The following is a 72,089-nucleotide window of genomic DNA, read 5'->3' on the forward strand; positions in this document are numbered from 1 at the left end:
GAGGTGAGCTCTCAGCAGGGCCTTGAAGGGAGGAAGAGAGCTAGCTTGGCGGATGGGCAGAGGGAGGGCATTCCAGGCCCGGGGGATGACGTGGGCCGGGGGTCGATGGCGGGACAGGCGAGAGCGAGGTACAGTGAGGAGATTAGTGGTGGAGGAGCGGAGGGTTCGGGCTGGGCAGTAGAAGGAGAGAAGGGAGGTGAGGTAGGAGGGGGCGAGGTGATGGACAGCCTTGAAGCCCAGGGTGAGGAGTTTCTGCCTGATGCGCAGATTGATCGGGAGCCATTGGAGGTTTTTGAGGAGGGGAGTAATATGTCCAGAGCGTTTCTGGACAAAGATAATCCGGGCAGCAGCATGAAGTATGGATTGAAGTGGAGAGAGACACGAGGATGGGAGATCAGAGAGAAGGCTAGTGCAGTAGTCCAGACGGGATAGGATGAGAGCTTGAATTAGCAGGGTAGCGGTTTGGATGGAGAGGAAAGGGCGGATCTTGGCAATGTTGCGGAGCTGAGACCGGCAGGTTTTGGTGACGGCTTGGATGTGAGGGGTGACAATCTGTCAATCAGCCAATTGTAACTTTTTCTGATTGCCTTTGTGAAGTGCTTACTATCAGGCACTATACTAAGTGCTGGAGTAGTTACAAGCTAATCAGATTGGACAGAGTCCATGTCCCCCGTGGGGCTCACATCTCAATCCCCATTTCACAGATGAGGGAACTGAGGCACAGAGAAGTTAAGCGGCCCTGCCCAGGGTCACACAACAGACATGTGGGGGAACCGAGATCAGAACCCCTGTCCATTTGAATCCCAGGCCCACGCTGTACTCACTAGGCAACGCTGCTTCTTCTGACTTGTCTTGATTGCAAATCCGTTGATGCTCTGTTCATACTGACTATATAAACTGTACTCTTGAAGTGAGCGTTCGACCACTTTCTCGTCTTTCCTTTCTCTCCTTCCTCTTCTGTTGTATTTACTTTGTGTCTATCTCCCCCATTAGATCATAATCACCTGGAGAGCAGGAACAATGCAATTATACCTCTTTTAAGTCTCCTGAGAGTTTACTACAGTGCTTTGCATCCAGGATGTGGTCAATAAATGCTATTGATAATATTAATAGTAATAAATATGGTCTTTTTTAAGTGCTTACTATATGCCAAGCACTATTCTAAGTGTTGGAGTATATACAAGGTAATCAGGTTGGACACAGTCCCTGTCCCACATGCGGCTGTCAGTCTCAATCCCCTTTTTACAGACGAGGTAACTGAGGCACAGAGAAATGAAGTGACTTGCTCAAGGTCACATGACAGAAAAGTAGTGGAACCGGGATTAGGACACGCGACCTCTGACTCCCAAATCCGTGCTCTGGATGGATGGATGGAGGGCTAGATGAATGGTTAAAAGGATGGATGGATGGAAGGAAGGAAAGATGGATTGATGAGAGAGGATGGATTTGACAAGACAGATGGAGCTGCAGTCATTCTTTCTTCCCTTCTCCCATACCACCTCCCATCTTCCAACTTTCGTTCCTATCCCAAGAGTCATGCTAAAGAGCATATCATTATATTTTCATAGTCATTACTAATAATGATATCAGGACTGTATTTATTAAGAGGTTGTGTGACTAAATTGTTCGACTTGCTGGAGTAGAAACATATGAATCAGTTCAGACACAATTCCTGTCCCACAGGGGCTCAGAGTGAAAGAGAAAGAGAGATCTTAGGGATGTTAAGTCACTGCCCTTAGGTCAAAGAGCAAGCCAGTAGCAGAGCTGGCATCGGAACTCGTCTCAATCAATCAATCAATCATATTTATTAAGCACTTGGAATGTGTCAATGTAACAGAGTTGGTAGACACGTTCCCTGCGCACTATGAGCTTACAGTCTAGAGCTATTCCCTTTACTTTAGGCCATGATAAAATTCAAAAAAATTATGGTATTTGTTAAGCACTTGCTATGTGTCAAGCACTAGTCTAACCACTGGGGTAGATACAAGGTCATCGGGTTGTCCGATGTGGGGTTCACAGTCTTAATCCAGTTTCTGAATATGAGGTCACTGAGGTACAGAGAAGTTAAGTGGTTTACCTGAAGTAACAGAGAAGACAAGTGGCAGTGCAGGGATTAGAAACGCCCCAAAACAGGATTTACTCTACTAAGCACTTGGGAGAGTTCAGTTTAACTGAGTGGTTAAACACTTGCCCTGCTCGCAATGAATTTACAGTCTAGAGGGATTCCCCTTCTTTAAGGCTATGATGCCTCCTCAAAACTGGATTATCAATCCTACTTCACTGTTAGCCACCTCCCTCCCAGATTTGGACAATTCATCAACGTCCAGCATTTTCTGTGAACTCTGTAGAACACCTAAGTATCTGTTCAAGGGCGATACCTTGGTTACGTGGTTGTGTGAGAGTGTTTGAAAAAGGAAGGAGACATTTCATACCAGTGGGGAGGCTGGGTGAGAGGCTGTTTTAGGATACTGCCCATGGCGGCCTTCATGTCCTTGTTCCTCAGGCAGTAGATGAGAGGGTTCAGGTAGGGGGGCACCACCGTGTAGAGCACGGACACCAGCAGGTCTATGATGAAGGAGGAGTCTGTGGGTGGCTTGGCGTAGAAAAACAGACAAACAGAGAGGAAAACAGAGGCGATGCAGAGGTGAGGCAGATAGGTGGAGAAAGCTTTGACCCGGCCCTCAGCGGTCGGCATCCTCAGCACGGACTGGAAGATATGTGCCTAGGAGACGATGATGGAAATGAAGCAGATGACCCCTAAGGTCGTTCCAGAAATCACAGTCGCAGCGATGGCGATGTGCTTCTCGGAGCAGGTGATCTTCAGCAGATGGGGGACGTCACAGAAGAACTGGGGGACGGTGTTGGACCCACAGAAGGACAGGGAGAATATCCCAGCTGAACACCTTCCTGCAAACAGGCCCCCGCTGAGCCAGGAGGCAGCGACCATCTTCCCCCTGGCCGCTCGAGCCATAACGACCTCGTAGATCAGGGGGAGGCAGATGACGGCCTATCCACCGTAGGACAACACCATGAGGACAGACAGCTCTGAGCTGGCAAGCCATGCCACGGAGAAGACCTGGAGGACATAACCCACTAAGGAGATGGATCTCTTGTTGGTCAGGGAGTTGTGGATGGAGTTGGGGACGGTGACAGAGATGTAACAGAGGTCGATGACGGACAGGTTCCCGAGAAATAAGTACATAGGGGTGTGGAGGCGCCGGTTTAGGGTGGTGAAGGCAACGATGTGGAGATTCACCGTCAGGGCCTCCAGGTAGATCAGGGGAAACAGTGCGGCGGGGACCAGCTACAGCTCCCGGACCTCCGAGAATCCCAGGACCAGGAATTCAGTCTTCAAGGTGACATTGGTCATTTTCTGGGAATTGGCATTGGCTACAGGGCGCCTCTGTCCAAAGCATGAGGAGCCATGGGATGGAGCATCTTTTCTCATGCTGTCGAATCGTCTCCGACCCATAGTAACGCCATGGACACATACCTCCCAGAATGTCCCGCCTCCATCTGCAATCCATCTGAGCCTCTGCTGGGAATTTCAATTGCCTCTGGTGTCCAAATCCAGCGTCTCAGGAGCCCTTGAGCTATCGGAAGATAGAAGCTTGGAGAGGTGGACAGTGAGAGGCCCGCCCGGAATCACACCGCGTGGCCCCCGCTGCTCCCGGAAGGATCCTCTCCTCAGAGCGCCGGAATAGACGCCCGGGACTCCGTTCCCGAGAGGCCCGCCCGCAATTACACCGCGTGGCCCCTCTGCTCCCGGAAGGATCCTCACTTCATAGCGCCGCCATAGATGCACACTGCTCCCCACCCCACTTAAGAGACTTTCCTTAGAGTGCCCCCATCCCCCTCTTCCCGGTCCGAAACTGATTGACTCTCCACGCCCCCCCCCCCGCCAAATTCCCGGGAAAAAGGCCTTTGTTATCACCAAGTTACATTAACAGCAACCTCATTCGCACCTACTCAGCCTTCCCATGCTAGTTGGCTGTTCACACCTCTCCCCAGGTATCTCTGCTCCCTGACCCCCTTAACAGGTCCACCCTACTCCAGCACATAATAGTTCGTATCTGCTCTCTGTGACATCATTATCTGCCAATTTTATTATTGCTATATCATGTTAATCATTAACTACCCCTGTGATGCCATCGACTATTTATATCGTTACTACTGCTTTATCGCTTCTGCATCTCAGTTGTTAAACTCCCGCTGTACTGTCACTCGGCCTGCTCACATCACCATAAACTTTCAATTCCCTTGCTCCCAACTGCCATTCCCATTCCTCACTTTCACCTTCCCCTCTCCCACCCAGCTTTTTCCCTCCCTCTCCCCCACCAAGACCACTCCCCCTCACCCCCTAACAAGGATCCCTCTGTACCAGCGCCAATCCTCCACTCCTCTCTCCCAGCCCTCTCCCTCCCCTCCTCCCCACCCCCACACCATCCCAGTTTTCCTTTCCCATCTCCACCCCTCTTCCCACTCTCCCCGCCTAGGCCCCCGACAACTCATCCCAATCCAAAACCTCCCCACCCCTCGCACCCTTCCCCCTCCCTCCCCTCCCTCGACAGCTACTGCCAGGTGTGGGCTCTGGAACCCCCGCTCCGTTTTAAGTAAGATCCCTTTCATCCTGGACCTATTCCTTTCCAGCTCTCTACTCCTCCTCGCCCTAACTGAAACATGGCTGTCTCCGGATGACACGGTGTCTTCTGCTGCTCTCTGCGATGGAGGCCTCTTCTTCTTCCACTCCCCCAGACTCACCGGAAAAGGAGGAGGTGTCGGTTTCCTTCTCGCCCCCAATGTCGCTTTCGCACTATCCCTCCTCCCCCTTCCCTTTCCTTCCCTTCCTTTGAAGCCCACATTATTCACCTCTACCACCCCCTCCAGATTCTTGTAGCCGTCATCTACCGCCCCCCCCGGCCCCAGCTCCACCTTCGTTAACGATTTTGACCCCTTCCTCGCCTTCCTTCTCTCCTTTTCCGTGCCCACTCTGATCCTCGGAGACTTCAACATCCACATGGATATCCCTGATGACTCCTCTGCCGCCCGCCTTCTATCTCTCCTTGACGTTGCCAACCTCTTGCTTCACCCCACCTCACCCACTCACAAACCTGGTCATACCCTCGACTTCATCTCCTACCGCTACACTGTGTCCACCATCACCAACTCTGAAATCCTTCTCTCTGGTCATAATCTTCTCACCTGACTCCTCACTCACACTCCTTTCCCCTGTAAATCCATATTACTCCCTCACAGAGATCTCCGCTCTATTGACCCCATCCATTTTTCTGAGCGCCTCACAGCCCACCTCGCCTCCCTCTCCTCTCTACCCAATCTTGATGATCAGATTATTGCGCTCAACCCTATCCTTTCTACTCAGCTAGACTCACTCACTCCCCTTTCCCTTCGCCGCTCTCGTACCACTAACCCACAGCCCTGGATCACTGCCACTGTCCGCCTCGTTCGCTCTTATGCTCGAGCTGCCGATCTCTGCTGGCGAAAGTCTAAACACCATGGCAAACTCGTTCACTCCAGTTTTATCCTTTCCTGCCTTAACCCAGCCCTCTCCTCTGCCGGACAAAACAATTTCTCCTCCCTTATTGACACCCAGGCCCATCATCCTCGTCAGCTCTTCCGTACATTCAACTCCCTTCTCAGGCCCCCGGTTCCTCCCCCTCCTCCTTCCCTCACCCCCAACGATTTGGCCTCCTACTTCATTAATAAAATTCAATCCATCACGTCCGACCTCCCCAAAGTCACTCGTCGCCCTTCTCCAACTCCCCGGCTCTCAACACTCCCTGCTACTCTCCCATCCTTCCCAGCAGTATCCTCAGAAGAGCTCTCCTCCTTCCTCTCAAGTTCTACTCCTGCCACCTGTGCTTCTGACCCCATTCCCTCTCATCTCATTAAATCTCTCGCTCCGTCCCTTATCCCCTCCTTAACTTCCATTTTAAACCGCTCACTCTCCACTGGTTCCTTCCCCTCTGCCTTCAAACATGCCCATGTCTCTCCATCCTAAAAATTCCCTCTCTTGACCCCACATCACCTTCTAGCTATCGCCCCATCTCCCTCCTACAATTCCTTTCCAAATTCCTTGAACGAGTAGTCTACACACGCTGTCTCGAATTCCTCAGCGCCAGCTCTCTCCTCGACCCCCTCCAATCTGGCTTCCGTCTCCTACATTCCACGGAAACTGCCCTCCCAAAGGTCACCAATGATCTCCTGTTTGCCAAATCAAACGGCTTCTACTCTATCCTAATTCTCCTCGACCTCCCAGCTGCCTTCGACACTGTGGACCACCCCCTTCTCCTCAACACGCTATCCAACCTAGGCTTCACACTCTGTCATCTCCTGGTTCTCCTCTTATCTCTCCGGCCTTTCATTCTCAGTCTCCTTTGCAGGCTCCTCTTCCCCCTCCCATCCCTTTACTGTAGGTGTTCCTCAAGGTTCAGTTCTTGGTCCCCTTCTGTTCTCTATCTACACTCACTCCCTTGGTGAACTCAATCGCTCCCACGGCTTCGACTATCATCTCTAGGCTGATGACACCCAAATCTACATCTCTGCCCCTGCTCTCTATGCCTCTCTTCAGGCTTGGGTATTCTCCTGCCTTCTGGATGTCTGCCCGCAATCTAAAACTCAGTATGTCCAAGACTGAACTCCTTGTTTTCCCTCCCAAACCCTGCCCTCTCCCTGACTTTCCCATCACTGTAGACGGCACTGCCATCCTTCCCGTCTCACAAGCCCGCAAACGTGGTATCATTCTCGACTCGGCTCTCTCGTTCACACCTCACATCCAATCCATCACCAAAACCTGCCGGTCTCACCTCCGCAACATCGCCAACATCCGACCTTTCCACTCCATCCAAACGGCTACCTTGCTGGTTCAATCTGTCATCCTATCCCGACTGGATTACTGAATCATCCTCCTCTCTGATCTCCCATCATCCTGTCTCTCTCCACTTCAGTCTATACTTAACGATGTTGCCTAGAACTTCCTTGTGCAGAAACGCTCTGGGTATGTTACCCCCCTCCTCAAAAATCTCCAGTGGCTACCAATCAACCTACGCATCAGGAAAAAACTCCTCACTGTCGGCTACAAGTCTCTTCATTACTTCGCCCCTCCTACCTAACCTCCCTTCTCTCCTTCTACAGCCCAGCTGTCACCCTCCGCTCCTCTGCCGCTAGCCTCCTCACTGTGCCTCGTTCTCGCCTGTCCCGCCGTCGACCCCCGGCCCACGTCCTCCCGCTGGCCTGGAATGCCCTACCTCCTCACACCCGCCAAGCTAGCTCTCTTCCTCCCTTCAAGGCCCTACTGAGAGCTCACCTCCTCCAGGAGGCCTTCCCAGACTGAGCCCCTTCTTTCCTCTCCCCCTCATCCCCCTCCCCATCCCCCCCGCCTTACCTCCTTCCCCTCCCCACAGCACCTGTATATATGTATATATGTTGGTACATATTCATTACTCCATTTATTTATTTATTTTACTTGTACATATTTATTCTATTTATTTTATTTTGTTAATACGTTTTGTTTTGTTGTCTCTCTCCCCCTTCTAGACTGTGAGCCCGTTGTTGGGTAGGGACCTTCTCTATATGTTGCCAACTTGTACTTCCCAAACGGTTAGTACAGTGCTCTGCGCACAGTAAGCGCTCAATAAATACGACTGAATGAATGAATTAATTAATGAATTAATGAATGAATGAATATTTGTACAGATTTATTGCTCCGTTTTACTTGTACATATTTACTATTCTATTTATTTTGTTAATGATGTGCATATAGCTTTAATCATTTTTTTTCTGACGACTTTTACACCTGTCTGTATCTTTTGCTTTGTTGTTTGTCTCCCCCTTCTAGACTGTTAGACCGTTGTTGGGTAGGGACCGTCTTTGTATGTTGCCAACTTTTACTTCCCAAGCGCTTAGTACAGTTCTCTGCATACAGTAAGCGCTTAACAAATACGATTGAATAAATGAATGAATGAATTGGCGAATCAACTCATTTCCATCCTCATTTAGTGGAAAAACCATGTGCCCAGGAGTTCTCTTCTTGACTGTGAGCTCCTTGAGGGCAGCATACACGTCTACCAGCACTGTTCCGTTGCACTCTCCCAAGCATAACTTATTGGGAGTCAGAGGACTTTGGTTCTTACCCCGCCTCTGTCCCTTTGCTGTTTTGGGACCTTGGGAAATTCGCTTCACTTCTCTGTGCCTCAGTTTCCTGGACTCCGTTCCCTAGAGGCCCGCCATCACACCGCGCGGCCTTGCTGCTCCCGGAAGGATCCTCTCCTCAAGAGAGCCGCCATAGACGCCCGGGACTCCGTTCCCGAGAGGCCCGCCCGCCATCACAGCGCGCGGCCTTGCTGCTCCCGGAAGGATCCTCTCCTCAGAGCGCCGCCATAGACGCCCGGGACTCAGTTCCCGAGTGGCCCGCCATCACACCGCGCGGACTTGCTGCTCCCGGAAGGATCCTCTCTTCAAGAGCGCCGCCATAGATGCCCGGGACTCCGTTCCCGAGAGGCCCGCCCACCCGCCATCACATCGCGCGGCCTTGCTGCTCCCGGAATGATCCTCTCCTCAGAGCGCCGCCATAGACGCCCGGGACTCCGTTCCCGAGTGGCCCGCCTGCCCGCCCGCCATCACACCGCGTGGCCCCCGATGTTCCCGGAAGGCTCCCATCCTCCAAGGGCCCCCATAGACGCCCCATGCTTCCACCCCCCCCCCACGTAAGCGACCTTCCTTACAGTGCCCCCCATCCCCCCCTCCCCGGTTCTGTCCTGACTGAATCTCTCCCCCCCGCCCCCCACCCCGAGAAAAAAGACCCTTGTTAGCACCACGTTACATTAACGACCTCATTCGCACCTACTCAGCCCTCCCATGCTAGTTGACTGTTCGCTCCTCTCCCCAGGTATCTCTGCTCCCTGACCCCCCTTAACAGGCCCACCCTACTCCAGCACGTAATAGCTTGTATCTGCTCTCTGTGACATTATTATCTGCCAATTTTATTGTTGCCATAGCATATTGATTGTTTAACTGCACCCTGTGATGCCATCGCCTACTTATAACATTGCTACTGTTTTATTGCTTCTGCATCTCAATTGTTAACCTCCCGCTGTACTGTCACTCGCCCTACTGACCCCACCATGAACTTTCAATTCCCTTGCTCCCAACTGCCATTCCCATTCCTCACCTTCCCCTTCCCCTCTCTCTCCCAGGTTTTTCCCTCCCTCTCCCCCACCAAGAGCACTCCCCCTCACCCCCTACCAAGGATCCCTCTGTACCAGCACCAGTCCTCCACTCCTCCCCCCCGGCCCCCTCCCTCCCCTTCTCCCCGCCCCCACCCCATCCTAGTTCTCCTTTCCCATCGCCAGCCCCCTTCCCACTCTCCCCGCCCAGACCCCCGCCAACTCATCCTAATCCAAACCCTCCCCACCCCACGCACCCTTCCCCCTCCCTCCCCTCCCTCGACAGCTGCTGCCAAGTGTGGCCTCTGGAACCCCCGCTCCATTTTAAGTAAGATGCCTTTCATTCTGGACCTATTCCTTTCCAGCTCTCTACTCCTCCTCGCCCTAACTGAAACATGGCGTCGTCTCCGGACGACACGGTCTCTTCTGCTGCTCACTCCAGTGCAGGCCTCCTCTTATCCCACTCCCCCAGATTCAACGGAAAAGGAGGAGGTGTCGGTTTCCTTCTCGCCCCCCAATGTCGCTTCCGCACTATCCCTCCTCCCCCTTCCCTTTCCTTCCCTTCCTTTGAAGCCCACATTATTCGCCTCTACCACCCCCTCCAGATTCTTGTAGCCGTCATCTACCGCCCTCCCGGCCCCACTTCCAACTTCTTTAACGACTTTGACCCCTTCCTCACCTTCCTTCTCTCCTTCTCCATGCCCACTCTGATCCTCGGAGACTTCAATATCCACATGGATATCCCTGACGACTTCTCTGCCGCCCGCCTTCTATCTCTCCTCGACGCTGCCAACCTCTTCCTCCATCCCATCTCACCCACTCACCAACTTGGTCATACCCTCGACCTCATCATCTCCTATCGCTGCACTGTGTCCACTCTCACCAACTCTGAAATCCCTCTCTATGATCATAATCTTCTCACCTGCCTCCTCACTCACACTCCTTTCCCCTGTAAATCCGTATTACTCCCTCACAGAGATCTCCGTTCTCTGGACCCCACTCATCTTTCGGAGCGCCTCACACCCCACCTCGCCGCCCTCTCCTCTCTACCCAGTCTTGATGATCAGATTACTGCTCTCAACTCTGCACTTTCTACTCAGCTAGACTCACTCGCTCCCCTTTCGCTTCGCTGCTACCATACCACTAACCCACAGCCCTGGACCACTGCCACTGTCCCCCTCCTTCGCTCTTATGCTCACGCTGCCGAACGCTGCTGGCGAAAGGCTAAACACCATGCCAACCTCGTTCACTTCAAGTTTATCCTTTCCTGCCTTAACTCTGCCCTCTCTTCTGCCAGACAAAACTATTTCTCCTCCCTTATTGACACCCATGCCCATCGCCCCCGCCAGCTCTTCCGTACATTCAACTCCCTTCTCAGGCCCCCTGTTCCTCACCCTCCTCCTTCCCTCACCCCCAATGACCTGGCCTCCTACTTCACTAACAAAATTAAATCCATCAGGTCCGACCTCCCTAAAGTCACTTCCGCCCCTTCTCCAACCCCCCGGCTCTCAACACACTCTGCTATTCTCCCATCTTTCCCAGCTGTATCCTCAGAGGAGCTCTCCTCCCTCCTCTCAAGTGCTACTCCGGCCACCTGTGCTTCTGACCCCATTCCCTCTCATCTCAAGAAACCTATCGCTCCATCCCTTCTCCCCTCCTTAAATTCCATCTTCAACCAGTCACTCTCCACTGGCTCCTTCCCCTCTGCCTTCAAAAATGCCCATGTCTCTCCCATCCTAAAAAAACCCTCTCTTGAACCCACCTAACATTCTAGTTATCGCCCCATATACCTCCTACCATTCCTTTCCAAACTCCTTGAACGAATTGTCTACATGCGCTGCCTAGAATTCCTCAACAACAACTCTGTCCTCAACCCCCTCCAGTCTGGCTTCCGTCCCCTTCATTCCACGGAAACTTCCCTCTCAAAGGTCACCAATGACCTCCCGCTTGCCAAATCCAACGGCTCATACTCTGTCCTAATCCTCGTCGACCTCTCAGCTAGCTTCGACATTGTGGACCACGCCCTTCTCCTCAACACGCTATCTGACCTTGGCTTCACAGGCTCCGTCCTCTCCTGGTTCTCCTCTTATATCTCCGGTCGTTCATTCTCAGTCTCTTTTGTAGGCTCCTCCTCCCCCTTCCATCCTCTTACTGTGGGCGTTCCCCAAGATTCAGTGCTTGGTCCCCTTCTGTTCTCGATCTACACGCACTCCCTTGGTGACCTCATTCGCTCCCACGGCTTCAACTATCATCTCTATGCTGATGACACCCAAATCTACATCTCTGCCCCTGCTCTCTCCGGCTCTCTCCAGTCTCGCATCTCCTCCTGCCTTCAGGACATCTCCATCTGGATGTCTACCCGCCACCTAAAGCTCAACATGTCGAAGACTGAACTCCTTGTCTTTTCTCCCAAACCTTGCCCTCTCCCTGACTTTCCCATCTCTGTTGACGGCACTACCATCCTTCCCGTCTCACAAGCCCGCAACCTTGGAGTCATCCTCGACTCCGCTCTCTCATTCAACCCTCACATCCAAGCCGTCACCAAAACCTGCCGGTCTCAGCTCCACAACATTGCCAAGATCCGCCCTTTCCTCTCCATCCATACCGCTACCCTGCTCATTCAAGCTCTCATCCTATCCCGTCTGGACTACTGCATCAGCCTTCTCTCTGATCTCCCATCCTCGTGTCTCTCCCGACTTCAGTCCATAATTCATGCTGCTGCCCGGAATATCTTTGTCCAGAAACGCTCTGGGCATATTACTCCCCTCCTCAAAAATCTCCAGTGGCTAACAATCAATCTGCGCTTCAGGCAGAAACTCCTCACCCTGGGCTTCAAGGCTGTCCATCACCTCGCCCCCTCCTACCTCACCTCCCTTCTCTCCTTCTACAGCCCAGCCTGCACCCTCCACTCCTCTGCTGCTAATCTCCTCAACGTACCTCGTTCTCGCCTGTCCCTCCTTCGACCCCCGGCCCACGTCATCCCCCTGGCCTGGAATGCCCTCCCTCTGCTCCTCTGCCAAGCTAGCTCTCTTCCTCCCTTCAAGGCCCTACTGAGAGCTCACCTCCTCCAGGAGGCCTTCCCAGACTGAGCCCCCTCCTTCCTCTCCCCCTCGTCCCCCTCTCCATCCCCCCATCTTACCTCCTTCCCTTCCTCACAGCACCTGTATATATGTATATATGTTTGTACATATTTTTTACTCTATTTATTTATTTATTTATTTATTCATTTATTTTACTTGTAAATATCTATTCTATTTATTTTATTTTGTTAGTATGTTTGGTTTTTTCTCCCCCTTTTAGACTGTGAGCCCACTGTTGGGTAGGGACTGTCTCTATATGTTGCAAATGTGTACTTCCCAAGCGCTTAGTACAGTGCTCTGCACACAGTAAGCGCTCAACAAATACAATTGATGATGATGATGATGATGATGATGATCTGTAAAAGTGTACGCAATTATTGCATTTTCATCTTTCCAGTCTTTTTATCCTTCTAGAAGAGGCAGGAAATGTGTCCGTATGGCGTTATAAAGTGTATAGAGCACGGGCCTGGGTGTCAGGTGTCAGAAGGACCTGGGCTCTAATTCTGGCTCTGCCTCATGTCTGCTTTGTGACCATTGGCAAGTCATTTAACTTCTCTCAGACTCAGCTACCTCTTCTGTAAAATGGGGGTTAAGACTGAGAGCCCCATGTGGAACAAGGACTATATCATGCCTGCTTTACTTGTATCTACACTAGCGCTTAGGACAGTGCTTGGGGCATAGTAAGAGCTTAACAAGTCCTTCTATTATAATTTTTACTCTACAAGTGCTTAGGGCACACAATAAGCGCTCAGTAAATATAATCCAAGATTAATTGATTGATAGCAAATTTATACTGTGTCAACGCGGCCCAGTAGGCTGGAAAGCCCATGAGGTCAGGGACTACAACCTTTCCCACTATTTGTCTTCCCCCAACCTTTGGGAATAACTCTTACAGGAAGAAATGGCTGATAGTGCCAGTGGCTGTTCAAAGCTGGACACACTCTCTCAGCCCTGCTTGTCACTTACCCTTTAGAAGGGATTTTGGGACCCACTGAAGGCCAAAGTGACTGTCTACAGTGCTGTCACTGTGCCGGAGCACCGTAGCCTTTCGGGTAGTTGGCAAGATAGCGAGTCTTGAGGAGGAAGGAGGAGAGGTGTGTGATGGTTGGCGGTTACTGAACTGGAAAACACCTTCCCTCCTGCTAGCAATCTTGCCCCGGGGGGCGGGGGCGCCCCTAGTCCGAACCCCACCGTAGGCCCCAGACTGGCTCCATCTCTTCCATCCGCATCCTCGTCCCCACCCGCCCCTCCATCCCACTCACCCCCGGTCACTCTCGATTGGGCAGCCTGGGGTTGGGGAGCGCTGACCTCTGCAGGGCTGAGCTGGTCCGCTCTTTCCCCTCAAACTCCTGGGTTCAGTCAGCCAGAAAGGAACAGAGAGATGTCCTCGATCCCTCTCCGCTTTCCCTCACACCTTGAGAAGCTCTTCAGATGGGGCCGTGTCCCTGTAGATAAAGCAAGAGCTGCTCCGAGGGGGATCCCTGGGGATGGTTCGGGGCCCTGCCGAGGGACCTCGTGGCCTGGAAAAGCCACGAACCCTCTGGTCACGTGTTTCCTGAGTCTCCTGGGGGAAAGGGGCCCGGTCCCTGCAGCATCAGCGATGGTGTCGGCCCTCAGAGTTCCTGTGGAAACGACGGCTTTGGTATCACAGCTTCCCAACGGTTCCTGGTTTCAACGACAGCCCTTAGCCACTGTGAATGGTTTCGCCTTTGTCTAATTCACAGCCTGAGACACTCAATCTGTCAATCACCCAACTGTAATCTTTTCTTATGTCATTTTTGAAGCGCTAACAGGCACTTTACTAAGTCCTGGAGCAGTTACAAGGAAATCAGTTTGGGCAGAGTCCATGTTCCCTGAGGGACTTATATCTCAATTCCCATTTTACGGATGAGGAAAGTCAGGCATGGAGAAGTTAAGCGAACCTGCCTAAGGTCACAGAGCACACATATGGTGGAACCGGAATCAGAACCCATGTCCATTTGAATCCCAGGCACGCACTGTACCCACTAGGCAACGCTGCTTCTTCTGACTTGTCCTGATTGCATATCCGCTGAAGCTCTGTTCATACTGACTATATGAACTGTACACTTGAATCAGGCGTTCGTCTACTTTCTCATCTTTCCCTTCTATCCTTCCTTCTCTATGTAATTTATTCTTTGCCTATCTCCCCCATTAGATCATAATCTCCTGGAAAGCAGGAACAGTGCACTTATATCTCTTTTCAACTCTTCTGAGTGTTTACAACAGTGCTTTGCTCCCAGGATGTGGTTAATAAATACCATTGATAATAATCATAGTAATTATTATGATCTTCGTCAAATGCTTACTATGTGACAAGCATTGTTCTAGTGCTGGAGTAGACACAATCCCGTCCTACATGGGAATCAGACTCTCAATCCCCAAATTACATATGAGGTAACTGAAGCACAGAGAAGTGAGGCGTCTTGCCCAAGGTTACATGGCGGACAATTAGTAAAACTGGGAATAGAACCCACAACCTCTGATGCCAAACCCGTGCTCTGGAATGGATAGATGAATGGCTGGAAGGATGGAAGAATGAAAGGAAGGAAAGATGGATTGACGTGAGAGGATGGATTTACAAGAGGATGGATTTCTCCTTCTAGACTGTAAGCCCGTTGTTGGGTAGGGACCGTCTCTATATGTTGCCAACGTGCACTTCCCAAGCGCTTAGTATAATGCTCTGCACACAGTAAGCGCTCAAGAAATACAATTGAATGAATGAATGGATGAAAAGAAAGATGGAGCTGCAGTCATCCTTTCTTCCCTTCTTCCATACCTCTTCCCGTTTTATGACTGTCATACCCACCACTTGGGACATGCTAAGTAGCGTATCATTATATTTTCATAATCGTTACTAACAACAATATCATTATTGTATTTCTTAAGAGGTTGTGTGCCTAAATGATTCCACTTGCTGGAGTAGAAACAAAAGAATCAGTACAGACACAATACCTGTCTCACAGGGGCTCAGGGTGTAAGAAACAGAGTGATCCTAGGGATGTTAAGTCACTGCCCCTAGGTCACAAAGCAAGCCAGTAGCAGAGCAGGCATCAGAACTCAAGTCTCAATCGTATTTATTGAGCACTTACTCTGGACCCAGCATTGTACTAAGCACTTGGAAAGGTTCAATATAAGAGGGTTGGTAGATACATTCTCTGCCAACAATGATCTTACAGTCTATAGCGATTTCCATTCCTTTAGGCCATGATAAAGTTTAAAAAGATTATGGTATTTGTAAAGCACTTGTTATGTGTCAAGCACTGTTCTAAGCACTGGGGTAGATACAAGGTAATCGGGTTGTCACATGTGGGGTTCACAATCTTAATCCCCATTTTAATGATGAGGGAACTGAGGCACGGAGGAGCTAAGTGGCTCGCCCAAGGTCACACAGAAGACAACTGGCAGAGGAGGGATTAGAACTTCCCCAAAACTGAACTTCCTGTTCTAGGCAATTGTGAAAGTTCAGCGTAACAGAGTTGTTAAACATATTCCCTGCCCACAGTGAGTTTAAAATCTACAGGGACTCCCCTTCCTTTAGGCCATGCCTCCGCAAAACTGGATTGTCAGTCATACTTCAGTCTTTGCCGCCTCCCTCCCAGACTTTAATAATTCACCAACGTCCAGCGCTTTCTGTGAACCCTGTAGGACAGCTAAAAAGTATCTGGCTAGGCCCAAGGACAATTCCTTGTTTAAATAGTGGTGTGAGATTATTTGCATAAGGAAGGAGACATTTTGTTCCAGAGCGGAGGCTTGGTAACTGACACTCATGCTGCCTGGATTATCTTTGTACAGAAACGCTCTAGGTATGTCACTCCCCTCCTCAAAAATCTCCAGTGGTTGCCTCTCAACCTACGAATCAAGCCAAAACTCCTCACTCTCGGCTTTAAGTCTCTCCATCACCTCGCCCCCTCCTACCTCACCTCCCTTCTTTCCTTGTACATCCCAGCCCGCACCGTCCACTCCTGCCGCTAACCACCTCACTGTGCCTCGTTCTCGCCTGTCCTGCCGTCGACCCTTGGCCTATGTTCTTCCCCTGGCCTGGAATGCCCTCCCCCAACACATCCGCCAGACTAGCTCTCTTCCGCCCTTCAAAGCCCTATTGAGAACTCATCTCCTCCAGGAGGCCATCCCAGACTAAGCCCCCTTTTCCCTCTCCTCCTCCCCTTCCCTCCCCTCTGCCCTACCTCCTTCCCCTCCCCACAGCACTTGTATATAGTTGTACAGATTTATTACTCTATTTCACTTGTACATATTTTCTACTCTATTTATTTTGTTAATGTTGTGCATATAGCTATAATTCTATTTATTCTGACGGTTTTGACACCTGTCTACATGCTTTGTTTTGTTGTCTGTCTCCCCATTCCAGACTGTAAGCCTGTTTTTGGGTAGGGACAGTCTCTATATGTTGCCGACTTGTACTTCCAAAGCGCTTAATAGACTGCTCTGCACGCAGTAAGTGCTTAATAAATACGATTGAATGAATGAATGAAAGGAGGAGGAAACTGGGGAACACAGTGTTCCACAGTCCTAGTTGGTGACCTGGTCAGCTTAGAGTTCGATTCAAGGGGTGATTTTAGTGATTCCTGGAGCCCAGTCTGGGGGTGCTGGATGGTCAGAAAAGACATCTGCTCTCGAGGGTCATCTCGGGGGTAGGCGACCTTCTGACCAGGTACAGGGTCCTGCAGGTGGTGGGGAGCTCGGTGTCCTAAGGAGGGGGATCGTGCTGTCCTTGTGCGGAGGGTCCGCCCTAGAGGTAGAGATGTAGGAGAGGTCGAGGGTGGACAGGTTCCGGAGGAAGAGGTGCACGGGGATGTGGAGGCGCTAGTCGAGGGCAGTGACGGCGACAATGAGGAGATTCCCCATCAGGGCTGACAGGTAGACCAGGAGGAACAGCATGGCGGAGACCAGCTGCAGCTCCCGGACCTCCGCGAATCCCAGCTGGAGGAATTCCCTCACTGCCACGTAGTAGACCATTTTTATGACGATAATTGCCCATCGTTCTCTACATCAAACAGAAAGGCCTTACTATCAGCTTTAAGTTACTCAATCAGCTTTCCCCTTCCTACCTCACCTCCCTGAATTCCCACACACTGTGCTCCTCAAACACCAACCTACTCACCGTACCTTGATCTCGTCGGTATCACGGCAGACCCCTCACCTACCTCCTCCCTCTGGCCTGGACCTCCCTGACACTTCATATCCTACAGACCGCAACCACTCTCCCTGTCTTCAAATCCCTACGCAAATCACACTTCTTCCAGGAAAACTTCCCCGACTACAACCTCATTTGCCTATAAAATTGGCCCACTCTTCCATGTCGTCTATGCACTTGGGTCTATAACCCTTCAGGATTTCGATGCCCATCACCTCCCAGCCCTGTAGCATTTGTGTACATTATTCTTACACTCTGCCATCCCTTGTCTGTAATTCATATAAGGTCTAGCCTCCTGCACTAGATTGGAAGCTCTGTAAAGGCAGGGGAGGTTCAGAGGACGCTATGCCTGTTCACAGACAATGAGAAGAATCGTATCGTGATCTAGTGGATAGAGCCCTATCTGGGAGTCAGAAGGACCTGGCATCTAATTCTGGCTCCACCACCTGTCTGCAGTGTGATCTTGGGCAAGTCAATTCACTTCTCTGTGCTTCAGGTTCCTCATCTGAAAAGTGGAGATGAAGACTGTGAGCCCCAAGTAGGGCAGGGACTGTGTCCAGTCTGTTAAACACCTACTAAATTCCGGGTACTGTAGTAAGTACTGGGGTGGATACAAGCTAATCCTGTTGAACACAGCTTGTGTCCCACGTGTAGCTCACAGTTTTGATCCCCATTTCACAGATGAGGGAACCGAGGCCCAGAGATGTGAAGTGGCTTGTCTCAGGTCACACAGCTGATTAGTGGCAGAACTTGGATCAGAACCCAGATACGTTTAACCCCGGGACCCAGGCTCTATCCACTAGACCACACGGATTCTGCATATCGTGTGGAGAACACTGAACTAAATGCTTGGGAAAGTACAATTGTTGGTATTTGGTAAGTTGGAAAGTCGGTGGCTGTATGCCCTGCCCATATGGAGTTTATAATCTTCAAGGGGAGACAGGCATTAAAATAGATTAGAGATAGGGAAATAGTAGAGTATCGGGGAAAATTATAGAGTAGTAATTGTAGAATAATAGAGAAATAGGGAAAATATCATCTCTCACACTCCTATTCCAGGTCCCAGAAAGATGAAACAATGTGATGATGGATAGAATCACTGGTCTCGGGGTCAGAGGACCTGTGTTCTAATCCTGGCTCTGCCACTTATCTGCTGTGTGATCTAGGGCAAGACACAACTTCTCTATACGTCAGTTCCTTCATCTGCAAAATGGGGATTCGATCCCTGTTATCCCGTCTACTTAGACTGTGATCGCCATGTGGACCTAACGATCTTGTGCCTTCAATATTCCAGTGCTTAGTACGATACTTGGCACATGGTTAGCGCTCAACAAATACCATTATTATTATGATTAGTATTAGGGAAGCTCGTCGTGGGCAGGGAATGTGTCTGCGAAATTGTTGTCTTGTACTCTCCCAAGCGCTCAGTGCACTGCTCTGCAGACAGCGCTCAATAAATATGATTGATTGGTTGATTGGTTATCTCTCCCCCTTATATCTCCTCCTTCTCCTACTCTGACACTCATGCATTCTGCAGCTCCCAGAGTGTCTCTCTCACTTCTGCCTGCCCACCTCCGGCCTCTCCCTCGATCTCCCCAGCTTCAGCCAAGCTCCAACGGCCGACCCTCGTTCTGAGGAAAGAGGCCATCTTGGTTTCCACGAGCGCAAGCCCTCCGCTGTGAGTCCCAGGCTCTGGGCAGATTCTGGGTCTGGCTGACACCCGAGAGCATTCCCAGGGAGGTGGACGACTTCCAGATTTTCCCTTCCCCGGGCTTCACTTCCAATTTACGTTAATCAGTCAAACAATCCAGCAATCACCGGCATTTAATGAACATTTCTCACATACTCTCTGTCAGTCAGTCAATAGTGTTTATTGAGTGCTTACTGTGTGCAGAGCACTGTACGAAGCGATTGTGAGAGTTCAATATGACAGAGTGGGTAGACACAACCCCTGCTCACAACAATCTTACAGTTTAGAGGTGGAGACATAATAATAATTATAATAATGGTATTTGTTAAGTGCTTACTAGGTGCCGAGCACTGTTCTAAGTGCTAGGGGTAGATACAACGTAATCAGGTTGTCCCAGGATGGGCTCACAGTCTTAATCCCCATTTTATAGATGAGGTAACTCAGGCCCAGAGAAGTTAAGTGACGTGCCCAAATTCACACAGCTGACAAGTGGCAGAGATGGGATTAGAACCCATGACCTCTGACTCCCAGGCCCGTGCTCTTTCCACTAAGCTATCCTGTTTCTCTAACATAAGTATTAATATAAATTAATATAAAGACATTAATGAAAAGGAATTGATTTTATATAATTAATATAAATAAATAATCCACCACTGGGTCAGCCCTGAATAATAATAATGGTATTTGTTAAGTGCTTACTATGTGTCAAGCACTGTTCTAAGTATTGGGGTGGATACAAGGTCAGCAGGTTGGACACAGTCACTGCCACAGTCTTAATTTCCATTTTAGAGATGAGGGAACTGAGGCACAGAGAAGTGAAGTGTCCTGTCCAAGGTCACACAACAGACAAGTGGAGAAGTGGGATTAAAATCCAGGTCCTTCTGACTCCCGGGCTTGTGCTTTGTCCACTAGGCCATATTGCTTCCCCCGTAAACTACAAACCTGTAGTGGGCAGGAAACGTGTCTTTCAACTCTGTTGTATTGTACTTTCCCAAGGTGCTTACTATAGTGCTCTGTGCACAGTGAGCGATCGATTAATACCATTGATGGTGGTGACTGTGGGGAGGTTTTACAAGGGAATGGACAAACAATAAGCATGAAGAAAATAGAGGCCATGTATCAACTTGCCCCAGGGAATACCAAGAACAACCAAAATTGCACAGGCCATTGAGATGCCAGGGAAGCCACTTAATACTGTTACCCAAGTAGTATGCTGATGCAACAATCCAGAAGGTGAAAAATGATAGTCAGGGCAGAAGGAGAAACTTTCAACCCTGGGTAAAAGGACTCCCACGTAGGACCCTCCCCACCGCCGCCTTCATGTCCCTGTTCCTCAGGCTGTAGATTAGGGGGCTCAGGGAGGGGGCAGCACGACGCAGAACACAGACAGTTCCATATCCAAGGCAGAGGAGGAGCCTGAAGGTGGTTTTAAAGTAGCGAAGTTAGCCGAGGTGAAAAACACAGTCGTGATGGCGAGGTGAGGCAGGCAGGTGGAGTAGGCTTTGGCCCCGCCCTTGGCGGCCGGCATCCTCTACCCGGCCCAGAAAATGTGCACGTACGAGACGAGGATGGAGACAAAGCAGAAGCAGAAGATGCCCGAAAGGGTCCCGGTGACTAAGATCACATCGAATGCATTTCAGAGCAGAAGAGTCGGACCACGAAGGCAATATCACAGAACTGTGGGATCAGGAAGGACCCACAGAATGGTAGGGAGAACGTTCCAGAGGATGGCATCACTACAAACACGCCCCCTCCGAGCCATGAGGCGGCGGCCTTCTTCACACAAGCCACTTGGTCCATGAGGACTTCGTATCGCAGGAGGAGGCAGATGGCGACATAGCTGTCATAGGACATCATCGTGAGGAGGAACAGCTCTGTGGCAGCAAATAGAGTCACCGAGAAGACCTGGACGGCACATCTCAGGAAGGAAATGTATCTAAGGTCGGTCAAGGAGTTGTGGATGGATTTGGGGACGGTCACGGATTTGAGGCAGAGATCGAGGACGGACAAGTGTCTGAGGAAGAAGTACATGGAGGTGTGGAGACGCCGGTAGAGGGCGGTGACGGAGACGATGAGGGTATTCCCTGTCAGGACTGCCAGGTAGACCAGGAGGAACAACGCAGTGTGGACCAGCTGCAGCTCCCGGACCTCCGAGTATCCCAGGAGTAGGAATTCCGTCACCTTGGTGACATTGAACATTTCTGGAGATTTCCGAGGCCATCTACAGGGACAAGGAGCAGTTCAGAATCTGGCTGGGTGACAAAAAACTAAAATAATAACAGATGCGCAGATGAAGGAAAAGTGCTTTGCACACAGTTAGGGCTCAATAAAGACGATTGAGTGAATGAGTGACTTCAAGCAATCAACGATATTTACTGAGCGTTTACTGTGTGTAGACCATTGTACTAAGCGTTTAGGATAGTACAGAACAATATTCCCTTCCCAAATAGAAAAGCAGCATGGCTTATTGGAAAGAGTATGGAGTCGGAGGATCTGGGTGCTACTCCCAGCACCACCACTTTTCTGCTATGTGACCTCAGGCAAGTCACTTCACTTTTCTGTTCCTCGGTTACCTTATCTGTGAAATAGAGTTTAAGACTGTGAGCCCTATGTGGACGAGAGACTGTTTCTGACCCGATTATCCTGAATCTACGCCAGCGCTTCATACAGTGCCTGGCACATAGTACGTGCTTAGCTAATATCTCCCTCCTCACACACAATGAGGTCTAGAGCCTTAGTACAGTGATTTGCACACTGTAGGGGCTCAATAAATATGATTGAATGAATGAAACAGCCAGTGTTCCTTTCTCAGGACCCTCGGAACCCAAAGGTGCTTCAGAGCCGTGAGAATTGGCGACAGAGGCAGGAGCAGAGAAAGGCTGAGAAATGAAACTAAAAGTAAACCCTACACTAAGGAATCAGACTAGAAGGGAACAGACCAGCTGAAAATTGGGAGGTCCCGGATAAAGAGTCACTTCCTGGTTCATTCATTCATTCATTCAGTCAGTCAGTCTTATTTATTGAGCACTAACTGTGTGCAGAGCACTGTACTAAGCGCTTCGATCTTGTCTTCATTTCCTGTTTTAGAGATGTTTTCTGGATTAGAGAAGCAGCATGGCCTAGTGGATAGAGCACAGACCTGGGACTCAAAACAACCTGGGTTCTGATCCCAGCTCTGCCACTTATCATCATCATCAATCGTATTTACTGAGCGCTTACTGTGTGCAGAGCACTATACTAAGCGCTTGGGAAGTACATGTTAGCAACATATAGAGACAGTCCCTACCCAACAGTGGGCTCACAGTCTAAAAGGGGGAGACAGAGAACAAAACCAAACTAACAAAATAAAATAAATAGAATAGATATGTACAAGTAAAATAAATAAATAAATAAATAAATAGAGTAATAAACATGTACAAACATATATACATATATACGGTGCTGTGGGGAAGGGAAGGCGGTAAGATGGGGGATGGAGAGGGGGACGAGGGGGAGAGGAAGGAGGGGGCTCAGTCTGGGAAGGCCCCCTGGAGGAGGTGATCTCTCAGTAGGGCCTTGAAGGGAGGAAGAGAGCTAGCTTGGCGGATGGGCAGAGGGAGGACATTCCAGGCCAGGGGGATGACGTCGGCCGGGGATCGATGGCGGGACAGGCGAGAACGAGGTACGTTGAGGAGATTAGCAGCAGAGGAGCGGAGGGTGCGGGCTGGGCTGTAGAAGGAGAGAAGGGAGGTGAGGTAGGAGGGGGCGAGGTGATGGACAGCCTTGAAGCCCAGGGTGAGGAGTTTCTGCCTGATGCGCAGATTGATTGTTAGCCACTGGAGATTTTTGAGGAGGGGAGTAACATGCCCAGAGCGTTTCTGGACAAAGACAATCCGGGCAGCAGCATGAATTATGGACTGAAGTCGGGAGAGACACGAGGATGGGAGATCAGAGAGAAGGCTGATGCAGTAGTCCAGACGGGATAGGATGAGAGCTTGAATGAGCAGGGTAGCGGTATGGGTGGAGAGGAAAGGGCGGATCTTGGCAATGTTGCGGAGCTGAGACCGGCAGGTTTTGGTGACGGCTTGGATGTGAGGGGTGAATGAGAGAGCGGAGCCGAGGATGACACCAAGGTTGCGGGCTTGTGAGACGGGAAGGATGGTAGTGCCGTCAACAGAGATGGGAAAGTCAGGGAGAGGGCAAGGTTTGGGAGGGAAGACATGGAATTCAGTCTTGGACATCTTGAGTTTGAGGTGGCGGGCAGACATCCAGATGGAGATGTCCTGAAGGCAGCCCGGAGAGATTCGAGCCTGGAGAGAGGGGGAGAAAGCAGGGGCAGAGATGAAGATCTGGGTGTCCTCAGCGTAGAGATGATAGTTGAAGCCGTAGAAGCGAATGAGGTCACCAAGGGAGTGCGTGTAGATCGGGAACAGAAGGGTACCAAGCACTGAACCTTGGGGAACGCCCACAGTAAGAGGATGGGAGGGGGAGGAGGAGCCTACAAAAGAGACTGAGAATGAACGACCGGAGATATAAGAGGAGAACCAGGAGAGGACGGAGTCTGTGAAGCCAAGGTCAGTTAGCGTGTTGAGGAGAAGGGCGTGGTCCACAGTGTCGAAGCTAGCTGAGAGGTCGAGGAGGATTAGGACAGAGTATGAGCCGTTGGATTTGGCAAGCAGGAGGTCATTGGTGACCTTTGAGAGGGCGGTTTCCGTGGAATGTAGGGGACGGAAGCCAGACTGGAGGGGGTCGAGGACAGAGTTGTTGTTGAGGAATTCTAGGCAGCGCGTGTAGACAACTCGTTCAAGGAGTTTGGAAAGGAATGGTAGGAGGGTTATTGGGCGATAACTAGAAGGTGAGGTGGGGTCAAGAGAGGTTTTTTTTAGGATGGGAGAGACATGGGCATGTTTGAAGGCAGAGGGGAAGGAACCAGTGGAGAGTGAGCGGTTGAAGATGGAAGTTAAGGAGGGGAGAAGGGATGGAGCGAGAGATTTCAGGAGATGAGAGGGAATGGGGTCAGAAGCACAGGTGGCCTGAGTAGCACCTGAGAGGAGGGAGGAGAGCTCCTCTGAGGTTATTGCTGGGAAGGATGGGAGAGTAGCAGAGAGTGTTGAGAGCCGGGGGGTTGGAGAAGAGGGGGAAGTGACTTTGGGGAGGTCGGACCTGATGGATTTAATTTTGTTAATGAAGTAGGAGGCCAGATCGTTGGGGGTGAGGGAAGGAGGAGGGGGAGGAACCGGGGGCCTGAGAAGGGAGTTGAACGTACGGAAGAGCTGGCGGGGGTGATGGGCATGGGTGTCAATAAGGGAGGAGAAATAGTTTTGTCTGGCAGAAGAGAAGGCTGAGTTAAGGCAGGAGTTAAGGCACTTATCTGCTGTCTGATCTTGATTAGGCAAGTCACTTCACTTTTTTGCCTCCATTCCCTCATCTGTAAAATGGGGGTTGAGTCTATGAGCCCTACGTGGGACAGGGACTGTGTCCATCCCGATTTTTTCGTATCCATTTCAGCCCTTAGTACAGTGCCTGGCACATGGTAAGTACTTAACAAATACCACAATTATTATTATTATGATTATTATTTTTATTATTATAGTCCAAGTGGCCGCATCCAGTATGGGATCTGGAGTGACAGAATTGTTCTAAACCCACCTAGACCCACTTTGCCTTCCGTCACCGAAGCAGGAACAAGGAGAATCAGATACATGTAGGATTCCCCTTCACCCCTTGTTTATAGATTGTGACCCCCTGTTTGGTACGAGGACTTATCCAATCTTTTCATTCAAAGTTTTTGTAGAGTGCTCTGCACATCGTAGTGGCTCAGTAAACACCATAGTGTAGCAGAAATAACCAGATCTGTCAGGGGATATGGAGACTGCTCTTCTCGGAACGTTTTTCACCGATTCGACCCCTTCCATCCCCGCCACCCAGCCAGGAGATCCGGCAGATAGAGAGAGATGGTGAACCGGGGGAGATAAATGTGTTACACTTGGATTTGTGAGGAGATGGGGGAGTTATCTCATTCTCTGTCACCGTCGGCCCCCCGTGAACCGCTTCCTAACCGTGTTCTCCTCGGCCCAGACGCACCAGTCAGTCTGGGACGAGTGTGCACTGGTCTCTGCTGTCCTACAACCACCCCCCTCCCCTCAGATCCCGGAAGCCGGCCACAGGAGGGTCTCCGAGAGATGTAAAGGGCACCGGCTACTCTTTCCTGCCGCTCGGAACGTGACAGGCTCTCGGCGAAGTTGGGCCTTTCTGGAAAAACTCCCTGCTGCTCCTGGGGGATTCCTCCCGGGGGACAGGCCACACATTGGGCTGACGGGCCTAATGATGTCCTCTTCAGGGCTGGCTAACTTAGGGGCCGGCATCTCAGGGTCCTGGCCCCAAAGGCAGGGTAGCTGTCCTACGCCACGCGACCACCCCATGCGGAACATGTGACCTGTCATACTGACTTGTGTCTCACACGGAGAAACGCCAGTCAGCCTCATTGCGGTCACTACTTTCTGTTTCCAAACCTTCTTCCTATTCTGATCTGGGGTTCATTCTTGGTCTTGGCCATTTGCTTCCTCTCTCTCCTCCTCCCCCACACCCCATGACCTATTCCGGGATATGTCCAGTCCCCAGCTCCCAGATTCTCTCCGCCTATGACACAAACCTTTTTCCTCTCGCCTTCCCACCAACATTCCCCTGGTATAAAATCCCATCTCCTCCAACAGGCCTTCCCTGACTAAGCCCTTATTTCCCTTACTCTTTCTCCCTCTGCATCACCTGTGAACTTGGATCTGTCCCCTTACGGCACTTCATTTTTTTTACCCCACCCTCAACCCACAGCACTTATGTCCATCTCTGTAATATATTCGTTCATTCAATCGTATTTATTGAGCATTTAATGTGTGCAAAGCACTGGACTAAACGCTTGGAAATTACAACTCGGCAACAGATAGAAACAATCCCTACCCAATAACGGGCTCACAAAATAGAAGGGGGGAGACAGACAACAAAACAAAACAAGTAGACAGGCATCAGTAACATCGAAATAAATAAAAAGAATTATAGATTTATACATATCATTAATAGAATAAATAGAATAATAAATATGCACATATATACACACGTGCTGTGGGGCGAGGAAGAGGGTAGAGCAGAGGGAGGGAGTAGGGGCGCTGGGGAGGAGGAGAAGAGGAAAAGCGGGGATCCGTCTGGGAAGCCATCCTGGAGGAGGTGAGCTCTCAGTAGGGCTTTGAAGCGGGTAAGAGAGCTAGTTGGCAGATGTGAGGAGGGAGGGCATTCCAATCTAGAGGTAGGACGCGGGCCAAGGGTCAACGGCGGGACAGGCGAGAACGAGGCACAGTGAGGAGGTTAGCAGCAGAGGTGTGGAGTGTGAGGGCTGGGCTGTAATTTATTTTAATGCCTGTCTACCCCTCGAGGCCATAAACATCTTGCGAGCAGAGAATGTGTCTACCAACTGGCATAGTGGATAGAGCATGGGCCTAGGTGTCAGTAGGTCATGAGTTCTAATCTCAACTCTGCCACGTGTCTTCTGTGTGACCACGGGCAAGTCACCTGACCTCTCTGTGCCTCAGTTACCTCCTCTGTAAAATGGGGCTTGAGGATGTGAGCCCCAGGTGGGTCAGGGACTGTGTCCAACCCGATTTGCTTGTCTCCATCCCAGGGCTTAGTACAGTGCCTGGCACAAAGTAAGCACTTAACAAATGCTGCAATTATTATTATTACTCTCCCAAGCCCTTGGTACTGTGCTCTGCACAGAGTAAGCAGTTAATATATACCACTGACTGATTGATTAATTAGGAGACTGAGGTTCTAATTCCAGCCCTTCCACTGAACCAAGCCTTGATTTCCCTCTCTGGAAATTGGGGACAAAAGGCTTGCTTTTCCTCACTCCTAGACAGTGGGCCCCGAGTGGATAAGGGAGTGTGTGTGATCTGATTATCCTGGATCTACCTTAGACTGTAACACGATTAGTATTTATTGAGTACCTACTGTGTGCAGAGCACTGTATTAAGCACTTGGACGAGCACAATAAAACAATACAACAATACAACAGAATTTCCTGTCCATAAGGAGCTGACAGTCTAGAGATAGTAGGTAGATGTAAGGATAGATCGATATAAATATAGGTATAGAGATAGGTATAGGGATAGACACAGATATCTATCTATACCCTAATATATCTCATACTAAGAAGCAGCATGGCCTAGTGGTAGCGGAGGTTGGAAATCAGAGGATGTGTGTTCTATCCCCAGCTCTGCCACTTCTCTGCTGTGTGACCTTGGGCAAGTCTCTTAACTTCTCCGTGCCTCAGTTACCTCATCTGTGAAGTGGGGATTCAGACTGTGAGCCCCGTGTGGGACAAGGACTGTGTCCAACCTGATTAGCTTGCATCTATCCCAGCACCTAGAACAGTGGCTGGCACATAGTAGGCATTTAGCGAATACCATAAAAAAGGAGGACATATAACCCCTGTCTCCAAGAAGCTAATAGTTTACTGAAAGAGAAGCAGTTTGGCCTAGTGTAAAAAGCACAGACTTGAGAGTCTAAAGACCTGGGTTCTAATCCCAGCTCTGTCCTTGCTTGCTTTGGGACCTTGGGCAAGTCATGTCACTTCTCTGTGCTTCACTTTCCTCAACTGTAAAATGGGGATTCAATACTTAGACTGTGAGTCCCGTGTGGAACACAGACTGTGTCTGATCTGATGAACTTCTATCTACCTCAGCACTTAGAGCAGTGCTCGACACATAGTAAGCGCTTACCAAATCCCACAAAAAAGCAGAGGGAGCAGGATAAAGAAGAAGCATGTAGTAGGAAGTTGTAAAATGGTTCAGCAATAAATAAATAAATAAATAAATAATTGCAGTGCAAGTAAATACGCAAACAGATACATAGGTAGATAGACTTTGAACCCGTTATTGGGTAGGGACCGTTTCTATATGTTGCCAAATTGTACTTCCCAAGCGCTTAATACTGTGCTGTGCACACAGTAAGCGCTCAATAAATACAATTGATTGAATGAATGAATGCATATATGCTCAGGATAGGACTGGAGCTCATAACGAGTAAGAGTGTGTTAATTTGACTAGATTGTGGGGTGGGGTCAGGAAAACCTCTCAGAGGAGGTGGGCTTTAGGGAGGCTATGAAGGTAAAGGATTTGGAAGGGAGGGAGTTCCAGGTTAGGGAAACAGTAGCACGATATGGAGAAGGGTTGAGGGCCAAGAGCTGGGAGGCATGAGCCAGATACAGTTGGAGGATGATCCTGGAAATAGGAGTGAAAAGTCTGAGGTGGGGAACGGGTGGGTGGAATGGGGAGAGTGGGTAGGTGGGATGGACAGAGATGGTGGGTGGGATGGAAAGATATGGTGGGTGAGATGGGGATAGCTGGTGAGACGTTTTTAAGCCAATGGTCAAGAGTTGTTGGGGAGGGAGCACGGTAGTAAGTGCTTGGGAGAATCCAATACAACAGAGTTGGGAAACACTTTCCCAACCCACAACAAGCCTACCGTCTAGAGGGGGAGACAGACATTAGTATGAATACATAATTAATAGTCTGTAATTTAAATATATGTATATAAATATTGGGGGGTTAAAGTTGGGGCAAAGGTCAGACCCAACAAAGATCTCAGATCCAAGTGCTAAGATAATGCAGAAGGGAGAGAGAGCCAGGAAAAAGAGGGCTCATACGGGAAAAGCCTTTTAGAGATGTGACCTTAATAAGACTTCAAAGATGTAGAGAGTGGTGTTCTGGTGTACATGGCAGGGGAGTTCTAGGCCAGGGGCAGGATATGGGAAAGAAAGATAGACAAGAATGGGGCACGGTGAGTAAGCAGGCATTAAGGAGCGAAGCCTGTGGGCTGGGCTGTAGTAGGGCAAGACGAACGTGAAAGCTACTGACCAAGGAAATCAGGAGGAACCAATGCGTTTAAAGAAAGGGCTAGCCGCCTCGACACCGTCCTGTGAGATAGAAGCCACCAAGGGCCTGAAAGGCCCCGGAGAGCCCATCCAACGGTACACACAGACTCCTCTGAAGAGCTTTGCCCTTGTCTCCGCTTGAGAATCACCCACAGATGACCCAGGAGCTTGGGGAACGAAAGAAGACGTCACCATCTGGAGAACCTCCCAGCTCCTTGCGACAGAGATAACGAGGGGTTGTGGGGGGGGGGCTTGTGCCCTCTCCCCTTTTATAAGGCTAGCCGACAATCAGGGGGACATTGAAAGGTCGGAGGAATGTCGACGGGACCTGAAGCCACGGGAGACCAGAAAATCCCAGCTCGGGCTTGACCTAGTGAGTCAGAGCCGGGAGCTCGTTATGGGCGGGGAACGTGTGTGCTAATTCTGTTGTATTCTGCTGTCCCAAGTGCTTAGTACGGTGCTCTGCGCAGAGTAAGCGCTCAGTAAATATCATTGATTGAATGAGTGAGGAAAGGTTGTGGTGAGGAGAAGGTGATCACCATGGTAAATTCAAGGGAAACAAATAATAATAACAATAATAATAATAGCATTTGGTAAACGCTTACTATGTACCCAGCAATGTTTTAAGCGCTGGGGTGGGTACAGGTAATCAGGTTGTCCTACGTGGGGTTCACCGTCTTAATCCTCATTTTACAGATGAGTAATTGAGGCCCAGAGACGTAAAATGACTTACCCAAAGTCACACAGTAGACAAGCGACAGAGCTGGGATTAGAACCTATGACTTCTAACTCCCAGACCCATGCTCTTTCCACTGAGCCACGCCGCTTCTCATCATATTATAATATATGGAGGAGGAGGATAATATTAGGAGGACACTGAAGAGATGAAGAGAGTTATGATCTCATACAACCAGCCCCGCCCAATTAAAGCCTTACTGAAGACCCATCTCCTCCAAGATTACTTCCCTGACTAAGCCCTCTTTTCTTCTCCCACTCTCTTCTGTATCACCCTAATTGGCTCCCTTTATTGCCCCCACCCTCTGTCCCACGGCACTTATGTTTGTATCCCTAACTCATTTATTTATATCAATGTTTGTCTTCCCCTCTAGACTGTCAGCTCATTGTGGGTAGGGAATGTGTCTATTATACTGTGACATTGTACTCTCCCAAGGGCTTTATTCAGTCCTCTGCACACAGTAAACGCTCAATAAATATGAATGATGATTGATTTAGTGGATTTAGAGCGGGAAGGCCTTCCAGATGGGTGGAATGGCATGAGCTAGGGATCAATGAGCAGCAGGGCCCGAATCTGGGAGTCAGAAGGACCTGGGTATGGTACCAATATCTGGATGGGTGACCTTTGGCAAGGTGATTCACTTCTCTGAGACTCAGTTCTCCTGTTATTCCTCCTACCTAGACAGTGAGCCCCATGTGGGACACAGACTGTGTACATCCTGGTTAACTTGTGTCTACCTCAGCGCTTAGAACAGAGTTTGACATCCCAAGCGCTTAATACTGTGTGATCTGCACACAGTTAGTGCTCAATTAATGCAATTGATTGACTGCACTTAACAAGTACTGTAAAAAAAAAGGGAGAGGGGAAGAGAGAAGGATTGAAGAAAACAAGTCCACCCGGGGATACGATAATAATGATAATTAATAATCATGGTATTTGTTAAGCACTTACCACTTGCCAAGCACTGTTCTAAACGCTGAGGTAGATACAAAATAATTAGGGTGGGCATAGTCCCTGTCCCACATGGGGTTCACAGTCTTAATCCCCATTTTACAGATGAGGTAAAGGCCCATAGAAGTGAAATGACTTTCCCAAGATCACATATCAGACGAGTGGCAGAGCAAAGAGCTAGAGAGCCCTGTTGGTATAGAAAAGGACGGGAGGGTGTGATGGTGATAAAGTCAAGCCCTTGTTATGATTCTTATTTCCTGTATTGATTCAGAACTTACAATAGGCTAAACACTATTCAAAACGCCGAGGTTGAAGTAAACAGGCGTCAGTAACATCATTAGAAACAAATAGCATTACAGATATATACAAATCACTAATAGAAAATAAATAGAATTGGTATAAATGAGCACATATATACACAAGTGCTATGAGCCGGGGAGCGGGATAGAGCAAAGAGAGTGAGTCGGTGCCATGGGGAAGTGAGAGGGAGCAGAGGAAAAGGGGGGCTTAGCCTGAGAAGGCCTCCTGGAGGAGGTAAGTGAAGGGGGGAAGTGTGCTAGTTTGGCAGATTTGAGGAGGAAGGGCATTCCAGGCCAGAGGAATTGACTGACTGACTGACTGACTGACTGACTGAGAGTAAGCAGATAGGACATGGCCCCTGACCCTTGTCCTAGGGCTTCCAGGACAACACGTGGGGAGAGCAGATAAAACCTCTCCATTTTACAGACCAGAAAACATAGGCACCAAGGGAATAAGTGACATGCCCAAGGTTTCAGACTACTGGCAGGGCAGAGATCAGAACCCAAATCTACTGACAAACAAGTCCGTGCCCTTTTCATTAGAACACCCTTCTGCCTCTCGGGATAGCAGACAACCTGCCCCAGAACTTATCATAGTGCCCTGGCATAATCAGTATTTAATAAATTCCGAAATAATTGTTAGCAGAACAATAAAACGAACACATACCTCCCGGCACCGTCACTGGGCAGCACTAGTCTGAAGCAAATCCCTTCTTGTCATCCCCAAAGGAAGTCTTCTCCAAGACATGGTCAGCTTGATGGAATTCCTCCTGCTGGGATTCTCGGAGATCCGGGAGCTGCAGCTGGTTGAGTCGACGCCGCGCTGTTCCTCCTGGTCTACCTGGCGGCTCTGAAGAGAAATCTCCTCATCGTCGCCGTCACTGCCCTTGAACGACGCCTCCACACCCCCGTGTACTTCTTCCTCTGTCATCTCTCTGTCCTCGACCTCTGCCTCATCTCCGTCACCGTACCCAAATCCTGACTGACCATAGAGAAATCTTCCTCCTGGGCTGTATCACACAAGTCTTCTCTGTGGTCTGGTTTGGCGGCTCAGAGCTGTTCGTCCTCACAGCCATGTCCTACGACCGCGATGCCGCCATCTGCCTCCCCCTGAGCTACGAGGTCGTCATGGCCCCCGGGAGAAGATGGCCCCCGCCTCATGGCTCAGCGGGGGAGTGTTTGGAGGCTTCTCCCTGTTCTTCTGCAGATCCACCGCGCTTCACCAATACTTCTGCAATATCCCCTCCTTAGTAAAGCTCTCTTGCTCTGTCAAACATGCAGCCCTTGACGCGGTCATGACCACCGGTATCTCCTTGGTGGGGCGGGGCGGAGCGGTGCTTGGCCTCCACCGACGTCTCGTACGTGCACATCTTCCGGGACGTCTGAGGATGCCGACCGCCGAGGGCCGGGCCAAAGCCTTCTCCATCTGCCTGCCCCACCTCGCCATCGGAGCTGTTTTCATCACCACAACCTCCTCTTCCCACTTGAAGCCACCGTCCCTCTCCCCCTCGACGCCGGACCTGCTGGTGTCCGCGTTCTATGCCGTGGTGCCACCGCCCTGAACCCCCTCATCTACAGCTTGAGGAACCGGGCCGTGAAGGCCGCACTGGGGAGAGTTCTGATGGGGCGATGTCTTTCCAGGAAATAAAACAAGATCCCGCCAAAACTGAACATTTACAGAGGCCGTGGGCCTGTTTAGACAACTGGGCACCGGAAAGGGCAACGGCGTTTGAGAATGCCACGTTTAATTGGCACCTCCAGCTGACACCATGGGCCTTATCATCTCATCTGCCCCGAGATGAGATTCATTAAACCATATTATTGAGCGCTGCATAACATCACTCATCCCCCTTCGGCCACCTGCTCCGGAAGAATCATCGCCCCATCCCCACGTCAGTCAATCAATGGTATTTATAGAGTGCTTACTGTGAGCAGAGCACTGAAATGAACATTTGGAAGAGAACAGTGCAATAGAGCAATAGACACATTCCCTCCCCACAGTGAGTTTACGGCACAGAGGAATTAGTCAATCAATCGTTCTTTATTGAACTCTTACTATGTGCAGAGCACTGTACCAACTGCTTGGAAGAGGACAACATAACAATGTAACAAACATATTCCCTGCACTCAATGAGAAGTCTAGAGGGGGAGACAGACATAGAACCCACGTTTCCTAACTCACTTTCCTGTGCCCTCAGCACTGGACCGTGCTGCCTCTCTATCTACATCCAGGGCTTAGCACAGTACTTTGGAAGTTGCTTGAGAAGCAGTTTGGCTTAGTGGAAAGAGTAGGGATGTGGGGGTCAGAAGACGTAGGTTCTAATCTCTGCTCTGCCATTTATCAGCTGTGTGACTTTGGGCAAGTCACTTCACTTCTCTGGGCCTCGGTTACGTCATCTGTAAAATGGGGATGAAGACTGTGAGCCCCACGTGGGAAAAGCTGATTACCTTGTACCTACCTCAGCACTTAGAACCGTAATTGGCAGCTAGTAAACGCTTAACTAATGCCATTGTTATTATTATTATTGTTGTTATCATCTTCATTGACTTTCTGGCTCCATCTCTCCCTACTTCCCACACGACTCCAAACGCCTTCCGTCTGATCAGGTCAGGGGCACGAGAGCAAACTGGTAGAAGGAGAGGAAAACAGTTAAGGTGACGACATCCTACCTGATTCTCTCTGACCTCATTATCCCCTTCCTTTCCATATGCCAACCTTGATTCTCTTCATCCTCCTCAGTCTCCCCTTCAAGCTACATCCCCCCTACGAGCAGAAGCAGCGTGGCCTACTGGACAAAGCTAGGGCCTGGGAGTTGGAAGGCCCTGGGTTCTAATCCCAACTCTGCCATTTATCTGTTGTGTGACCTGAAGCAAGTTACTTAATTTCTGTCTTCGTCAGTTACCTCATCTATAAAATGGGGATTAAGCCTGTGAGACCGAGCGTTACTCAGTGGAAAGAGCACGGGCTTTGGAGTCACAGGTCATGGGTTCAAATCCCGGCCCTGCCTACTGTCAGCTGTGTGACTTTGGGCAAGTCACTTAACTTCTCAGTTACCTCATCTGTAAAATGGGGATTAAAACTGTGAGTCCCCCATGGGACAACCTGATCACCTTGTAAGCTCCCCAGCGCTTAGAACAGTGCTTTTCATATAGTAAGCGCTTAACAAATGCCATTATTATTATTTGGGACAGGGACTATGTCCACCTTGGTGTAGCGTGTATGTACCCCGGCGCTTAGTACAGTTCCTGGGACACAATAAGCACTTAAAAAACCCATAAATACTTTTAAAAGCAGAGGGTGGGCAGAAGTGTCTCCCCAGTAATTGGACCAGCGGAATGGAGGAGGAGGAGGAAGAGAAGGAAGAGGAGAAGAACCTCCTCCCAGGGACGTCATATCTACCCCAGCGCTTAGAACAGTGTTCAGAACTTAGTAAGTGCTTAAGAAATACCATTATCATTAATATTGTGAGACAGGGACTGTGTCCAATTTGATGAGCTTGTATCCACCCCAGCGGTTAGAACAGTGTTCGACATTCATTCAATCGTATATATTGAGCGCTTACTGTGTGCAGAGCACTGTACTAAGCGCTTGGGAAGTACAAGTTGGCAACACATAGAGACGGTCCCTACCCAACAGTAGGCTCACAGTCTAGAAGGGGGAGACAGGAAATGAAACAAAACATATTAACAGAATAAAATAGAATAAATATGTACAAGTAAAATAAATAAATAAATAGAGTAATAAATACGTACAAACATATATACATATATACAGGTGCTGTGGGGAAGGTAAGGAGAGAGACAAGGCAGGGGGGATGGAGAGGGGGCTCAGTCTGGAAAGGTCTCCTGGAGGAGGTGAGCTCTGAGTAGGGCCTTGAAGGCAGGAAGTGAGTTAGCTTGGCGGATGTGGGGAGGGAGGGTATTCGAGGCCAGGGGGATGACGTGGGCCGGGGTCGACGGAGGGACAGGAGAGAATGAGGCATGGTGAGGAGATTAGCGGCAGAGGAGCGGAGGGTGCGGGCTGGGCTGTAGAAGGAGAGAAGGGAGGTGAGGTAGGATGGGGCGAGGTGATGGAGAGCCTTGAAGCCGAGGGTGAGGAGTTTCTGCCTGATGCATACGTTGATTGGTAGCCACTGTAGATTTTTAGGAGGGGAGTAACATTCTCAGAGCGTTTCTAGAGAAAGACAATTCGGGCAGCGGCGTGAAGTATGGATTGAAGTGGGGAGACACAGGAGGGTGGGAGATCGGAGAGGAGGCTGATACAGTAATACAGACGGGGTAGGATGAGAGCTTGAACGAGCAGGGAAGCGGTTTGGATGGAGAGGAAAGGGCGGATCTTGGCAATGTTGCGGAGGTGAGACCGGCATGTTTTGGTGACGGTTTGGATGTGAGCGGTGAACGAGAGAGCTCAGTTGAGGATGACACCAAGGTTGCGGGCTTGTGAAACGGGAAGGATGGTAGTGGCGTCAACAGTGATGGGAAAGTCAGGGAGAGGGCTGAGTTTGGGAGGGAAGACAAGGAGTTCAGTCTTGGACATGTTGAGGCTTAGGTGGCGGGCAGACATCCAGATGGAGATGTCCTGAAGGCAGGAGGAGATGCGAGCCTGGAGGGAGGAAGAGAGAGCAGGGGCAGAGATGTAGATTTGGATGTCATGAGCGTAGAGATGATAGTTGAAGCCGTGGGAGCAAATGAGGTCACCAAGGGAGTTAGTATAGATCGGGAACACACGGGGACCAAGGACTGAACCTTGAGTAACCCCTAGAGTAAGGGGATGGGAGGGGGAGGAGTAGCCTGAGAAAGAGACTGAGAATGAACGACCGAAGGGATAAGAGGAGAACCAGAAGAGGACGGAGTCTGTGAAGCCAAGGTCGGATAGCGTGTTGAGGAGAAGGGGGTGGTCCACGGTGTCAAAGGCAGCTGAGGGGTCGAGGAGAATTAGGATAGAGTATGAGCCGTTGGATTTGGCAAGCAGGAGGTCATTGGTGACCTTTGAGAGGGCAGGTCCCGTGGAATGTAGGGGACGGAAGCCAGATTGGAGGGGGTCGAGGAGAGAGTTGGTGTTGAGGAATTCGTGGCGGCGCATGGAGACGACTCGTTCAAGGAGTTTGGAAAGGAATGGTAGGAGGGAGATGGGGCGATAACGAAAAGGTGAGGTGGGGTCAAGAGAGGGTTTTTTAGGATGGGAGAGACATGGGCATGTTTGAATGCAGAGAGGAAGAAACCAGTGGAAAGTGAGCGGTTGAAGATGGAAGTTAAGGAGGGGAGAAGGGACGGAGCGAGAGATTTCATGAGATAAGAGGGAATGGGGTCAGAAGCACAGCTGGCTGGAGTAGCACTTGAGAGGAGGGAGGAGAGCTCCTCTGAGGATACTGCTGGGAAGGATGGGAAAGTAGCAGAAAGCGTTGAGAGCCGGGGGCTTGGAGAAGCGGAGGGAGTGACTTTGGGGAGGTCAGACCTGATGGATTTAATTTTATTAATGAAGTAGGAGTCCATATCGTCGGGGGTGAGGGAAGGAGGAGGGGGAGGAACCGGGGGCCCGAGAAGGGAGTTGAATGTACGGAAGAGCTGACGGGGATGATGGGCATGGATGTCAATAAGGGAGGAGAAATCGATTTGTCTGGCAGAGTAGAGGGCTGGGTTAAGGCAGGAAAGGGTAAACCTGAAGTGAACGAGGTTGGCATGGTGTTTAGACTTTCGCCAGCAGCGTTCGGGGGCTCGAGCATAAGAGCGAAGGAGGCGGACAGTGGCAGTGATCCAGGGCTGTGGGTTAGTGGTACGAGAGCAGCGAAGGGAAAGGAGAGCGAGCGAGCCTAGCTGAGTAGAAAGGGTAGAGTTGAGAGCAGTAATCTGATCATCAAGACTGGGTAGAGAGGAAAGGGAGGCGAGGTGGGGTGTGAGGCGCTCAGAAATTTGGATAGGGTCAATATAGCGGAGATCTCTGTGAGGGAGTAATATGGATTTACAGGGGAAAGGAGTGTGAGTGAGGAGTCAGGTGAGAAGATTATGATCAGAGTGAGGGATTTCAGAGTTGGTGAGGGTGGAGGCAGTGCAACAGTAGGAGATGATGAGGTCGAGCATGTGACCAAGTTGGTGAGTGGGCGAAGTGGGGTGGGGCAAGAGGTTGGCAGCGTCAAGGAGAGATAGTAGACGGGCGGCAGAGGGGTCACCAGGGTTATCCATGTGGATGTTGAAGTCTCCGAGGATCAGAGTGGGCATGGAAAAGGAGAGAAGGAAGGTGAGGAAGGGGTCAAAATCGTTAAAGAAGTTGGAGGTGGGGACGGGGGGGCGGTAGATGATGGCTACAAGAATCTGAAGGGGGTGGTAGAGGCGAATAATATGGGCCTCAAAGGAAGGGAAGGAAAAGGAAGGGGGAGGAAGGATAGTGCGAAAGCGACATTGGGGGGCAAGGAGGAAACCTACACCTCCCACTTTTCCGGTGAGTCTGGGGGAGTGGGAGAAGAAAAGGCCTCCACTGGAGAGAGCAGCAGAAGAGACCGTGTTGCCCGGAGACAGCCATGTTTCAGTTAGGGCGAGGAGGAGTAGAGACCTCGAAAGGAACAGGTCCAGGATGAAAGGGATCTTACTTATAACGGAGCAGGTGTTCCAGAGGCCACACTTGGCCGTAGCTGTCGAAGGAGGGGAGGAATGGGGAAGGGTGCGAGAGGTGGGGAGGGTTTGGATTGGGATTAGTTGTCGGTGGCCTAGGCGGGGAGAGTGGGAAGAGGGGTGGCGATGGGAAAGGAGAACTGGAATGGGGTGGGGGCGGGGAGGAGGGGAGGGACGGGGCTGGGAGGGAGGAGTGGAGGATTGGCGCTGGTACAGAGGGATCCTGGGTAGGGGGTGAGGAGGAGTGGTCGTGGTGGGGGAGAGGGAGAGAAAAAGCTGGTTGGGAGAGAGGAAGGGGAAAGTGAGGAATGGGAATGGCAGTTCATGGTGAGGTCAGCAGGGCGGGTGACAGTACACCGGGAGGTTAACAATTGAGATGCAGAGACGATAAAACAGTAGCAATGATATAAATAGGCGACGGCATCACAGAGGGCAGTTAGCGATTTACATGCTATGGCAATAATAAAATAGGCAGATAATGATGTCACAGAGAGCAGATACAAACTATTATGTGCTGGAGTAGGCTGGACCTGTTAAAGGGGGTTAGGGAGCAGAGATACCTGGGGAGAGGAGTGAACAGCGCAGTAGAATGGGAGGGCTGAGTAGGTGCAAATGAGGCTGTCGTTAATGTAACTTGGTGATAACAAGGGCCTTTTTCCCGGGGGAGGGGGGCGGGGAGAGTCAGTCAGGTCCAGACCGGGAAGGGGGGTATGGGGGGCACTTTAAAGAAGGTCGCTTAAGGGCGGGGGGGGGGGGACGGTGGAAGCAGGGGGCGCCTTTGGGGGAGCTCTGAGGAGAGGATCCTTCCGGGAGCAGCGGGGGCCACGCGGTGTGATGGAGGGCTGGCCTCTCGGGAACGGAGTATAGTACTCGATTATAGTAAGAGCTTACCAATTAAGGAATACTGCAAGTCATTAATTTACAGACAAGAGGAAGAGATGGCTAAAATACTCACGTATGGAAATGGCAGTGTTCAAAAGGACTACAGGACAATGTGGAAAGAGCCCGGGCTTGGGAGTCAGAGGACATGGGTTCTAATCCAAAAACAAGAAAACAAAACAAGTAGACAGGCATCAACAACATTTTACAGATGAGGTAACTGAGACACAGATAAGTGAAGTGACTTGCCGAAGGTCACACAGCAGACAAGTGGTGGAGTCGGGATTAGAACCCACGACCACTGACTCCCTAGCCCGTGCTCTTGCCGCTACGCCGTGCTAAGCACTTGTGGGGTATAATGGAGGTAGAAGACCTGGTCCCCCTTTTCCACAGCTCCCCCTCCCCTCCCTATCGCCCTACCTCGCTCCGTTTGATCTACCTCCCCTTACTTCCCCACAGCACTTATCAATCAATCGTATTTATTGAGCGTTTACTGTGTGCAGAGCACTGTACTAAGCACTTGGGAAGTACAAGTAGGCAACACATAGAGACAGTCCCTACCCAACACGGGCTCACAGTCTAGAAGGGGGAGACAGAGAACAAAACCAAACATACTAACAAAATAAAATAAATAGAATAGATATGTACAAGTAAGATAAATAAATAAATAAATAGAGTAATAAATATGTACAAACATATATACATATATACAGGTGTTGTGGGGAAGGGAAGGAGGTAAGATGGGGGGATGAAAAGGGGGACGAGGGGGAGAGGAAGGAAGGGACTCAGTTTGGGAAGGCCTCCTGGAGGAGGTGAGCTCTCAGTAGGGCCTTGACATATGTACATATGTATATATCTATAATTCTATGTTTTATATTAATGCTTGTTTACTTGTTTTGATGTGCATAGATCTATAATTCTGTTTATTTATATTGATACTATTGATGCCTGTTTACTTGTTTTGATATCTGTCTCCCCCCATCTAGACTGTAAGCCCGGTGTGGGCAGGGATTGCCTCTCTTTATTGCTGAACTGTACTTTCCAAGCGCTTAGTACAGCGCTCTCACACAGTAAGCCCTCAATAAATATGACTGGATGAATGGGCCTTACCCTCAAGAAGTTTACACTGTAGTAGGATGAGCACTTACTGTGTCCAGAGCCCACTACCGTGCACTTGGGAGAGTAGAATAGAGGTAGGAGATCTGATCTGACCTCTAGTAATATTAATTGGACACAGACTGGGTACAGAGCACTATTGAGCATTTGGGAGAGTAGAATAGAAGTAGAAAACTTGTTCCTTGCTTTCAAGAAGCTTCCACTCTAAAGGAGATGTCAAACATGCAGTATTAAGCAGTGTGCCCTCATGGAAAGAACCAGGGCTTGGGAGTCAGAGGACCTGAGTTCTAATCCCGCTCTGCCATTTGTCTGCCATGTGATCCTGGGCAGGTTGCTTCGCTTCTCTGGGCCCGAGTTACCTCATATCTACCTCCTGGAACAGTGCTTGGCACTTAGTAAGTGCTTAACAAATACCATTATCATTAATATTGTGGGACAGGGACTGCCTCCAACTTGATGAGTTTTTATCCACCCCAGCGATTAGAAAAGTGCTCGACATATAGTAAGAGATTACCAATTAAGGAATGCAGCAATTCATTAATTTACAGACAAGAGGAAGATATGGCTGAAATAGTCACGTATGGAAATGGCAGTGTTCAAAAGGACTACAGGAGAATGTGGGTGCAAACGTGATGAGGCTTTCACATAGGCTATCATATATGCAAATTTTCCATCGTTTGCCATTGGATAAGGAAATTATCCCTTGCACTCTTCAGGCCCTCCAGCTGGTGAACAGAAAGTGATTTTGGAGCCCCCCCGATCAGTGTGGCTGAGGAGGGGGTAGATGACCTGAGGAATGCAAAGTCTCACTTCACTTCTCTCGGCCTCAGTTCCCTATCTGTAAAATGGGGATTAAGAGTGTGAGCCCCATGTGGGACAGGGACCGCGTCCAACCTGATCAACTTGTATCTAACCCGGGATTTAGAACAGCGCTCTGCACCCAGTAAGCTCTCAACGAGTACCATAATAATGATAATAATCATTATTGTTAATATCGCCTCTTCAGAGAGCAGACGACCTTCCGGACGCCCGCCTGGATCTCTTTATTGCGGAGGCTGTAGACGATGGAGTTTAGGGTCGGTGTGACCACCACCACCTTGTCCCTGTCCAAGGAATAGGAGGACGTGGGCTGGATGTAGGTGTAGATGACGGGGGAATAGTAGAGAAAGACCACGAATAGGTGGGAGTAGCAGGTGGAAAGGCCTTCCTCATACCCTCGGCCTTCCGCAGACAGAGAATGGCGGACACAATGAGGCCGTAGGAGAGGCAGGGCAGCAGGAAGTCCCCCATGGCCAGGGCGATGTCGGCCACGAAGACCATTACCTCATTGGCCCAGACGGGGCTGCAGGAGAGGGCCAGCAGGGCAGGGATCCTGAGGTTGAGGCCCGTGTGCACCCAGGCAATGATGACGACGATGAGGAGGACAGCAGCGAGGAGGGCAGAGCACGTTCGCCGGCTCATGATGGCGGCATAGAGGAGAGGGAAGCGGACGGCCACGCAGCGGTCGTAGGCCATGGCGGTGAAGAGGACCATCTCGGCCCCCAGAGACCAGGTGAAGAAGAGGAGCTGGGCCATGCAGCCGTGGTAGGAGATGATTTTCTGGGGCCCCAGCGTGGTCTCCAACATTTTGGGGACGATGGAGGAGGTGCACACGACATAGACCAGTGCAGGGGTCCTCAGCATGAGGTACATGGGCGTGTGCAGGGCCGCACTGAGAGAGACTGCAGCCACGATGAGACCATTGCCCAGCACGGCCACCAGGTAGATGCATAGGAATATGGCGAAAAGTAGGGGCTGCATCTCGGGGCGGTTCGACAGGCCCAGGACGATGAGCTCTGACACGGTGCTGTGGTTCCCTGGACTTTTGGAGGGACCGGTCGGGGGCTGGTGAAGGGGAGCGGGAGAGTTGGTAGTGGAATGAAGCAGGGGAGCTGGCGGGGAGGTAGGTGTGAGAGCTGGTCGGAAAGGGAGAGGCGGTGGTGGTGAAAGTGAGAGATGATGGAGAAGGGCAGAGCTCGGGTGGAAGAAGGAGGTCGAGTTGGTGGGGAAGGGGAGACGGAGAGCTGGTGGTCCAGGTCAAAGGAAGAGCCGTTGTTTTCGGTCTTTTCTGTCGTCCCTAGCTCTGGGAACAGCCCCTGGACGATGTTCCCTTGGGAGTGGTAAGAGTAACTGAGGAAACAATAGAAGTAGTTTACTACTACTATGTACTACTACTACTACTACTAATAATAATAATGGTATTTGCTAAGTGCTTACTATGTGCCAATCATTGCTGTAAGCGCTGAGGTAGGTACAAGGTAATCAGCTTGTCCCACGTGGGGCTCACAGTCTTAATTCTCATTTTACAGATGAGGGAATCGAGGCATAGAGAAGTTAACTGGCTTGCCCAAGGTCATACAGCTGATACGTGGCAGAGCGGGATTATACCCCACGACCTCTGACACCCAGGCCTGCGCTCTTTCCACTAAGCCAGGCTGCTTCTCTATAATTACTGTATTTGCTAAGCGCCTACTATGTGCCAAGCACTGTTTTAAGGGGTGGGGTAGATACAAGGTCATCAGGTTGTCCCACGTGGGTCTCACAGTCTTAATTCACATTTTACAGCTGAGGTAGCTCTTTCCACTAAGCCACGCTGCTTCTCTATGATTACTGTATTTGTTAAGCGCCTACTATATGCCAAGCGTTGTTTTAAGGGGTGGGGTACCTCTTCAACCGCTCACTCCCCACTGGTTCCTTCCCCTCTGCCTTCAAACATGTCCACGTCTCTCCCATCCTAAAAAACCCTCTCTTGACCCCACCTCACCTTCTAGTTATCGCCGTATCTCCCTCCTACCATTCCTTACCAAACTCCTTGTACGAGTCGTCTACACGCGCTGCCTCGAATTCCTCAACGCCAACTCTCTCCTCGACCCCCTCCAATCTGGCTTCCGTCTCCTACATTCCACGGAAACTGCCCTCTCAAAGGTCACCAATGACCTCCTGCTTGCCAAATCCAACGGCTCCTACTCTATACTAATCCTCCTCGACCTCTCAGCTGCCTTCGACACTGTGGACCACCCCCTTCTCCTCAACACGCTAGCCAACCTTGGCTTCATAGACTCTGTCCTCTCCTGGTTCTCCTCTTATCTTTCCGGCCGTTCATTCTCAGTCTCCTTTACGGGATCCTCCTCCCCCTCCCATCCCCTTACTGTAGGGGTTTCTCAAGGGTCATTCCTTGGTCCCCTTCTGTTCTCTATCTACACTTACTCCCTTGGTGAACTCATTCGCTCCCACGGCTTCAACTCTCATCTCTACGCTGATGACACCTAAATCTAAATCTCTGCCCCTGCTCTCTCTCCCTCCCTCCAGGCTCGCATCTCCTCCTGCCTTCAAGACATCTCCATCTGTATGTCTGCCCGCTAACTAAAACTCAATATGTCCAAGACTGAACTCCTTATCTTCCCTCCCAAACCCTGCCCTGTCCCTGAATTTCCCATCACTGTTGGCGGCACTACCATCGTTCCCGTCTCACAAGCCTGCAAAGTTGGTTTCATCCTCGACTCCGCTCTCTCGTTCACCCCTCACATCCAATCTGTCACCAAAACCTGCCGGTCTCAGCTCCGCAGCATCGCCAAGATCCGCCCTTTCCTCTCCATCCAAACCGCTACCCTGCTGGATCAATCTCTTATCCTATCCCGACTGGATTACTGCATCAGCCTCCTCTCCCATCTCCCATTCTCCTGTCTCTCCCCACTTCAATCCATACTTCACGCCGCTGCCCGGATCGTCTTTGTGCAGAAACGATCTGGGCATGTTACTCCCCTCCTCAAAAATCTCCAGTGGCTACCAATCAACCTACGCATCAGGCAAAAACTCCTCAACCTCGGCTTCAAGGCTCGCCATCATCTCGCCCCCTCCTACCTCACCTCCCTTCTCTCAATCAATCAATCAATCGTATTTATTGAGCGCTTACTGTGTGCAGAGCACTGTACTAAGCGCTTGGGAAGTACAAGTTGGCAACATATAGAGACAGTCCCTACCCATCAGTAGGCTCACAGTCAGAAGGGGGAGACAGAGAACAAAACCAAACATACTAACAAAATAAAATAAATAGAATAGATATGTACAAGTAAAATAAATAAATACATAGAGTAATAAATATGTACAAGCATATATACATATACACAGGTGCTGTGGGGAACGGAAGGAGGTAAGAGGGGGGGATGGGGAGGAGGACGAGGGAGAGAGGAAGGAGGGGGCTCAGTCTGGAAAGGCCTCCTGGAGGAGGTGAGCTCTCAATAGGGCCTTGAAGGGAGGAAGAGAGCTAGCTTGGCGGATGTTGGGAGGGAGGGCATTCCAGGCCAGCGGGAGGACGTGGGCCGGGGGTCGACGGTGAGACAGGATAGAATGAGGAATGGTGAGTAGACTAGCGGCAGAGGAGTGGAGGGTGCGGGCTGGACTGTAGAAGGAGAGAAGGGAGGGGAGGTAGGACGGGGCGAGGTGATGGAGAGTCTTGAAGCCGAGGGTGAGGAATTTCTGCCTGATGCGCAGATTAATTGGTAGCCACAGTAGATTTTTGAGGAGGGGAGTAACATGCCCAGAGCGTTTCTGGACAAAGACTATCCAGGCAGCTGCGTGAAGTATGGATTGAAGTGGGGAGAGACCCGAGGATGGGGGATCAGAGAGGAGACTGATGCAGTAGTCCAGACGGGATAGGATGAGAGCTTGAACGAGCAGGGTAGCGGTTAGGATGGAGAGGAAATGGCGGATCTTGGCAATGTTGCGGAGCTGAGACCGGCAGGTTTTGGTGATGGCTTGGATGTGAGGGGTGAATGAGAGAGCGGAGTCGAGGATGACACCAAGGTTGCGGGCTTGTGAGACGGGAAGGATGGTAATGCCGTCCACAGTGATGGGAAAGTCAGGGAGAAGGCAGGGTTTGGGAGGGAAGACAAGGAGTTCAGTCTTGGACACAGCCCATCCCACACCCTCCGCTCCTCTGCCTCTAATCTCCTCACTGTGCCTCGTTCTCGCCTGTCCCGCCTTCGTCCCCCGGCCCACGTCCACACCCTGGCCTGGAATGCCCTCCCTCCGCACATCTGCCAAGCTAGCTCTCTTCCTCCCTTCAAAGCCCAACTGAGAGCTCACCTCCTCCAGGGGGCCTTCCCAGACTGAGCCCCCTCCCCATCACCCCGCCTTACCTCGTTCCCCTCCCCACAGCCCCTGTATATATGTATATATGTTTGTACATATTTATTACTCTATTTATTTACTTTACTTGCACACATTTATTCTATTTATTTTATTTTGTTAATATATTTTGTTTTATTGTCCGTCTCCCCCTTCTAGACTGTGAGCCCGCTGTTGGGTAGGGACCGTCTCTGTATGTTGCCAACTTGTACCTCCCATGCGCTTAGTAATGTGCTCTGCACACAGTAAGCGCTCAATAAATACGATTGAATGAATGAATGAGTGAATGAATGAACGAATGAATGAACGAATAAGGTCATCAGGTTGTCCCACGTGGGGCTCAGAGTCTTAATTCACATTTTACAGCTGAGGTAGCTGAGCCACAGAGAAATTAAGTGGCCTGCTCAAGGTCACACAGCTGATAAATGGCGGAGCCTGGATTAGTACCCACGACCTCTGACCTCCCCCAAGCCCGGTTTTTTTCCTCTAAGCCAAGCTGCTTTGCTCACCCACCTCACCTCAACAAGACTGTCAGCCATTTGAGAGCAGAGACTTTCCTTCCTCAGTTCATGTACCCCTTCCTCAGCCATTCTGCTGGGGGCGCGCCAATATCACTTCTGTTCACCAGCTGGAGGGCCTGAAAAGTACAGGGATAATTTCCATATCCAATGACAAACGACAGGAAAATTTGCATATTTGATATCCTATGTGGGAGTCTCATTACGTTTGCACCTACATTCTCCTGAAGTCCTTTTGAACACTTCCATTTCCATACATCCCTATTTTAGCCATCTCTTCCTCCTGTTTGTAAATCAATGAATTGCTGTATTCCTTCACTGTTAAGCACTTACTGTCGAGCACTGTTGTAAGCGCTGTGGTATCTGGGGCCCAGAGAAGCGAAGCGACATACACAAGGTCACATGGCAGACAAACGGCAGAGCCGGGATTAGAACCCAGATTCTCTGACTCCTAAACCTTGGCTCTTTCCACTAGGGCACACTGCTTCCCACTGCTCATTAAATGTCTTCCATCCCCTTTAGAGTATAAGCACCTTGAAAACAAGGATCAAGTTTCCTACCTCTATTCTACCCTCCCAAATGCTCGGTATAGTGTTCTGTACCCAGTAGGTGTTGCCGTCTGCCTCCACGCGTCCAGCGCAGTGGGGAGACGGGCACTCACAATGGAAGAACGCAGGCCAGGCGAGTCTCAAGGTGGACAAGGAGACTCTTTATTCAGCACACTGTGGAGGATTTTATACAGTGAGGAGCCTCAAGGGAGTCAGGGGACAGGCGGATGACTGCAAGCTTATCAGCAAGGCTGAGCTTATCAGCAAGGCTGAGCTTATCAGCAAGATTGAGCTCATCAGCAAGACTGAGCTCATCAGCAAGGCTGAGCTCATGCTTAGATCGGCACGTCCTAAGGCAATTCTCAGAACAGCACCAAGTTATTTATCTAGCAACCTGACTTCCTTCATTGTTCCTTGTAGGTCTTCCTGTGAGCACGGAAGGCCTGGCTTACTACCTAGGCCCAGATGTTAGGTCTGCCACAAGTCCCCCCTTTTGTTTTTGAAACAATTGCAAAACATGGATTTGAGTAAGAAGTGGGCGAAGGAAGACAGATAGCCATCGGGCAACGCAGGGCAGGCAAAACAGGGCCAAGATCAACAAAATAATATATGGGAGACTATGAAGCAGCATTGGGAGCCAATTAAAAGGATTAACCGCCTCAAGGGCAGAAATGATTGGTGAAGCAATATCGGCAGGAATGGCCAAGGGAGGGGTATGTTGCATAGCATTAGAGAGTGAGGTAAGGGGTGACAAATCAAGGGAGACATTCGAAGAATGCCAGGCTCCTTGGAGCCGATTTCGGATCGCGGACCACGAAAATCCGGGAAATGTGGCATTATAATAATATGGGGTCACACAGATATGAGGGTAACGATAATCACAACGTTGAAAAGAAAGTTGAGTGCGAGTAGCAAGGAGGGAGACATTGACAAGTGCTTCTTCTCCTGGTCCTTCCCATGGAATCGCATCCCCCCCTACAAGGTCAGAAGCATTAGTGAGAATATCTCCCACCGAGTCCTGCCACGTAACTGGCCGCACCCACGGAGGGTACGGAACAAAAGTCCAATAGTCCTCAGTAATCACAACAGTGGAGGAGGCGAGAATCAGGAAAACAATCATCATTTTTAGGAACTTTGCTGCTGATCCTCCAGAGGAAGAGTAGCGTAGTCTGTCTCCTGGTTCTCGGTCAGCTCCTGAAGTATGCAGGGTGAGGGAGGGCGTGCTGAAGAAAGGACGCGGCGTATGTTCTTTGTAGGTATCCAGATCGGGCGGTCCTCAGTTTCTGAAAAGACACAAGCATAACTTCGGCCCCACGTTAATAAGGGATCTGGCCCTCGCCACTGTCGCGTGAGGGGGTCCTTCCATTTTACTCTTTCTGGGTGTTCCTTAGTTTCCCTACCACCCCATTTTTCAGCGGGGGTGAGACCTTTGTCATCCATAGTTAAAAAATTAAGTGTATATATAGTGGATTGTAATTGTCTATGGAGAGAGGTCAGTTCATCTCCCCCTTTTTGTTTTTCCAAAAAGGCTTTGAGCCAACGATGATGATTTTCGACAGTGGCTTGACCCGTGGGATTGTATGGAATACCCGTAACATGGCGAATAGCAAAAATATTACAGAAAGACCGGAACGCTTTAGAAGTGTATGCGGGGCCATTGTCGGTTTTCAATACCTGTGGAATTCCCATAAAGGCAAAAGCAAGAAATAAATGATCCATAACATGTTTGGCTGATTCACCAGTGTGAGCCGACGCAAAAGTAAATAATGTACAGGTATCAACAGTAACATGAATAAAAGCCAATCTGCCAAAGGGAGGGTAATGTGTGACGTCCATTTGCCACAGCTTTCTTGGCGCAAGACCACGGGGATTCGTGGCTTCAGAGGCCGCAAGTAATGTAGTAACACAGGAAGTACAAACTTTCACAATAGCCCGGGCGCTTTCCCGAGAAATGCCAAATTGACGGCCTAACATTCCTGCCCCTTGGTGGAAGCGCCGGTGGGCTTGCGAGTCTGCGGCTGTAGCGTCTAAAGGGAGAAGAGCTGGAGCCAACAGTGGTGCAACAAAAATAATCGCCTTTGGTGCGCCAGCAATTTCCCTAGTAAGTAGGTCCGCACAAGCATTACCTTCAACCAATGGTCCAGGGAGGGACGAATGTGCCCTAATATGAGAAACATAAAAACGATGAGAACGAGCGCGAATCGTTGCTTGAAGTTCCTGGAACAAAGGAAAAATAGCTGCCTCGGAAAACCGGAGCGCAGCAGTCTCAATGTGAAGAGTAACCAAGTATGCATACAGGCTATCCGGGATAATAGTAAGTGATTGAGGGAAATCGCGAAGGACTGACATCACAGCTACAGGCTCCGCGTGTTGAGCGGAATGGGACAGAATGGGGATAACGCGGGAAGTGTCCGGAGGACAGTAGTAGGCAGCTCGGCCTTTCGTTCCATCTGTAAAAACTGTGGTAGCCCCTGGTGTTGGGTCCGGAACCGTGATGCAGGGGAATACCCATGCAGAAGGTGAGAAAACCTTTAAACGTGGAATATCTGGGAGACCAGCAACCCAAGCCCTGGTATGCATTGGCAAAAGGATCTGCCAATCGGGATCGTTGCCAAGAAGTGTGGCAAGTTGATCTGAAGTATATGGTTGGTATAATGCAGAGGGTCCGGTCCCAGAAAGGACGGTAATGCACCGAATTAAACGACCCAATAACTGGGCTACCAAAGTCGGATATGGGGAAACAGAGCGGTGGGGCTGAGTGGGCAAATGCATCCACTCAACCAATTGTTGTTCTTGACATATAACCCCTTTAGGCATGACAGAGGTGGGAACGACAACGGCGGATAAGGGTATCCCTGGGGTGACACGGTCCACCGTAGCCTGAGCCAATTTTTTGACTACCTGCTCTAACTCCCGGGCAGCTTGTGGTGAAAGGGAGCGGGGGGAAGACAGCTCCGGGGCTCCTCGCAAGGTAGCAAAAAGGTGAGATAATTGATCGGTGGGAATTCCAAGATAAGGGGGCACCCAGTTTAATTCCCCCAGTAATTTTTGGAAATCATTAAGGGTTTTTAATTTTGAAGCATCCAAGGTAGGGGTCACAGGGAACACTGTCCGATCTGTCAAAATATGTCCCAGATAGGTGATAGGGGGCTTTGTCTGGACTTTCTCGGGTGCAACCCGCAGCCCTCCAGATTCTAGAGCCGCCAGAAGAGCAGGCCGTAAGGCGTGTAGTTGGGCTGCGGTGGCGCAAGCACATAATATGTCATCCATATAGTGAATAATATATGCCTCAGGATGCTTGACGCGGAGCGGCGTTATCAGAAGCGCAACGTAAGTCTGGCACATTGTGGGGCTATTTTTCACTCCCTGGGGGAGGACCGTCCAATGATATCGCGTAGTAGGTTGAGTCCTGTTGGCCACAAGGACTGAAAACGCAAATCGAATACGATCGTCCGGGTGGAGCGGAATAGAGAAAAAACAATCCTGAATATCTACTACTAATATCGGCCAATTCCTAGGGATCATAGCCGGGTTCGGGAGCCCAGGTTGCAGCGCTCCCATCGGCTGCATCGTCTTATTGATTTCTCTGAGATCAATCAACATCCTCCAGGCCCCCGAGCACTTTTTTATCACAAAGACAGGGGAATTCCAAGGGCTATCGTAGGGTCCAATATGCCCCGCCGCTAATTGTTCCGCGACTATCACTTGTAAAGCAGCCAATTTCGGGGTTGGTAGCGGCCACTACTAGTTTCATTGTATAGGACGACTGTAACCCAAAATCGCGAATACTTTTCCGCAACTCCTTAATCAACTCATAAGGGAGAGAGTCATACTGAGCCGGCCGCCCGGGAAGATACGCCACCGGCATCGCTTGCAGTAGCTGTCCATCCCCTCGGCGCAATGCCTCCTGCCGGCAGCCCGAAAGGGCCCCGGTATAGGCAGGCTGCACCGTAGCAGGCACAGCATATACATACGGCGGCGCAGCAGACAAAGGGGGAGCAAGGGGGGAGGGGGAACGATCGACGAACGGGATACCGCCTGCAGGCGCTGGGTCTGCAAAAGGTCCTTTGCTGTGGGTGCGGCAGCAGCCGTCGTTGTAAGAGGGGCCAAAGGCGGGTATAGATCAGATCCCTCCTTCGGGTCTGCAGTCCCAGAGTCAGAAGGATCGCCAGAGTCATTATGATCCTGGTCTCGAAACAAGTCCTCGGGATCCGGAACAGTAGCGTACACTGGCTCCAATTCTTCTGTTGGAGGCAAAACTTCAAAGGACAGGGGGTCCTCCTGATCACTCCTTGACCCCAAGTCACACGCCGCCGGCGTCTCCCGTAACACCCGTTCAGCGGGATGCAGCTCCCGCAGCGCCGTAAAAACAGTTTTCCATGTAATCAGTACCCCTTTGGGTAGGGACTGGGACAAGCTTTCACGATTCTGTAGCTCCCTGTAAGTCCCTGTAAGCATCTCGAAAGTGATTTGAACTGGAGGTCGGGCATGATCATTGCGACGCGCTTGCTCCGAGCACAAATCAAAAAATTCTTCCTTCCAAAGCAAATAGTCTCCTCCATCCAGGACAGTCTTGGCTAATGTTTGCCAATCATACGGGCAAAGAATTGAGGAAGCAATACTTTCTATGAGTGCCAGCACATAAGGAGCGGTGGGCCCATATGTCGCAGCACCCTGTTTCACTTCTTTTAATAGTTTGAAATTCAGGAGTTCGTGGGTACATATTAACTGACCAGGTTTAGCGGGGTCAGGTTGCTCCATCACAGGGAAACCCATCAATAATTCAATAGGTATCTCCTCTCCCCCTTCCATAGCAGCCCCCATCGCTCGCTGCAGAGGTGTTTTTGCTGGTTTCGGGACCCATGGAGGGGGTGGTGGAGGTGGTGGTGCGGAAGCAGTTGGCTCAGTGAAAGGATTCCACTTTCCTTTCCTTCGGAAACCAAGGGCAGCATTTTTCCACGCATTCCAAAAATTGTTCAGTCTGGGCAGTGGTGATAATCAACCCACGCTCCTTTACAGCATCCTTAAGTATTTGGATATAATGATTCCGAGAACGGAATTGAATTTGTCCCATTTTCTTCCCTGCTGTAAGCCTGGTGTTTGAAAATGAAAGTAAATTTAAATGCCCTCACCTTTTCCTTTCTTTGGTGAGTCACTGCGCAGCGATGAGGTGCTTCGTGAGGGTTGCGGTGCTGAGTCTGAGGGTCCAGGCTTCATGTCCCTGTCCCTGTTCGGGCGCCATTTGTTGCCGTCTGCCTCCACGCGTCCAGCACAGTGGGGAGACGGGCACTCGCAATGGAAGAACGCAGGCCAGGCGAGTCTCAAGGTGGACAAGGAGACTCTTTATTCAGCACACTGTGGAGGATTTTATACAGTGAGGAGCCTCAAGGGAGTCAGGGGACAGGCGGATGACTGCAAGCTTATCAGCAAGGCTGAGCTTATCAGCAAGGTTGAGCTTACCAGCAAGATTGAGATCATCAGCAAGACTGAGCTCATCAGCAAGGCTGAGCTCATGCTTAGATCGGCACGTCCTAAGGCAATTCTCAGAACAGCGCCAAGTTATTTATCTAGCAACCTGACTTCCTTCATTGTTCCTTGTAGGTCTTCCTGTGAGCACGGAAGGCCTGGCTTACTACCTAGGCCCAGATGTTAGGTCTGCCACAAGTTGGTGTTCAGTTGATACTACTAGAATGTAAGGTCTGGGATCAGATAAAAGTAATAATAATAATGTTGGTACTTGTTAAGTGCTTACTATGTGCCAAGCACTGTTCTAAGTGCTGGGGGAGATACAAGGTAATCAGGTTGTCGCTTGTGGGGCTCACAGTCTTTATCCCCATTTTACAGATGAGGGAACTGATTCCCAGAGAAGTTAAGTGACTTGCCCAAAGTCACACAGCTGACACTTGGCGGTGCAGGGATTTGAACCCATGACCTCTGACTCCCAAGTCCGTGCACTTTCCACTGAACCATGCTCCTTTACCTCTATTCTACTCTCCCAAGTGCACAGTAGAGTGGTCTGGACACAGTAAGTGCTCATCCTATTAAAGTGTAAGCTTCTCGAGGGTAAGGACCATTCATTCATTCAACCAATCGTATTTATTGAGCGCTTACTGTGAGTGCTTGGAAAGTATAAATCAGCAATAAAGAGAGACAACCCCTGCCTACACCGGGCTTACAGTCTAGAAGCGGGGAGACAGACATAAAAAAAAGTAAACAGGCATCAATAGTATCAATATAAATAAATAGAATTATAGATCTATACACATTTAAACAAGTAAACGTGAATTAATGTAAATACATAGAATTATAGATATGTACATATGTACACAAGTGCTGTGGAGAAGGAAGGGGGAGTAGAGCAAAGGGAGTGAGGTGGCGTCTCGGGGAGGGGAGGGAGAGCTGAGGAAAAGGGGGACCAGGTCTTCTACCTCTATTATACCCTACCAAGTGCTTAGTATGGCCTAGCAGCAGGAGCATGGGCTTGGGAGTCAGAGGTCGTGGATTGTAATCCCGACTCCACCACTTGTCTGTTTTGTGACCTGTGGTAAGTCACTTCACTTCTGTGTGCCTCGGTTACCTCATCTGTAAAATACTATTGATGCCTGTCTGCTTGCTTTGTTTCGTTGTCTGTCTCCCCCTTCTAATAATAATAATAACTATGGCATTTGTTAAGCATTTACTATGTGCAGAGCACTGTTCTAAGCGCTGGGGGGGAGACAAGGTGATCAAAGTGTCTCACGTGGGGCTCACAGTCTTAATCCCCATTTTACAGATGAGGGAACTGAGGCTCAGAGAAGTTAAGTTACTTGCCCAAGGTCACACAGCAGAGGTGGTGGAGTGGGATTCGAACCCATGACCTCTGACCCCAAAGCTCGTGCTCTTTCCACTGAGCCATGCCGCATCTAGACTGTGAGCCCTTTGTTGGGTAGGTATTGTCTCTGTTGCCGAATTGTGCTTTCCAAGTGCTTAGTACAGTGCTTTGCACACAGTAAGCGCTCATTAAATGTGATTGAATGAATGAATAAAATGGAGATTGAGACTGTCTGCTCCATGTGGGACAGGGACCGTGTTGAAACTGATTGCCTGGTATCAACTCCAGGGCTTAGAACAGTGCTTGGCACATAGTAAGTGCTAAACAAATACCATAATTAGTAGTAGTAGTAGTAGTAGTAGCACAATTCTCTGCATGTAGTAGTTGCTCAATAAATGCTATTGATTACTTGACCCTGTGTCTTGTTTCTGTTTAGTCTTCTAAGCATTTGGTGCAGTGCTTAGCACTCAGAAGGCACTTAATAAACACTATTGGTCAGTGACTGATTGATTCATTGACGGATTTATCGATCCCAAAAAGCCCGGTCCACAAGAAACAGAACATGGGTAAAGCATACCGAAGCTACAACACTGAGATCATTATAGGTTCGAAGTGAGTATTGCCTGCTCCAGTGAGAATAATAATTATGGTATTTGTTAAGCACTTACTATGTGCCGAACACTGTTCTAAGCCCTGGAAGCTGCGTGGCCTAATGGCTAGAGTACAGGGTTGGGAGTCAGAAGTACCTGGGTTCGAATCCTGACTCCACCCCTTGTCTGCTGTGTGAGCCCCTCTAGACTGTAAGCTTGTTGTGGGAGGGGAATATACCTGCCAACTCTATTATACTTTATTCTCCCAAGTGCTTAGCACAGTGCTCTGCACACAGGAAGCGCTCAAGAAATACGATTTATTGATTGATTGGTATAGCCGACGAGGCAAACAAACGTGTACAAAAACGCCAAGGGAGGTTGTGATTGCCAAGTGCTGAGGAAGCTGATTTGTATTAATAATAACTTAATAAATGAGTTTCTATTATTAATATAAGTTAATAATAAATATTCCCATTACAATAATAGTAGTAGCGGTATTTGTTAAGTGTGTGCCAATCTGTGCCAATCACTCTACTAAACATTGAGGGAAATATAAGATAATCGAGCTGGGCAAAGTTCCTGTTTGGCATGGGGCTCACAGGATAAGTAAGAGGGAGAATCCTTCAATCAGTCAATCAATGATATTTATTTACCGCTTCCTGTGTGTGGAGCACTGCACTAAGTGCTTGGGGAGTTGGTAGACACATTCCCTTCCCACAGTGAGTTAACGGTCTAGAGGAATGAATCAATCACTGGTATTTATTGAGTGCTTACCGTGTGCAGACACTTTACTAAGCACTTGGGAGAGTACAATATAACGGAGTTGGTAGACACATTCCCTGCCCACAGTGAGTTCATAGTGTAGAGGGGGGAACAGGTATTGAATCCTCTTTTTTACAGATGAGGAAAATGAGGCCCTGAGAAGTGAAGTGACATGCCCATAGTCACGCAGCATAAAGAGCCGGGATTGGAACCCAAAACCCGGTACTAAGAGCTTTGCTTTCTTTTGAACTTTCCCAAGCGCTTATTATAGTGCATTGCCCACAATGGGCACTTAATAAATACTTGTAATATCATAGAAGAGAACTGGACTCAGTGAATTCAATTTCAGAGCCTTCCTAAAAAAAATCCCATCTCTCCAGGAAGACTTCTCAGATTAATTCCTAACCTATCCTTCCAACTTGTCTTCGCACTTCTGTACTTTTTTCCTTTCCTCAGCACATACGCCTATGCAATTTTTATAACGCTGTTATTTATGGGCCCAGCACAGTGTTGTAAATGCTGAGATTGATAAAAGATAGACCTATTGGACAGAGTCCCTGGACTAATATTCCAAGAGGGAGGGAAAACGGGTATTGTATCCCCATTTAACCAATGAGGAAACTGAGGCACAGAAGAGTTAAGGGGCTTTCGAAAAGCCACACAGCTAAAAATAGCAAAGCCGGTTCTCAAACCCATATCTCATGTCGTTCAGTCCTGGATTAGGCTAGGATTTGTAAGGTCACATATGACAGTGTTACAAAAGATAATCAGTCAGTCAAACGATCAGTCAGTTGAATTTATTGAGTGCTTACTGTATGCACAGCATTGGGGTAAACATTTGGGAGAGAACACATAACAGAGTTGGTAGTCAGTGTTCAGTACTTACTATGTACCCGACACAGTATTAAGAAACAGGCTAATCAAGTTGGGTCCGGTCTTAATCTCCATTTTACAGATGAGGGGACTGAGGCACAGCGATGTGACTTGCTCAGGGTCACACAACAGACAAAAGGAGGAGGCGGAATTATAATCCAGGTCCTTGCGGCTCTCAGGCCCTGGCTCTAGCCACTGGGCCACGCTGCTTCTCATGCTCCTCCTTCACCTCTCAGTCAGGGAGTGAGCTGGGGGTGGGGGAATCCCCTCTAAAATCCTTCCTGCTGGACCGGCGGTGCCGACAGGATCCAGCGACCTCAGGAATTTGGAGGGGCAGGCGGTAAACAGACCCGAGAAGGAATCAGGATAAAGTCCAGCATTCTTTCACATCTGCTGTTCATTTCCCCCGCCTCTCCCTCCTCACTGCATGAGAAGCAGACCTCTGTGTGACTTGATTTCCCTTTAGGAAATGGGGCTGAATTTTCCGGCAGCTGCCGTCTCCTTTTTGGGTTTCCCTCAGCCCCGAGTGGCTTCTGCTGATCCTCAGCCCCGAGTGGCCTCATTCAATTGCTCCATCGAGCCGGTAGGCCCCTGAGGAAATCCACCCCTTTGTGTCTTATTAATAACTTTTTGAAGCGCTCCACTTGTTGCACTCTTAATGAGTCCACGAGAGCCTCCGTGCAATGGGCAATGCTTGGTTTCTAATTTCCACCGAGCTTTTAGCTTGGGGAGAGCCAAGTGTCAGAGCAACAGAGATGATTCTGGTGGCTCTTGGGCTGCTGGGATAGAGGGATGGGTAAGGGTCCCTGGGTAGGCCGGGGGCGGGGGCGGAGGAAGCTGAAACCCTCTCCCCCCGTCTCCGCTGTGTCCTAAGAGTGATTCCGAGCACGGTCTAGCAGAGAGGAGACTGAGGATGGAGTCGACCGGGGAAATCAGCCAGGTTCACTCCTTATTGGAGCGAAGTCTTCCCGACTCTCAGCTCCCGGACAAAGCCTCTTTGAACAGTTTTCCTCGGCTGACGAGTTGTATTCTCATCTAAACCTCGAAGCTACGTTAAAATGCGATGGACGAGGTTATTGAAAACACATACACATGCACACATATACACACATTCATATTTATATTACATTGTATTTATATCCATATCTATATGGATATATCCATATACATTTAGCCCCATACTCACACACACACACACACACACACATACATACACACACGCACACATAAACACACTGACACCCATACATGTTTGTGGTATACATGTATGCATATGTATTTGTATGCAGCCATAGATATGTTCAAATAATAATAATTATAATGCTGATGATGGAATTTGTTAAGCTTTTACTATGTGCCAAGCACTGTTCTAAGACCCGGGGTAGATATTAGGTAATCAGGTTGACCCTCGTGGGGCTCACAGACTTAATCCCCATTTTACAGATGAGGTAACTGAGGCACAGAAAAGTGAAATGACTTATACACACACCCACATGCATACATATGCATACATTATATATACATACATTATATATACATTATATACATGGTGTGCATATATCAATAATTCTGTTTATTCATATTGACGCTATTGATGCCTGTTTACTTGTTTTGATGTCTGTCTTCCCCCTTCTAGACTGTGAGTCTGTTGTTTGGTAGGGATTGTCTCTGTTGCTGAATTGTCCTCTCCCAAGCGCTTAGTACAGTGATCTCCACATAGTAAGCACTCAGTAAATATGATTGAATGAAATACAATGGAATGAAATGTGATTGAATGAATTTGTGCATATGTGCATGGGCACAGATATGCACATATGTGTGTTTATATATGTCAACGTACACCCACACGTATATGGGCATGCATGTATGTGCATATGCACCTGTATGCACACTCACAAATGCACGTGACTACACTCACGCATATACGTGAACACATATGTAGACGTATAAGTGCGTACCTATGCAGGGGATGCAGCCGTGGCTTAGTGGATGAGCCCAGGCTTGGGAGTCAGAGGTTGTGGGTTCTAATCTAGGCTCTGCCACTTGTCAGCTGTTTGACATTGGGGCAAGTCACTTAACTTCTCTGTGCCTCAGATCCCTCATCTGTAAAATGGAGATGAAGACTGTACACACCACGTGGGACAACCTGACTACGTTATATCTCCCCCAGCACTTAGAACAGTGCTCATCACACAGTAAGCGCTTAACATATACCATCATCGTTATTATTATTACCTACACTCTCACACATACATGTGTATTCATACATGTATACATACACACTAGGGTGGCCATTCACCAAAATTCTACACAGAACAAGATTGTTTTCCAGCTGGTATTTCCCCTGTCCAATCAATCAATCGGCGATGTTAATCAAACATTGAGTTCTGTACTGTACTAAGCATTCAGCTCTAAGTACCAAGCACTGAGAAGAGTTCAAGAGAAGCAAGAGACACACTGCCGTGCCCTCAAAGAGCTTACAATTTAATGGGGGAGAGATCAAATGTATTTAAAAGAATAAAAGCAGAAAGGAAAATGAGGATTTAACAGGAAATGAGTCAGGATGTAATGGTTGAATACAAAATTGAATGTGTAAGTACGTATAAGGATAAATATAACAAATAATGAACATATACATACATACGTATCAATCAATTGGTAGTATTTATTGAATATCTTCTCTGTACAGAGCACTGTACTAAAGGCTTGGGAGAGTATCAGTCTCCCCCTCTAGACTGTTAAAATCACTGTGGAAATGGGCTGCTCCAACCTGATTAACTTTTATCTACCTCAGCACTTAGTACAGTGCCTGGCACATAGCAAGTACTCGGCTAAGACCATTTAGAGAGAAAAAAGCATGGGATCAGTATTTCAACCTTCCCTAATTGGGGCAAATATCCCTCACAATCCTCCAGGGAAACGACCTCTCTGTATTAGCCTTTTGTGTGCTATTAGGAGCTACCAAAGACACAATACTCAATCGATCACTTGATGGCATTTATTGAGTACCTACTGAGTACTACCCCAACGCTAAGTACTGTATTATTATTATTATTATTATTATTATTATTATTATTATTATTATTATTATTATTATTATGGTATTGGTACTAGCAGAGGGGTAGATACAACTAAATCAGGTCGGACACATTCCCTGTCCCACACTGGTCTCACAGTCTGTTTCATTTTCTGCTTATTTGATGGTATTTGTTTTAACACCTATCACGTGTCAGGCACTATACTAAACTCTGGGGTAGATGCAAGCTAATCAGATAGGAAACAGTCCGTGCCCCACATGGAGATAACGGTCTTAATCCCCATTTTACAGATAAATTACCTGAGGCTCAGAGAAGTTAACTGGCTTCTCTGTGTAAAGGAGAGGGAGAACAGGGATAGAATCCTCATTTTACAAGGGAGAGACTGAGGCAGAGAGAAGTGAAGCGACTTGCCCGAGGTCATGCAGCAGACCAGGGGAAGAGCAGGGATTAGATCCCAGGTCCTCTCACTCCCAGACCCATGCTCTATCCACTAGACCGTGCTGCTTCAAATTATTGAAGTGCATACGACAGTAGCTCTCAGTACAGTGCTCTGCAGACAGCACGAGCTCAATAAATACGATTGAATGAATAGTAAGTCATACGTTTCCTTCCTTTGAGTAGCGTACAGTATAATAGAGATCTATGAGATCAATCTGTCACTGGCAGTTATTGAGCACCTACTCAGTGTTAGGTACTGTACTAAATGCTTGGAAGAGTACCAGACACTTGCCCCCCTCCCTCAAGAAGTTTATAGGCCAAAGGATATAGCGTGCAACCAAGTTTTCTCTTTTTATTCTATCACAGACCTACTGAGTTCTCGACACTGTACTAAATGCTGGGGAGGGTATACAGAAGAGTAGCAAAACACATGATAATAATAATTACGTTACTTGTTAAGTGCTCAGTATATGCCAATCATTGTTCTAAGCGCTGGGGTAGATACAAGGTAATCAGGTTGTCCCACATGGGGCTCACAGTCTTCATCCCCATTTTCCAGATGACACAGCTGAGGCACAGAGACACATGATCATAATATCATTATTAGCAGTATTAGTATTAATATCATCATCATCATCAACATTATGGCATTCGTTAAGTGCTTACTCTGTGTCAAGCACTATACTAAGTGCTGTTGTAGATACACGCTACTCAGGTCAGACATAGTCCCTGCCCCAAATGGGGCTCAGGTCGAAGTAAAAGGGGGAACATGATTTGAATCTCCACTTTATAGAAAAAGAAACTGAAGCACAGAAAAGAGGACTGACTAGCCCAAGGCAACATAGCAGGAAAGTCGCAGAGCTGAGAGTAGAATCCAGGTCCCATGACTTCCAGGCCCGTGTTCCACCCATTTGGACACACTGTTTCTCTAAACTTGTCTATATATAGTATATACGTATATTTACTATATATATACACTATATATATATATATATATATCAATAAAGCAAGCAAGCAAGCAGTGGTATTTATAGGGCACTGACTGTGTGCAGAGCACGGTACCAAGCACCTGGGAGAGTACAATAAGTTTACAGACAACAGGGGAAGACAGACATTCAAATAAATACTTTTAATCCTTTATTCCGAGTCCATCAGCTGCCAGCCCCCTTTGATTTGTTTCACTGATTAGAGTACTTGTTAAAGCACTTATTATGCTCCAAGCACTGTACTAAACAGTAGGGAAGATATTGGATGATCAAGTCCTACATGGGACCCACAGTCGAAGTAGGAGGGAGAACAGATACTGTACCCCCATTTTGCAGATGAAGGAACTGAGACAGAGAGTACATTTAATTCAATCAGTCATATTTATTGCGTGCTTATCGTGTGCAGAACACTGAACCAAGTGTTACGGAGAGTACGATGTAGCAATAAACAGACGCATTCTTTGCCCATAGCAAGCTTACGGTGTAGTGGTACACTCTAGAGCTACAGTCTAAAGAAGTGAAATGACTTGCTTAAGGTCACCCAGCAGGTAAGTGGGGGAATCAAGAAATGAACCCACTGCGAGCTCGTTGTGGGCAGGGAAATGTTCTGTTTATTGTTATATTGTACTCTCCCAAGTGCTTAGTACAGTACCTTGCATACAGTGCTCTGCACACAGTAAGCACTCAATAAATGCAATTGAATGGATGAAGGAATGGAAAGAAGCGCTCAATAAATAAAATTGACTGAATGAATGCAGTCCTCTGACGCCCAGCTCCGTGAGCTGTGCACTATGCTACGCTGCTTCTGAGGAGTATAATCTCCCCGTGGACAGGGAATGAGTCTCCTGTTGCGTTTTACCAAGCGCTCAGTCCAGCGCACCGGCTCCAGGAGGAGTTCAGTCCATAGCACTCCTAAGGGTGCTAAAGAGAACTCAGCGGGCCTAATGTCTGCCTCAGCAACTTCCGGATTGCCCCCTTGACCTCCTCGCTCCTCGGGTTGTCGCTGAGGGAGTTGAGGACGCCATAAGGCATGCCCACGAGCCTGTCGCTTCCGGAAGAGTGGCCGGAAGATGACCGAATGTAGGTGAAGAGGGCGGGGACGTAGAAGTGGCCGACGGCCAGTAGGCAGGAGGTGCAGGAGGACCAGGCCCGGTGCTTCCCCTCGGCCGAGCAGCTCTTCAAGATGACGGCCGTGACGTGGCCGTAGGAGCCTAAAGTGTTGGAGAAGGAGCTGATCCCGCCCACTGGCATAGCGGGACAGGGCCGTCACAGGAGTGACGTCTCAGTAGTACTGGTCCACCAGGTTGGAGCGGCAGAAGGTCAACGTGAAGGTGAAGGATGTGTGCAGGGGGGAGTTGAGGAAGCGGGCCGGTCAGGCCCTGGCCGCCCGCGCGAAGAACACCCTCCCGTCCACGAGAACAGTGTAGCGGAGAGGGCAGAGGATGGCCAAGCGACGGTCAGAGGCCGTGACCGCCAGGAGCAAGATGTACATCCTTACCGGAGCCACCAGGAAATAGAGCTGAAAGGCGCACCCGGCCAACGATATCGCCGGTCTCCGGAGGCGAGGCCCCGCAGTATCTTGGGCACCGTGGTTGTGGGGCGGGAGACTTCCAGCAACGACAGGTTGGCGAAGAAGAAGTATTTGGGGGTGTGGAGATGGCGGTCGGCCCAGAGCGCAAGGAGGAGGAAATCGTTGGCCAGGAGCGTGCCCGAGTAGATATCGTGAAAGGCCGCGAATCGCACGTCCGGCCGGTCCGACAATCCGCCGGTCACCCCGGTCCCTTTGCCCTCTGCCATTCGCGGGCGGTTAACTTGATTCATTCGTTCATTCGCATTTATTGAGCACTTACTGTGTGCACCTACTCGATCCGACAGTAGGCAAGAAGGACCTGGGTGCTAAGCCCTCTTGTCTGCTGGGTGACCGTGGGCGAGTCGCTTCGCTTCTCTGGGCTTCGGTTTCCTCATCTGTAAAATCGGATTGAGATTGTGTCCAGTCTTACTAGCGCGCTTACTGTGTGCAGAGCACTGTACTAAGCGCTTGGAAAGTACAATTCAGCAACAGATAGAGACAATCTCTACCCAACAACGGGCTCACAGTCTTAGCTCTACCACTTGCCCGCTGAGTGACGTTAGGCAAGTCACTTCACTTTTCTGGGTCTTGGCTTTCTCATCTGTGAAACGGGGATTCCCTACCCGTTCTTTCTCCTCCTTAGACTATATGTCCCATGTGGCGTCTGTTGATCGGCCTGCCCCCGCCTGGACATCTGCACCCCCGCCTGAGGACACCGAGGAACCTGGGCTGAGTCCCTACCCACCCCAGCATCACTAGACTTACCCCGCGAAGCCATCTCCACTCTGTCCAAGTAGCCAACTGGAATCGTGGGACATTGTGTTCCCCTGCTTAATCGTAAACAATTGTGTCCCCTTGCTTGATCATGAACATTGTGTCCCCCTGCTTCCATCCCCCCCTACATTAGCGACCTTCTTTGAGAAGCCTCCCCACTTACCCCTTCCCGGTCCGGACCTGACTGATTAGCCCCTTGCTCCCCTCTCCCGGGAAAAAGGCCCTTGTTATCACCGAGTTACTTTAACAACAATGCCATACGCACTTAGTCAGCCCAGACATGCTATTTGGCTGTTCACTCCTCTCCGCAGGCATCTCCTCTCCCATGACCCCCCTTAACAGTTCCGCCCTACTCCAGACCTTCCATCCATAGGACTCCATCCTCCACCACCTCAGAGACATTTTTGCCAAGAGCCCGTGGACTCTCCTTGCCATTAGCCCCTTTGACTTGATTTGACTGACCCATGGACAATTCATCCCTCTGCTTTGGGCATCACCTGCCTATTTTGTGGTCGGTTCTGCATGTTAATTGTTAACTGCTCTCTGGGATGTCATCATCTACTTATTTTATTATTCCCCTCGAATGTTAATTGTTAACGTCTCTCAATGATATCATCACCTGCTTATTTTACTGCCGTAACATATCAATTGTTATCTACTCTCTGTGATATCATTTGCTTACTTTATTATTACCATAGCATGGTAATTGTTAACTACTCTGTGGGATTTCATCACCTACTTATTTTATTATTGCTACTGCATGTTAATTGTTAACTACTCTCTGTGCTGTCATTTACCGTGCTGACCACACCATGAACTATCAATTCCTCTGCTCCCAACTGCCTTTCCCATTCCTCACCTTCCCCTTCCCTTCTCCCACCCAACTCTTTCCCTTCCTTTCCCCCACCCCCACCCTTTTCCCTCACCCCCTTCCCAGAATCCCTCTGCACAAGCACCACCCATCAACTCCTCCCTTCCACCACCTCCCTCCCCTCCTCCCCGCCCCCACCGGATCCCAGTTCTCCTTTCTCATCGCCACCCCTCTTCTCCGTTTCCCCGCCCAGGTTTCCGCCAACTCATCCCAATCCAAACCCTCCCCACCCCCTCGCACCCTTCCCCCTCCCTCCCCTCAATCCACAGCTGCTGCCAAGTGTGGCCTTTGGAACCCCCGTTCCATTATAGGTAGTTTCATCCTGGACCTATTCCTTTCCAACTCTCTACTCCTCCTCGCCCTAACCGAAACATGGCACACTCCGGATGACACGGTCTCTTCTGCTGCTCTCTCCAGTGAATGACTCTTCTTCTTCCACTCCCGCAGACTCACCAGAAAAGGAGAAGGTGTCGGTTTCCTTCTCGCTGTCCAAGGTCGCATTCGCACTATCCCTCCTCCCCCTTCCCTTCCCTTTCCCTCCTTTGAAGCCCACATTATTCGCCTCTACCACACCCTCCAGATTTTTGTAGTCTTCATATACCGCCCCCCCGGCCCCACCTCCAATTTCTTTAACTATTTTGACCCCTTTCTCACCTTACTTCTCTCCTTTTCCAAGCCCACTCTAATCCTCGGAGACTTCAACATCCACATGGATGTCCCTGGTGACTCCTCTGCCTACCGCCTTCTATCTGTCTTTAACGCTGCCAACCTCATGCTCCACCGCACCTCGCCCACTCACCAACTTGGTCACACCCTCGACCTCATCATCTCCTACCGCTGCACTATCTCCACCCTCACCAACTCTGAAATCCCTCTCTGATCATAATCTTCTCACCTGCCACTTCACTCAAAATCCTCTGCCCTGAAAATCTATATTACTACCTCACAGAGACCTCCACTATCTCGACCCCAACTATCTTTCTCAGCGCATCACACCCTATCTCGCCTCCGTATCCTCTCTACCCAAATTTGATGACCAGATTACTGCTCTCACCTCTACCCTTTCTATTCAACTCAGCTAGATCGCTCCCCTTTCCCTTCGCCGCTCTCGTACCACCAGGTCAGGCATGGATCACTGCCACTGTCTTCCTCCTTCTCTCTTATGCTCGAACTGCTGAACGCTGCTGGCGAAAGTCTAAACACCAAGCCAAATTTGTTCACTTCAAGTATATTATTTCCTGTCTTAACTGTGCCCTCTCCTCTGCCAGGAAAAACTATTTCTCCTCCCTAATTGACCCCCATGCCCATCATCCCCGTCAGCTGTTCCGAACATTTAACTCCCTTCTCAGGCCCCCTGTTCTGCCCCCTTCTCCATCCCTCACCCCCAACGATCTGGCCTCCTTCATTAGTAAAATTAACTCCATCTGGTCTGAGCTCCCCTCCCCCTTCTCCAACCCCCGAGCTCTCAACCCTCTCTGCTACTCTCCCATCCTTCCCAGCAGTATCTTCAGATGAGATCTCCACCCTCTTAAGGGCTACTCCATCCACCTGGGTTTCAGATCCCAATTCCTCTCATTTTATGTAATCTCTCGCCCCTTCCCTCCTCCCCTCCTTAACTTCCCTCTTCAATCGCTCACTCTCCACTCTTTCCTTCCCCCCTGCCTTCAAACACACCCACGTCTCCCCATCCTAAAAAAAAACCCTTCTTGACCCCATCTCCCCTTCTAGTTATCGCCCTATTTCCCTCCCTCCATTCCTTTCCAAACTCCTAGAATGAGTCGTCTACACCCGCTGCCTCGAATTCCTCAACACCAACTATCTCCTTGACCCCTACCAATCTGGCATCGTCCCCTACATTCCACCGAAACCGCCCTCTCAAAGGTCACCAACGACCTCTTCTTGCAAAATCCAACGGCTCCTAATCCATCCTAATCCTCCTCGACCTCTCAGCTGCCTTCGACACTGTGGACCACCCCCTTCTCCTCAACACGCTATCCAACCTTGGCTTCACTGATTCCGTCCTGTCCTAGTTCTCCTCTTATCTCTCCGGCCGTTCATTCTCAGTCTCCTTTGCGGGCTCCTCTTCCCCCTCCCATCCCCTTACTCTAGGGGTTCCTCAAAGATCAGGTCTTGGTCCCCTTCTATTCTCTATCTACACTCACTCCCTTGGTGAACTCATTCGCACCCACGGCTTCAACTATCATCTCTACGCTGATGACACCCGAATCTATATATCTACCCCTGCTCTCTCTCCCTCCCTTCAGGCTTGTATATCCTCCTGCCTTCAGGCCATCTCCATCTGGATGTCTGCCCGCCATCTAAAACTCAACATGTCCAATACTTAACTTCTTGCCCTCTCCCTGCCTTTCCCGTCACTGTATACGGCACTACCACCCCTCCCGTATCACAAGCCCGTAAACCTGGTGTCGTCTCCGACTCCGCTCTCTCATTCATCCCTCAGATCCAATCCGTCACCAAAACCTGCCGGTCTCACCTCCACAACATCATCAAGATCCGCCCCTTCCTCTCCATCCAAACCGCTACCTTGCTGGTTCAATTGCTCATCCTATCCCGACTGGATTATTGCATCAACCTCCTCAGTGATCCCCCATCCTCCTGTCTCTCCCCACTTCAGTCTATACTTCACGCTGCTGCCCGGATCATATTTGTGCAGAAACGCTATGGACATGTTACTCCCCTTTTCAAAAATCTCCAGTGGCTACCAATCAACCTACGCATCCAGCAAAAACCCCTCACTCTCGGCTTCAAGGCTTTCCATCACCTCACCCCCTCCTACCTCACCCCCCTTCTCCCCTTCTACAGCTCAGCCCGCAACCTCCGCTTCTCTGGCGGTTAACCTCCTCACTGTACCTCGTTCTCGCCTGCCCCGTCGTCGACCCTGGCCCACGTCCTTCCCCTGGCCTGGAATGCCCTCCCTCTACACATCCACCAAGCTAGCTCTCTTCCTACTGTCAAAGCCCTATTGAGAGCACACCTCCTCCAGGAGGCCTTTCCAGACTGAGCCCCCTTTTTCCTCTCCTCCTCCCCATCCCTCCCGCCCTACCTCCTTCCTTTGCCCACAGCTCTTGTATATATATTTGTACAGATTTATTACTCTCTTTATTTTACTTGTACATATTTATTTTTCTATTTATTTTGTTAATGTTGTGCATTTAGCTTTAATTCTATTTGTTCTGACGACTTTGACACCTGCTTACATGTTTTCTTTTGTTGTCTGTCTCACCCTTCTAGACTGTGAGCCCGTTGTTCGTAGGGAACGTTTCTATATGTTGCCAATTTGTACTTCCCAAGCTCTTAGTACAGTGCTCTGCACACAGTAAGCGCTCAATAAATACGATTGAATGAATGAGTGAATGATCTTTTATCTACCCCAGTGCTTAGTACAGTGAGTGGCACATAGTAAGCATTTAACAAAACTTGTTTTGTTGTTTGTATCTCCCCTTCTAGACTGTAAACCCGGTGTGGGCAGGGATTGTCTCTCTTCATTGCTGAATTCTACTTTCCATGCCATTAATACGGTGCTCTGCACACAGTTAGCGCTCAATAAATACGATTGAATAAATGAATAATAATAACTTGCACCTACCCATTTTCCAAACGCTTAGTATGTGTCAGACACTGCACTAAGCACTGGCGTAGATACAAATTTACGATGTTGGACACAGTCCCTGTCCCACATGAACCTCACAATCTTAAAATCCATTTTACAGATGAGGCATCTGAGGCACAGAGGAGTGAAGTAATTCGTCCAAGGTCACACAGCAGACAAGTCGGATTGGAGTCCGGATCCTTCTGACTCCCAGGTCTGTGTTCTATCCACCAGGCATTTAATACAGGGCTTGACATATAATAAGGGTTTAACAAATAACCCAATCGTGATTTTATCCAAATCCCTCCTGCTTTTGTTCTTAGCCTATTTCCTCCTTAATTGGCCTGGGGAAGCTACTCCACCTCTCTCACAGTCCCAGATAAAGTTATCAATTGAGTCTTTGACCTTCTCCAGGCTAGGCCAAAAGTCATTCTGTCAATCAGTTGTATTTATCAAGCACTTATTCTGTGCATAGCATTGTACTAAGCATTTGAGAGAGTACAATACAAAAGAGTTGGTAGACACATTCCCTGTCCACTGTGAGCTTCCAGTCTAGAGGAGGAGACAGACATTTAATAGCGTGGCTTAATGTCATGATCCCGGGTTTGTGAGTCAGAGGACTTGGGTTCTAATCCCGGCTCCTCCACCTTTCTGCTGTGTGACCTTGGGCAAGCCACTTAACTTCTCTGGGCCTCAGTTACCTCATTTGTAAAATGGGGATAAAGACTGTCACCTCCACCTGGGACAATCTGCTTACCTTGTATCTACTCCAGGGCCTAGAGCTCGTCACATAGTAAGTGCTTAACAAGTGTCATAATTATTAATTATTATTGTAAATAAATTATGGATATTCATTGATTCATTATACTGTATTTATTGATCACTTACTATGTGCAAAGTTCTGCACTAAGCATTTGGGAGAGTACAATATAATAATAAATAGACACATTCCCCGCCCACAACGAGATAAACATAAGTGCTGTCGGGATGAGAGAGGAGTGAATAAAGAGAGTAAATCCAAGTACAAGGGCGACACAGAAGGGAGTGGGAGAAGAGGAAATGAGGGGCTTGTCAGGGTAGCTCTCTTGGAGGAGGTGGAATTTTAATAAAGGTTTGAAGGAGGGGAGAACCTTTCCCTCACAAAGGTTCTTTTCTTTTTTATATATAGGGTATTTTTTAAGGGCTTACTATGCACCAGACACTGTACTAAACGCTGGGTTAGACACAAGCTAATCAGGGTGGACACAGTCCAGGTCCCTCTTAGAGCGCACTATCTTAATCTCGATTTTGCAGATATGAACCTGAGGCAAAAAGAAGTGAAGTGACTCGTCCAAGGTCACACAGCAGGTCAGTGGCAGAGCAGGATTAGAACCCAGGTCCTCTGACTCCCAGGCCCAGGCTGCCCTTTACACTAGGCCACGTTGCTTCGATTGATTGAATGATAAATTGATCTTTCCTGTAGGCTGTCATCACCCACTACCTCTCGGTTCTCATTCTTTCCTTACCCCGAGATAACCTTACAAATGTATCTCGCTCTCCTCTCTCTTGAATCCGAATCCTCGCTCCTGCAGGCCTCCTGCCCAGAATTCCCTTCCCCTTAAAGTAGCCTAGATCACAGTCCTACCCATCTTGAAACTCCCCCTAAAATCCCACCTCTTCCACTCTTAGCACCTATGACCTTACATCTATCCTCAGTATTTACATAATAATGACAACAATAATGATGGCATTTATTAAGCGCTTACTATGTGCAAAGCACTTTTCTAAGCGCTGGGGAGGTTACAAGGTGATCAGGTTGTCCCACGGGGGGCTCGCAGTCTTCATCCCCATTTTACAGATGAGGTCACTGAGGCCTAGAGAAGTTAAGTGACTTGCCCGAAGTCACACAGCTGACAAGTAGTGGGGCCGGGATTTAAACCCATGACCTCTGACTCCAACGCCCGTGCTCTTTCCACTGAGCCACGCTGCTTCTCTAAATTCAACTGTAAATTCAACTGTACCTTCAATAAAGCGATCAATTAATGATATATATTGAGCGCTTACTGTTGCAGAGAGCTATACTATGCACTCAGGAGAGAACAATCTTCAGCCTGACACATATGTACTCTGGCATTTTCACTGTTTCGTCTGTTCTATTGTTCTATTGTACTCTCCTCAGTACTTAGGGAAGCAGTATGGCCTAATGGGTAGAGCACGGTCCTGGAATCAGAAGGACCTGGGTTCTAACTCCAGCTCTGCCACTGTCTGCTGTGTGACCTCTAGCAAGACAATTCACTTCTCTGTGCCTCGGTTACCACATTTGTAAAATGTGGATTAAGACTGTAAGCCTATGTAGGACGGGCCTGCGTCCGACCCAATTATCTTGTATATACCACAGCACTTAATACAGTGCCTGGCATATAGTAAGCACTTAACAAATTTTCTTATTATTCTTCTTATTATTGCTATTAATACAGGCAGCAGAAAAGAATGACGCCAACCTGGAATTTGTTTCTATAACAGGAGCAGTGACTATTCTGTCTTTCTGATAATTTCATCCGACCCGGTCCCCTTTCTTTCTCCCCTTATACCTACTTCCCCCAACGAGAATCTTCAGGAAGAAAACAGCCAGAATTCTAAGGGGAATTTTCCACTTGGTTCTGGAAATTTCAGCACGAGCACATATCCCCCTATGTCCGGGAGTGTGCCTGCTAATTCTGCTGTATTGGACTCTCTCAACCTCTGAGTATGGTGCTGTGCACATGGTAAGCGCTGAATAAACATCATTGATTGATTAGTTGATGTCTCACCTCCCCCAAGAAGTCTTCCCAAATCCCTTCCCAACTTCCAAGTCGACCTCACACCCTCCGTTGATGCTTATGTATTCATGCCTATATTTGGCACTAATGGGCATAAGCATACTGAGTCAATTATTTATTCAGCTGTTTCTCAATTAATTTCCCAGATACCACAGCAATATTGTTTAACTGGTAGTTGTTAAGTGCTTACTATTTGCCAAGCACTCTACTAAGCGCTAGGGTAGGTACAAGCTAATCAGATTGGAGACATTCTTGTGTCCCACAGTAATAATAATAATGATGATATTTATTAAGCGCTTACTATGTGCCAAGCACTGTTCTAAACGCTGAGGGGCTCACAGTCTTAATCCCCATTTTACTGATAAGGGAACTGAAGCCCAGAGAAGTGAAGTGACTTGTTTGAGGTCATACAACAGACAAATGGTGGAGCTGGGATTAGAACCCAGGTCCTTCTGACTCCCGGGGCCGTGTTCTATCCACTCGGCCATATCGCGTCTCAATATCGATCAATCAACAGTAGTATTTATCGAGCATTTACTTTGTGCAGAGCATTATACTAAGGCATTTGGAGAATACAATAAATCGATGTAACAGAGTTGGTAGACACATTCCCTGCCTGCAACAATTTTACAATCTACAGGGGAAAACAGACATTCTCATAAATAAATAAATTATGGATATGTACATAAATGCTTTGGGACTGAGGGAAGGAGTGAATAAAGAGAGCAAATTCTAGGGCAAAGATAAAGTTATTGGCCAATTCTAGCACTTCTGAACTTCTTTACACTTGTACATCCGTTTATTAGGTTATTTATTTTGACCATTTAGTTCTAAATATTTCATTGTTTATCTCCCTCACTAGAGTGTAAGCTCACTTCTTTTCTCTGTTCTTCCCAAGCACCTAGGACAGTTTTCTTCACCAAGTGGATGCTTAATAAATATTACCAGTACTTGCACTGCTTCCTACAGTAACTTTGTCCTTTCTCCTGTTCCGATTATTTGTAAACCTTTTTTATAGTTTTTAATGATTCTATTGCAGGTTCCTACCACTACACTGTTGTAGGGACTTTATTATTATTATGATATTTGTTAAGCGCCTACTTTGTGCCAGGCATTGTTTTAAGCGCTGAGGTAGATACAAGGTAATCAGGTTGGACACAGTCCCTGTCCCACAAAGGGCTTCCAGTCTTAATTCCCATTGTACCGGTGAGGAAACTGAGACACAGAGAAGTTAATCGACTTGCCCAAGGTCACACAGCAGATAAGTGGCAGATTCGGCTTTACTAGACTGTCCGCTCACTGTGGACAAGGAATGTGTCTGCTAATTCTGTTGTACTGAGAAGATTGCAAGCTCCTACTACTAAAGAGAGGCAAAATTAGAGGGGATGAATAAAGGGAGGAAATTCTCGGGCAAATTTAAAGTCATTGGCCATTTCTAACACTTTTGAACTTATTTACACTTGTACATCTGTAACTGAGGTCCTCTGACTCCCGGACCGGGCTTTTTTTTAAAAAAAAAAATGATCCAAAACACAACTTCGGTCTCAGTCTGCTGGGGAAAGTTCAACCCTTCTCCTGAACTTTTCGCCTGTCAGCATCTTTCATTCACTCATTCAATCGTATCTATTGAACGCTTACTGTGCGCAGATCACTGTACTAAGCGCTTGGAAAGTATAAATTTGGCAACATTTAGAGATAGTCCCTACCTAATAACGGGCTCTTAGTCTATAGGGGGGAGACAGACTACAAAAGAAAACACGTAGACAGATGTCAATACCATCAAAATAGATAAATAGATAAATATCTATAATTCTTATAGATATGTATGCATCATTTATAAAATAGAGTAATAAATATGTACAAATATACCCAAGTGTTATGGGGTGGAGAAGTGGGTAGAGCAGAAGGAGGGAGTAGGGGAGATGGGGAGGGGATGAGGAGCAGAGGAAAAGCTGTGTTCAATCTGGAAAGGCCTCCTGGAAGAGATGAGCTTTCAGCAGGGCTTTGAAGGGGGGGAAGAAAGCTAATTTGGTGGATGTGAAGAGCGAGGGCATTCTAGGCCAGAGGTAGGACGTGGGCCAGGGGTCGAAGGCGGGACAGGCGAAAAGGAGGTCAATTGAGGGGGTTAGCGGCAGAGGAGCCGAATGTGCGGGCTGGGCTGGGCTTCCACCCACAGAGGTCCGCGTCCTCCCGGAAATAGACGGTGAGTTTAATGACCAGAAGGGGCTGAGCCGAAGCAGCATGGCTTAGGGGAAAGAGCCCGGGACTGGGAATCAGAAGGTCGTGGGTTCTAATCCCGACGCCACCACTTGTCTGCTGTGTGACCTTGGGCAAGTCACTTCGTTTCTCTGTGCTTCAGTTCCCTCATCAATCCTACTGGCTTCACCAAGTTTCCTGAAGATAGTCCTATGTAGTCGAACTCAGGCACAGACACAGGCCAATCAGGTCCTTGTCGCGTTGTTCCGGTGAGTAGCTAGACGGATGATGGACAAAGACTTCTGGGATGGTCTTTCTAGACAGCGGTCTCCTCCGCTTACCGAACTTCCACTCCCCTCATGCCTCGTGGCAGTTCCTGCGATACTATCTGCCCTGAAACGAGGAGAGGGAAAGTGGCTAGACGGCTGATGGAACAAAGACTTCTGGGAGTTGTAGTGTGATACTCGTTCTAGTCAGGGTTCACCTCCGTCTACCAAATCACCACTCCCATCATGCCTCGCTCGGAAGCCTCAGCCGTGTCAGGCCATGTCGCCGGGAGGGGAAAAGTGGTGTGGCGGCTCGGGGAACAAAGGCATCTGGGAGTTGTAGTATGATGCTCCTTCTAGACAGCGTTCTCCTCCGCCTACTGACCTACTACTCTAGCCGTTCTCCGCGGGGATTCGCAGCAATTTTCTGGAGCCCGAAAGGCTCGGGAGGCCGATGTTCAAGGTGTTTTCCCATTTAGAATGATAGTAATTATGGTATTTGTTAGGTACCTGTTATCACCTGTGAGGTGTCGAGATCACGGAGACCCCAAACCCGCTGAGAATCAGGCTTCTGTAAGTGCCTTCCCTCCCAGGACAGTTTACCACACACCCAAGTGTCAAGGCACTGAGCAGCTCACATACTGTGTTCGGGGATCTACCC

General features: G+C 49.2%; 1 pseudogene; it reads right to left on the bottom strand.

The window, feature by feature from the left end:
- Positions 1-32,259: 32,259 nt before the first annotated feature.
- Positions 32,260-60,594, bottom strand: LOC119923070 (annotated as a pseudogene).
- Between the last annotated feature and the right edge of the window lie 11,495 nt (positions 60,595-72,089).

The sequence above is a fragment of the Tachyglossus aculeatus genome, unplaced genomic scaffold (assembly GCF_015852505.1).
Source record: "Tachyglossus aculeatus isolate mTacAcu1 unplaced genomic scaffold, mTacAcu1.pri scaffold_140_arrow_ctg1, whole genome shotgun sequence".
NCBI classification, from domain to species: Eukaryota; Metazoa; Chordata; class Mammalia; order Monotremata; family Tachyglossidae; genus Tachyglossus; species Tachyglossus aculeatus.